This window comes from Bufo gargarizans, chromosome 9 (assembly GCF_014858855.1).
Source record: "Bufo gargarizans isolate SCDJY-AF-19 chromosome 9, ASM1485885v1, whole genome shotgun sequence".
Taxonomy (NCBI): domain Eukaryota; kingdom Metazoa; phylum Chordata; class Amphibia; order Anura; family Bufonidae; genus Bufo; species Bufo gargarizans.
The window spans coordinates 125,584,027-125,656,115 of NC_058088.1; positions in this window are offsets into that span (position 1 = coordinate 125,584,027).

Here is a 72,089-nt window from a genome sequence, read left to right on the forward strand (position 1 = left end):
GGTGATGGGGACGCTCCATGAGCATGGAAGTCGGCAGAAGCGGCAACGGGCACTGACTGGACAGCTAAGTTTAATTCGCTATGCGATTATATTACTGCTTTTTTTTTAAATAAATAGAATAATTATAATACCTGATAATTATTATAATTATACTATTTATAAAAAAAAGCAGTAATATAATCGCATAGCGAATTATACTTAGCTGTCTCTATAGTCAACTTTCCTATATCATTGCTAGAATTAGCGAAATTGATGAATAGGTAGCTAAAATGAAGATGCAGAATACTTCGTTATCTTCGTTTTGTGATATATGACGAATACATTCGTTATCTTCGTTTTGTGGAATATGACGAATACATTCGTTATATTCGTTTTGTGGAATATAACGAATATATTCGTCAATTCGCTAATTCTACCAAGCCATTGAAGCCATATTCCATGCTTATGGAGCGTCCCCATCACCATGGGAACGACTCCATATACTAGAATGTACTGTCGGATTTGAGAATCACGTTGAAATCGCAATTCGATTTTTTCAAGTTATAATAATCGAATTTCGATTTTAACTTAGCACTGCTATATGCCATATTAGTTAGCCTAATATGGCATATAGCAGTGCTAAGTTAAAATCGAAATTCGATTATTATAACTTGAAAAAATCGAATTGCAATTTCAATAGGAGAGTAGCCTTTAAGTTAAAATCGAAATTCGATTATTTAAATCGCATATTAATCGCGATAACAAGAATAATGACGAATATTCGATTTCGACGAATATAAAACGAATATTCTATCGAATATTCGCGAATTTCGTCGAAATCGAATATGGCACCTGCCGCTCATCACTAAGATAGATATATATAAATCTATCTATATATAGAACAAGGGGCCACAGTTATATATAAATATATATATACACTAAGGGGGCACATATTTCCCACAGGGGCCACCATAAGCCCCTGGGGATCACCATGGGCAGACGTGCGCAGATGCTGGGCACATCTGCGCACATCATCCCATGATGCGGTTGTTAATGTATGCATATATACCATACATGCCCTCACGTGTTTGCAGGCATGCATGGATATATATGTATACGTCTCAACCCTTCCTCAACAATCCCCCTGTTGTCGGACCATATAATACGACAATATATTGGGGGAACGGGTTGAGATATATTTGCCCCCCCCCCTGAACCCCATCCTAGGTGGAAGTTCAGGAAGAACTATACTTCACACTGATCTTTAGGTACGTAGACATCCCTCATCCAGCTTCCTCCGACCGGCCCTTTACCGTAACCTACTCCTCCGTTCACAGGATACACTGTCTTCGGGAACTTTCTTGACATCTTTTGGATAGTCTTCCAGTGTCGGCCACTCCCCACGTTTGGAGTGACCACACACCCACAGTCTCTCGGTAGTTGCCGATCGCCAGGTGTCGCCCCCCCCCCCCCCCAAATCTGGAGCGGGTTCACCCTCGCAGTTTTTAACTGGCCTTTCTTTAACAGTCTTTTAGTGTCGGCCACCCCCACTTTGGAGTGACCACACCCCCACAGTCTCTCGGTAGTTCTGCCGATCTTCAGGTATGGCCCGCCTCCAAGGAATCTGGAGCGGGTTCACCCTCACAACCTCAGTCCCAACTTTCTTTAATCACAACTTTCATCCAACATCTGTTTCCATCTTGACTGGTGCGGTTCTCCCGTGGACAGATTAATAGGTCTTTACAAGGCAGGTCAGACTCTTAAGCGGTGATGTCATAGTACCTAAATTCTACTGCAGAGAACTGCTCCGCCACACTACACATCCAGCCCTTCCCTTAAGAACTTCACCATTCCAGGGTTCAAGGTGGCAAATGGCAACAAAGGATGCCTGTCTCTATCGTGTCCTAATCTTATTCCCATTCACACAAAATCAGGTCACATCCCTCCCAACACAACCAAATTCCATTAAATGTGTGTACCCATAGAGACTCATGCAACCTGGCATATCTCTACACCTCCAAAAACACTGGTAGGTCGCAGACCCCCGTATCAATGGTAATCGACTATAGGATGCAAATGTGTACAGTCAAATATAGGCTGTCACACATTTGCACCTAGAGTGTCTATGGGTACACAATCGACCGACAAACAATATAAATACAATGTGCTATGGGGTTTCAGGGTAGTACAAGTTATATGTCCCGAACCCTCATGGGAAACAAAGTGTGTCCATACAATATTTGGCTACAGGAACAATGTTTGTGTTATGTCCTGAGCCTCCTCCTTCGGTTAGTTCAGCAAAGTTCTGTCTGGTTCTGGTGTATTTGGTCAATAAGTCCCTTGACCCTCCGATACACAGTCTAATGTAGATGACGATGACCAGAACCAGAAGAAGTTTCACTGGGTGAAACAAGTGATAATAAGCTCTTCCACCCGAACGTCTCTAAGTCTTCCTCCAGAGTCTGAGATAACGCTCCCGCTGGATTGTGGCACAGTCTTCCATCTCTAAAACACCTCTAGACAGAGGCCGCTTGGTTGCCAAAATCCAGTGGGATCCTCTGGAGGCTCACAAGAGTGTCAGGGGGAATAGCTGGTCTCTTCTGTGGCATCTGCTGGGTTTTTCTTCTGCTCCATATAAAACACACCTATGGCAGAAGAAAATACCAGGCGCTGCCGGGGGATTTCTCCCCCCACAGTGTAATTAAATGTCATAAATTCCCAGCACCAATACCTTTGACCCATGGGTAGAGAAAGGTATTGGGCTGCCCTTTATCTCACAGGACCCCTCGTTATCCCAACACTGGTGTCTGAACACCCTACCCACAGAGGATCGCGTCCTCTGCTACACATCCCTCTGCACCAACAGATAAGGATGGCCACCCTACTAGGTTAGGATAACTGAAGTGCGGTGGACAAAGCACCATCTTGTTATTGATGGCACCGCATCCCCGTCCACTCATGTGTACCCAGGCTGATTTCCCCCTGTGATCCTGTCATGTGGAGGCCCGCAGAACCAATGGCAAGGTCATGCCCTGGCTCCCCACAACACAAGAACACAGTCCACACTCTGCTGCCAAACACTCTGCGCCCAATCCCTATCAGAGCCGTGCTACCTGCTCGCACTAGAATTAAGTGCGCAGCACAACATTACACCAATGTTGTCTGTCCGCCCCAGTCCCCAGTGCAACACAGCCCTACCGAAAACCTTGAGCACAACAGTGCTATCTGTATCGATCTGAGACCCTGGTTGCCCATAATAATATCACATCATCCTTTGTGTGCTGCATGGAGAAGGTCCTTATGCCTTCTCCCGACCAGTAGGATTTCCTGTGTGAAATTATCTGCTCGCGAACCTATACGTTCTCGATCCACAGTATAACACTGTTCCACTCCAAGGGGACACAGAATGAAACAAAAACAGCAGACAGGACTTACAACACTACATAAATCAGCATGGTGGAACACATTCATAGACAAGGACTACCACCATCAACATCAAGAAGAACGTACAAACAGATAACAAAAACACACAACATGGACATACACAGGGAACAAACTGTGTAACAAATAGTACAGAGGTGTCAAATGTTGCCTAGCCTAGCTTGGCCACTCTGACCCCTCAGCAACTGGTGATGCTGCCGAGGGGTAACCCCTTTATGGCCAAGCTGACTAGACCCCACTGCACAATTTGTTACCTGAATCCCATCACTGGACACATTGCAATTACTTGCACAAGGGCAATTCCTTGCAATGTGTCCTTTGTTCCCACACCTGAAGCACCTGATTGGGCTTTCTGTCATGTGTGTTTTGCAGTGCTTTGCTATATGACCCAAGCCCCCACACACAAAACATTTGATGTTTGCCCGACTTGGCTTAGGTGCGTCCACACTGCAACCACGCTTCCTGAATTGTTCCATCTTCAGGGAGGCACTTTTCACAATCTTACTTTTCCCCAAAGTCAGGGAAAAATCTCTGTTAGTCTGGACAGGCTTGGTCTGGTGATTAGGCCTTTCACAGACTACTCTCCCCCCTTATTGCCCTGCATAGGGCAAAGTTTTGGGAGATTCCGACCCTGACTTTACGGGAAAAGAAAGGGCCGGCACCAACTTGGTGATGACCTGTTTCATGCGATCGCATATAATTTTTTAGAGGGTCAGCTCACCAGCAGGCCCTCACCTACAATCTTTTACAGGGTCAGTTCACCTTCAGGCCCTCGCATATAATCTTTTACGGGGTCAGCTTACCAGCAGGCCCTCACCTCAAATATTTTACAGGATCAGCTCACCAGCAGGCCCACACCTCAAATATTTTACAGTGTCAGCTCACCAGCATGCCTGCACATAAAATCTTTTTACAGGGTCAGCTTACTAGCAGGCCCGCACCTCAAATCTTTTATAGGATCAGTTCACCAGCAGGCCCACACCTAAAATATTTTACTGTGTCAGCTCATCTGAAGGCCCTCACATTAAAATTTTTAGAAGGTCAGCTCACATGCATGCCCTCACATATAATGTTTTACAGGGTCAGCTCACCTGAAGGCCCTCACATATAATGTTTTAGAGGGTCAGCTCACCAGAAGGCCCACACCTAAAATCTTTTACAGGGTCAGCTCACCAGCAGGCCCTTGCATATATTTTTTTACAGGGTCAGCTCACCAGCAGGCCTTCACCTACAATCTTTTAAAGGGTTAGCTCGCCAGCAGGCCCATACCTAAAATCTTTTACAGGGTCAGCTCACCTGCAGGCCCACACCTAAAATATTTTGCAGGGTCAGCTCACCTTCAACTACAAACCGGATTCCAAAAAAGTTGGGACACTATACAAATCATGAATAAACACTGAATGCAATGATGTGGAGGTGCCAACTTCTAATATTTTATTCAGAATAGAACATAAATCACGGAACAAAAGTTTAAACTGAGAAAATGTACCATTTTAGGTAAAAATATGTTGAATCAGAATTTCATGGTGTCAACAAATCCCCAAAAAGTTGGGACAAGGCCATTTTCACCACTGTGTGGCATCTCCCCTTCTTCTTACAACACTCAACAGACGTCTGGGGACCGAGGAGACCAGTTTCTCAAGTTTAGAAATAGGAATGCTCTCCCATTCTTGTCTAATACAGGCCTCTAACTGTTCAATCGTCTTGGGCCTTCTTTGTTGCACCTTCCTCTTTATGATGCGCCAAATGTTCTCTATAGGTGAAAGATCTGGACTGCAGACTGGCCATTTCAGTACCCGGATCCTTCTCCTACGCAGCCATGATGTTGTGATTGATGCAGAATGTGGTCTGGCATTATCTTGTTGAAAAATGCAGGGTCTTCCCTGAAAGAGATAACGTCTGGATGGGAGCATATGTTGTTCTAGAACCTGAATATATTTTTCTGCATTGATAGTGCCTCTCCAGACATGCAAGCTGCCCATGCCACACGCACTCATGCAACCCCATACCATCAGAGATGCAGGCTTCTGAACTGAGCGTTGATAACAACTTGGGTTGTCCTTATCCTCTTTGGTCCGGATGACATGGTGTCCCAGATTTCCAAAAAGAACTTCGAATCGTGACTCGTCTGACCACAGAACAGTCTTCCATTTTGCCACACTCCATTTTAAATGATCCCTGGCCCAGTGAAAACGCCTGAGCTTGTGGATCTTGCTTAGAAATGGCTTCTTCTTTGCACTGTAGAGTTTCAGCTGGCAACGGCGGATGGCACAGTGGATTGTGTTCACTGACAATGGTTTCTGGAAGTATTCCTGAGCCCATTCTGTGATTTCCTTTACAGTAGCATTCCTGTTTGTGGTGCAGTGTCGTTTAAGGGCCCAGAGATCACGGGCATCCAGTATGGTTTTACGGCCTTGACCCTTATGCACAGAGATTGTTCCAGATTCTCTGAATCTTCGGGTGATGTTATGCACAGTTGATGATGATAGATGCAGAGTCTTTGCAATTTTTCGCTGGGTAACACCTTTCTGATATTGCTCCACTATCTTTCTGCGCAACATTGTGGGAATTGGGGATCCTCTACCCATCTTGGCTTCTGAGAGACACTGCCACTCTGAGAAGCTCTTTTTATACCCAATCATGTTGCCAATTGACCTAATTAGTGTTAATTGGTCTTCTAGCTCTTTGTTATGCTCAACTTTACTTTTTCCAGCCTCTTATTGCTACTTGTCCCAACTTTTTTGGGATTTGTTGAACCGTGAAAATTTGAATCAACGTATTTTTCCTTTAAAATGATACATTTACTCGTATTAAACGTTTGATCTGTCATCTGCGTTCTATTACAAATAAAATATTGACATTTGCCATCTCCACATCTTTGCATTCAGTTTTTATTCACAATTTGTTTAGTGTCCCAACTTTTTTGGAATCCAGTTTGTAATTATACCTAATAGATAATTTGCACGCATGCTGCCTTGCTTGGATGTGGTAGCCATAGCCTTATTTTTAGGCTCCCTCTCTGGAATTAAACCACAATTTCCCTGTTACCCATGGTCTACATGGTTTTGGCTGAAAATAACATTGAAAGTTGATTGGGCAGACATCCAAATGGATAATCACCGTCATGGGGATGTGCAATTGTCCCAAGGTTCTCTAGAGTCACCAAGTGGCAGCAGGCCCATAATGTTTTAGTTGGTCAGATCAGCAGACCCTTGCTCCAAATGTTTTTGATGGTCACCAGCAGGCCATCAATAATAATTTTTCAAGGCTTTGTATGATGCCCTCTTTTATGTGTAACAAAGGGTGAATTGGAGTACCGGTTCCTTGTAATTTTTGGAAGCCCTTAGTGCACAGGCTTTATGAGTGTAGGAGTCCCACTACATGAACAATTGTACCATAATGTGAACGAGGCCCTCCTTTATGTTATATACAGGTTGTATCGGAGTGCCTCTTCCTTGTAAATTTTGTCAGCGCTTGCACTTTATATACAAGTAAATATACAGGAAAGAATATTTCCTATCAATATTTCCTCTAAAATAGATTTTTTTTCTTCGGTTTTGTGCGTATTATTGTCAGTCTATAAAAGTGGAGTACTATTCGGGCAACATCGTTCCCAGCAGCTACCTGCGAATACAAGATGCATACAGACATCCTGCACATGCTGATCCAGAACCATTTTGGTGGTGTTTCCATCAATTTCTGACATTTTCCTATGAACCAGACACCCTCTCCTCTTCAATGCAGGGGGTACTTTAATGCTTGGGTTCTCCCTTTGACTTCCATTATACTCGGGTGCTCGGCCGAGCATCCAAATATCCCGATGTGTTCGGCCCGAGCACCCGAGCACTATGGTGCTCGATCAACACTGGCATTTATCTGTTGAAAAGCCTTTTGCGTAAATATATGAAATAACTTAGGCCTAAATGACATTCAGAGGTGCAGTACAAATTTTGCAGCCCACTTTGCAGTGTATTACTGACAAAATTCAAATATATTTGCAGTTCATAGTTGTACTTATCTGTTAAAAAGCCTTTTGTGTAAAAATATAAAAAAACTTGAGCATAATTGACGTTCAGCGGTGCAGTGAGATATTTTACAGACCATTTTGCCCTGAATTAGTGGTGAAATACAAATATATTTGCCGTTCATAGTGTGAGACTGTGACAGGTCTCATGCGGTTAGAGGCAAGGAAGGGTGGATAGTGCGGTCCACGCCCCTATTCCACCATAGGTGAGACCAGCTGGAGGTACTCAGCTCAGCAGAAAGCACCTCCCAGAGTGTCAGCAAGGGAGGGAGTGTGTTACCTGTGGACAGAGGCCTGGAGGCTCTGTCTGTGTGGTCTCAGCTGTGCAAGGCTGAGGGACCACAAGGCTGGGAGATAGCCTGGAGCTGGTCGATGAAGCGATGCCTGGGAGGGTCGCATGGCTATAGTCAGACGGACTACTAAGCCCCAATCCCCCACAATAAACACTGAACTGGAGACAGTGGGCGTACTTGGCTCTGTACAGCCAGGAGGCCGTGTGACATTGGCTGACAAAGTTGGATGGGTTCACAGGGTGTGAACTGTGACTTAGGTGAGTCAGGAACTTCATGCTTAGTTAGAGCCCAGCCGGGCAGGTGTTTATTTTGTATTATTTGTGTTTGGTTTGCTGAGGCATAATAAATGCACTGTTTGGACCTGAAACCTGGTGTCCTGATGATAATTCTTGTGAGAATGACCCCCCAAGTAGAGCGATCCCTTAGATTTAGTGGAGGATGTGGGCAAGTTGTCTGTGAAAGAAGGGGAACAGTCGGTTGCTAGGGGCAACAACAAGACAAAGAGACGGTGCTACTGTGTTGCCGTGTGATGCTTAACCACTTCAGCCCCGCTAGCTGAAACCCCCTTCATGACCAGAGCACTTTTTACACTTCGGCACTACACTCCTTTCACCGTTTATCGCTCGGTCATGCAACTTACCACCCAAATGAATTTTACCTCCTTTTCTTCTCACTAATAGAGCTTTCATTTGGTGGTATTTTATTGCTGCTGACATTTTTACTTTTTTTGTTATTAATCAAAATGTAACGATTTTTTTGCAAAAAAATGACATTTTTCACTTTCAGCTGTAAAATTTTGCAAAAAAAACAACATCCATATATAAATTTTTCGCCAAATTTATTGTTTGGGCAAAAAAAAAAAATGGTTTGGGTAAAAGTTATAGCGTTTACAAACTATGGTACAAAAATGTGAATTTCCGCTTTTTGAAACAGCTCTGATTTTCTGAGCACCTGTCATGATTCCTGAGGTTCTACAATGCCCAAACAGTAGAAAAACCCCACAAATGACCCCATTTTGTAAAGTAGACACCCTAAGGTATACGCTGATGGGCATAGTGAGTTCATAGAACTTTTTATTTTTTGTCACAAGTTAGCGGAAAATGATGATGATTTTTTATTTTTTTTTCTTACAAAGTCTCATATTCCACTAACTTGCGACAAAAAATAAAAAATTCTAGGAACTCGCCATGCCCCTCACGGAATACCTTGGGGTGTCTTCTTTCCAAAATGGGGTCACTTGTGGCGTAGTTATACTGCCCTGGCAATTTAGGGGCCCATATGTGTGAGAAGTACTTTGCAATCAAAATGTGTAAAAAATGGCCTGCGAAATCCGAAAGGTGCACTTTGGAATATGTGCCCCTTTGCTCACCTTGACATAAAAAAAGTGTCACACATCTGGTATCGCCGTACTCAGGAGAAGTTGGGGAATGTGTTTTGGGGTGTCATTTTACATATACCCATGCTGGGTGAGAGAAATATCTTGGCAAAAGACAACTTTTCCCATTTTTTTATACAAAGTTGGCATTTGACCAAGATATTTTTCTCACCCAGCATGGGTATATGTAAAATGACACCCCAAAACACATTCCCCAACTTCTCCTGAGTACGGCGATACCAGATGTGTGACACTTTTTTGCAGCCAAGGTGGGCAAAGGGGTACATATTCCAAAGTGCACCTTTCGGATTTCGCAGGCCATTTTTTACACATTTTGATTGCAAAGTTCTTCTCACACATTTGGGCCCCTAAATTGCCAGGGCAGTATAACTACGCCACAAGTGACCCCATTTTGGAAAGAAGACACCCCAAGGTATTCCGTGAGGGGCATGGCGAGTTCCTAGAATTTTTTATTTTTTGTCGCAAGTTAGTGGAATATGAGACTTTGTAAGGAAAAAAGGAAAAAAATCATCATTTTCCGCTAACTTGTGACAAAAAATAAAAAATTCTAGGAACTCGCCGTGCCCCTCACGGAATATCTTGGGGTGTCTTCTTTCCAAAATGGGGTCACTTGTGGCGTAGTTATACTGCCCTGGCAATTTAGGGGCCCAAATGTGTGAGAAGTACCTTGCAATCAAAATGTGTAAAAAATGGCCTGCGAAATACGAAAGGTGCACTTTGGAATGTGTGCCCCTTTGCCCACCTTGGCTGCAAAAAAGTGTCATACATCTGGTATCGCCGTACTCAGGAGAAGTTGGGCAATGTGTTTTGGGGTGTCATTTTACATATACCCATGCTGGGTAAGAGAAATATCTTGGCAAATGACAACTTTTCCCATTTTTTTTATACAAAGTTGGCATTTGACCAAGATATTTCTCACACCCAGCATGGGTATATGTAAAATGACACGCCAAAACACATTCCCCATCTTCTCCTGAGTACAGCGATACCAGATGTGTGACACTTTTTTGCAGCCTAGATGCGCAAAGGGGCCCAAATTCCTTTTAGGAGGGCATTTTTAGACATTTGGATCCCAGACTTCTTCTCACGCTTTAGGGCCCCTAAAAAGCCAGGGCAGTATAAATACCCCACATGTGACCCCACTTTGGAAAGAAGACACCCCAAGGTATTCAATGAGGGGCCTGGCGAGTTCATAGAATTTTTATTTTTTTGCATAAGTTAGCGGAAATTGATATTTTTTTTTGTTTTTTTCACACAAAGTCTCACTTTCCGCTAACTTAGGACAAAAATTTCAATCTTTCATGGACTCAATATGCCCCTCACGGAATACCTTGGGGTGTCTTCTTTCCGAAATGGGGTCACATGTGGGGTATTTATACTGCCCTGGCTTTTTAGGGCCCTAAAGTGTGAGAAGAAGTCTGGAATATAAATGTCTAAAAATGTTTAGGCATTTGGATTCCGTGAGGGGTATGGCGAGTTCATGTGAGATTTTATTTTTTGACACAAGTTAGTGGAATATGAGACTTAGGGCTCTTTCACATCTGCGTTATTGTCTTCCGGCATAGAGTTCCGTCGACGGGGCTCTATGCCGGAAGAATATTGATCAGGATTATCCTAATGCATTCTGAATGGACAGTCCGTCCTTCAGGATGCATCAGGATGTCTTCAGTTCCGGAACGGAACGTTTTTTGGCCGCAGCAAATAGCGCAGCATGCTGCGCTTTTTGCTCCGGCCAAAAATCCTGACGACTTGCCGCAAGGCCGGATCCGGAATGAATGCCCATTGAAAGGCATTGATCCGGATCCGGCCTTAAGCTAAACGTCGTTTCGGCGCATTGCCGGATGCGACGTTTAGCTTTTTCTCAATGGTTACCATGGCTGCCGGGACGCTAAAGCCCTGGCATCCATGGTAAAGTGTAGCGGGGAGCGGGGAGCAGCATACTTACCATCCGTGCGATACAAGGATACAAGGATCGGATCCGCAAAAACACATGCGGACGTCTGAATGGAGCCTTACAGGGGGGTGATCAATGACAGGGGGTGATCAGGGAGTGTATATGGGTGATCACCCTTTGTCATTGATCACCCCCTGTAAGGCTCCATTCAGACATCCGCATGATTTTTACGGATCCATGGATACATGGATCAGATCCGCAAAACACATGCGGACGTCTGAATGGAGCCTTACAGGGGGGTGATCAATGACAGGGGGAGATCAGGGAGTGTATATGGGTGATCACCCCCTGTCATTGATCACCCCCCTGGTAAGGCTCCATTCAGACGTCCGCATGATTTTTACGGATCCATGGATACATGGATCGGATCCGCAAAACACATGCGGACGTCTGAATGGAGCCTTACAGGGGGGTGATCAATGACAGGGGGTGATCAGGGAGTGTATATGGGTGATCACCCCCTGTCATTGATCACCCCCTGTAAGGCTCCATTCAGACGTCCGCATGATTTTTACGGATCCATGGATACATGGATCGGATCCGCAAAACACATGCGGATGTCTGAATGGAGCCTTACAGGGGGGTGATCAATGACAGGGGGTGATCAGGGAGTGTATATGGGATGATCACCCCCCTGTAAGGCTCCATTCAGACGTCCGCATGTGTTTTGCGGATCCGATCCATGGATCCGTAAAAATCATACGGACATCTGAATGGAGCCTTGCAGGGGGGTGATCAATGACAGGGGGGTGATCAATGACAGGGGGTGATCAGAGAATCTATATGGGTGATCACCCGCCTGTCATTGATCACCCCCCTGTAAGGCTCCATTCAGACGTCCGTATGTGTTTTGCGGATCCGATCCATGTATCTGTGGATCCGTAAAAATCATACGGACATCTGAACGGAGCCTGAAAGGGGGGTGATCAATGACAGGGGGGGTGATCAGGGAGTTTATATGGAGTGATCAGGGGTTTATAAGGGGTTAATAAGTGACAGGGGGGGTGGGGGGTGGAGTGTAGTGTTTGGTGCGACTTCACTGACCTACCTGTGTCCTCTGGTGGTCGATCCTAACAAAAGGGACCACCAGAGGACCAGGTAGTAGGTATATTAGACGCTGTTATCAAAACAGCGTCTAATATACCTTTTAGGGGTTAAAAAAAAATCCCATCTCCAGCCTGCCAGCGAGCGATCGCCGCTGGCAGGCTGGAGATCCACTCGCTTACCTTCTGTTCCTGTGAGCGCGCGCGCCAAATCAACCACCTCCCGGACGCATCGGCGCGTTAGGCGGTCGGGAGGTGGTTAAACAGCCGGAAGCCTCTTTTGTCCAGTGGAACTGTGGCTTGTGCTGTTCTGGACTCTTTTTACGATTTTGCTGTGTGGTGATTTAAAGGGCCAGTTGGCCAAATATAAAAAAAAAAGCAAAAACAAAAAACTGACCTGTGAAAATGGCTGCAGCTTGGTATAATCCGTGAGAGAAGGACTCCCAGTTAGTGATTGGGGGAATCCCGCTGGGGGTCACTCTAGATGTCCGCCAGCAGGTGTCTCGGGTCAGGCCTGAAGTGCAGGACTTTCTGGAGAGAGGGCCAGAGACTGATGCCACCGTGTCTCTGACTTTTGTGACAGAGTATGCCTCTGTGCATTGGGATCTGTTAAAATGTGAGACCCTGGAAGTGGAATTTGTGCTGGGCAAGGACTTTCCATTGTTTGGGCAGTTGTGGAGCAGAGCTCCTGATAAAAAGCAAAGATATGCCGTTGCCAAGGGCAACCTTCGGGAAGACAGAGGTGGAGAGCGGTGCAGTTCTCATGAGTACATATCTTTTCTGCGACTGTGTACAAGATTCTAAAGGGTGCGGCTGGAATGACCGTCCAGGAAGAGTCTCAACTGCAGGCCAAGTTGTTTCCGGTAGCAACTGCTGGAGTAAGGAGTCTGCAGGTGATCATGGTACCAGGAATCAAGGGCAGGTCTCCAGAGGCTGGATTTTGGAGGATGGTCTCGGTAGAGATGTTCGTGGGATGTCCTTGTTTTCCGAGACTGCTGAACCCGTGACAACTAGGGGTAAGACTGTTCCTGTTTATCAACTATGTGGCAGACCCAGTGACAGTGAGCTAGCAGCAGTTGATACCTGCTGGGCCGATAGGTAATAAGTCAACCAGAAAAAAAACTGTGTCTGAGCAGGCGGATAAGTCTGTTGTGATTGCTCACTCGCAGAAATTTTTACCTCAGTTGCCCATGACCAAAGCTAGTTTGGGATGACAAGGATCCAGGATCCCATGCTAGCCCGGATAAGAGGCTGCACAATATTGAAACCTGAGAATGGTAAAATAATAAAGGGGCTGGACAGTCGTGCGGATAGGGACTATCCGCTGATTTTCACTGAGCGTGAGACTCCAATGAGAACAGAGAATTATAAACTTAATGTTACAGATACGCTCATGCATGAGGGTGTGTTGGGGTGTAATTATCCCTTATGATGGGAGTTGTGGAGTAATGGAGACACTTCTGCAAAGAGTGCAAAAACTCAGGCAGAACTTGTACCTGTTCCTTTAAGTGAGCGTTTAAGTGATGCAGTTGAAGTGAAAAATGAAAATGTGAGGTCATGTGAAATATATGATGATGACATGCCTTTTCCCTTTCAGGATGTGATCAGGAGAGAAGTGCCCCCTCCTGAAAAAAATATATGTGATACAAAAATGCTGGTTAGTGTTGTGAGCCCAGAGGGTGTAACACACGTACCAGAGGTGGATATGCAGTACCCACAGGGTTTTAGAGTTGCTGGGGAAGTGTCCAATGTGGGGATTAACACATCGGTGCCCCTAGAGGTCAGAACTGATAATGATCACACAAGTAATATAAGTGACGCATGTGCCGAGGCCGATAGCAACTCAAAGAGAGAGGATGCCATGTTGAGGTCTTGCCAAATTGGTGTAATTACGGGTAGCGACTAGATGAGTTATACCTGACGTGACGAGAGCTGAGTGGGGAGACGGCAGCCTAGTGTCTGAGACCCATACCCAGGCAGGGGTAGATGACCTGACAGGTCAGTACAGCTACAAACTTGAAGATTTTTTTCCCTCGCTTCACACAGTCCCTAGATACACTAGAGAAGGGACTAGCGGTTCTCGCAGAGCAACTGCAGAAATCTCCAGAGGAGTCACAGGAAGAGACTTAGAAAGAGATGAATGAACTGAAGGATCTAGAGTCACAAATAGAAGCGGAAATTCTCCAACTACAAGAGGAACCTGCAGCTTCTGAGCAATCCAGACGTTATGCAGAGCAGGAAAGGGATGAGCTGGCTGATGAGGTCTTAAACGGCGCCTCATAAAAATCTGCTGTTTTGGAGGAGAAAAGATATTTGGAAGCCAGGATGGCTCAACTTGATCAAGAGTTATGTGATCGGATGGTGGACCTGGACCACCAGAGACAAACTGTATCTAGATTAGAGAAGAAACAAAATAAGTTTGACCAGCTCCCAGTTGAAGATGAATACATATTGGCTCGATTTGCCGAAGAACGTGACCGAGCGGAGGCTGATGCTCGGGAGAGAGTCCAATGCCCTCTCCTTGGCTAGAGCCCTTGAAGTGCTTGAGGAGCGAAATGAATTAGAGAGGCTGAACAAGCAACTCAGAGCAGAGATGGAAGCTCTCATGAGCTCAAAAGATATAATCTATGAGTTGGAGAAGCCTAAGCGTGCTCCTGCACAGCAGGTGGAAGAAAATGAGAAACCAGAAGAGGAAGAAGTCAGAGCCTGGTAAGAGTGGGTCTGGAGATGGTGGTGCTGGGGTGCTGGCTGTGGCAGAGAAGATGGAAGATGCTTCTGCTGAATCTGTTGATGGGGCTGATGTGGAGGCCACAGACCCATGGTAGAGTGTAGCCCAGGCCTGGAAGATGTCCCCTCTGCCTACAAGGCCTTCCAAATAGCGAGCAGCCTGCTGGGGAAGAAGTACGAGGAGGTGAACGATCAGCTTTTGGATCCGGGCTATTACGATGGGCTGTCTCTCCTGACTCCTCCCCAAAAGGAGAACAGTGTCTTGGGTGAGCCTCTGGAGAAAGTGTCAGAAGACAAGGAGTCTGCTAAAGACCCTGGTGCCTCCTGCCTCGATGAGAAAGAGGGGGAGAAGTTAAGAGGGCAAGTGTATGGTGCCATGTCCGAGAATTCTGAGAAGGCTCTCAAAGAGACTGGAGACTCAGAGAAGACAAAGGCTGAAGAAGTTAAGGCTGATGTGTTGGTTGAGATGAAGTCCCCAGGTGCTGCAGAGACCAAAGTTAAGACAAAGGGAGCGGCAACCAAAGTGGAAAAAGCCACAAAAAAAGCAGAGGTGTCTGAAATTGCCACCATAGCTGGGGTAACTACTACTGAAAAGAAGGAAGAAGTGACCCAGATGCACGTAAAAGAAGCGAGCAGGGGCAAGCATGCTCTGCTGAAGGAGTCCTGCAAAGCAAAGGAGAAAGTGTCTGGACATGACCATGACTGGGAACAGTTCAGTCAAGAGCTGCAGCAGTCCAAGTAAGGACATGAGGCGCATGTGCGGGAGCCAGAGGATCAAAAAAGAGGGCCTCGTTGAAATAAGAACTGGTAATTGTGTGTGTCAGTGTCCGGACCGGTTCTTATTGGGAGCAGCCTAAAGAGCAGGGAGGGTGGCTGTTCCCCACGTCCAGGCCAGGTGGATGCCCTCTCACCAGCCTCCTGTGGTTATGCAGGTGTTCACTCTCACGGGCTTGAACAAAGGGCGGGGGTATGTGAGATAGTGACAGGTCTCATGCAGGTTAGAGGCAAGGAAGGGGTGGATAGTGCGGTCCACGCCCCTATTCCATCACAGGTGAGACCAGCTGGAGGTACTCAGCCTGGCAGAAAGCACCTCCCAGAGTGTCAGCAAGGGGGGAGTGTGTTACCTGTGGACAGAGGCCTGGAGGCGCTGTCTGTGTGGTCTCAGCTGGGCAAGGCTGAGAGACCACAAGGCTGGGAGATAGCCTGGAGCTGGGTGACGAAGCGACGCCTGGGAGGGTCGCATGGCTATAGTCAGGCGTACTACTAAGTCCCAATCCCCCACAAAAAAAAAAAACGGAATTGGAGACAGTGGGCGTACTAGACTCTGTACAGCCAGGAGGCCGTGCGACATTGGCTGACAAAGTTAGAGCCCAGCCGGGCAGGTGTTTATTTTGTATTTATGTTTGGTTTGCTGAGGCACAATAAATGCACTGTTTGGACCTGAAACCTGGTGTCTTGAAGACTATTCTTGTGAGAATGACCCCCCCCCCCCCCAAGTACAGCGATCAGCGATCCCTTACAATAGTTGTACTTATGTAAAAATAGAAAAAAAAATTGGGCCTAATTGACATTCAGCGGTACAGTGACATATTTTACAGCACACTTTGCCGTGTATTAGTGGCAAAATACAAATATATTTGCCAATTATAATTATACTTATCTGCAGAAAATCCTTTTGTGTAAAATTAGAAAAAAACTTTGGGCCGAATTGGTGTTCAACGGCGCAGTGAGATATTTGACAGCCCACTTTGCAATGTATTACTGGCAAAAAACAAATATATATGCCTTTTATTGTTGAACTTATCTGCTGAAAAGCCTTTTGTGTAAAAATATAAAAAACGTAGGGCCTAATTTCCATTCAGCGGTCGAGTGGGATATTTTACAGCTCAGTTTGCCGTGTATTAGTGGCAAAATGCAAATATATTCGACGTTCATAGTTGTACTTATCCGTTGAAAAGCCTTTTGTGTAAAAATATTTAAAAAAATTGGGCCTAATTGGCGTTAAGCGGTGCAGTGACATAGTTTACAGCCCTCTTTGCTGTGTCTTATTGTCACTCCCTGCCCTGTGGGTGTTCTGATGAGATCTGTCAGAATTGCTGCACGTGCTTTTTAAAGTTGTACTTATCGGTTGAAAAGCCTTTTGTGTAAAAATATAATATAATAATTAGGGCCTAATTGCCGTTCAGTGGTCGAGCGGGATACTTTACAGCACAGTTTGCCGTGCATTAGTGGTGAAATACAAATATTTTCGCCGTTCATAGTTTTAATTATCTTTTAAAAAGCATTTTGTGTCAAAATGTAAAACAATTAGGGCTTAATTGCCGTTCAGTGGTGCGGTGACATATTTTACAGCCCAGTTTGCTGTGTATTACTGGCGAAATACAAATATATTTCCCTTTCATGGTTGTACTTATCTGTTGGAATTCCTTTTGTGTTAAAATAGAAAAAAACTTGGGCCTAATTGGCGTTTAGCGGTGCAGTGAGATATTTTACAGCACACTTTGCTATGTATTAGTGGTGAAATACAAATTTATTCGCCGTTCATAGTTGTTATAATCTGTTGAAAGCCTTTTTGTGTAAAAATATAAAAATACTTGGGCTTAATTGCTGTTCAGCTGTGCAGTGACATATTTTACAGCCCACTTTGTCATGTATTACTGGCGAAATACTAATATATTTGCCGTTCATAGTTGTACTTGTCTGTAGAAATGCGTTTTGTGTAAAAATAGAAAAAAACTTGGGCTTAATTGACGTTCGACGGTGCAGTGAGATATTTTACAGCCCACTTTAAAGTGTATTAGTGGAGAAATACAAATATATTAACCGTTCATAGTTGTACTTGTGTAGAAAAGCCTTTTGTTTAAAATTAGAAAAAAAATTGCCGTTCATCTGTGCAGTAAGATATTGTACAGCCCATTTTGCCGTGAAATACAAATATATTCACCATTCATAGTTATTATCTGTTAAAAGACTTTTGTGTAAAAATATTAATAAATTAGGGCCTAATTGCCATTCAGCGTTTGAGTGGGATATTTTACAGCCCAGTTTGCCTTGTATTAGTGGTGAAATACAAATATATTTGAGGTTCATAGTTGTATTTACAGTATCATTTGAAAAGCCTTTTTGTGTAAAAAGATAAAACAATTAGGACCTAATTGCTGTTCAGTGGTCGAGTGAGATATTTTAAATCCCAGTTTGCCGTGTATTGGTCGCTAAATACAAATATATTTGCTGTTCATAGTTGTACTTATCTGTTGAATAGCCTTTTGTGTAAAAATTTTAAAAAATTAGGGCCTAATTGCCGTTCAGTGGTGCAGTGAAATATTTTACAGCCCACTTTGCCATGTATTACTAGTGAAATACAAATATATTTGTACTTATGTATTGAAAAGCCTTTTGTGTAAAAATATAATAAAATTAGGACCTAATTGTCATTCAGCGGTCGAGTGGGATATTTTATAGCCCAGTTTGCCGTGTATTGGTGGCGAAATACAAATATATTTGTTGTTCCTAGTTGTACTTATCTTTTGAAAAGCCTTTTGTGTAAAAAAAAATTGAAAAAAACTTGGGCTTAATTGACATTTAGTGTTGAAGTGAGATATTTTTCAGCGCACTTTTAAGTATATTACTGGCGAAATACAAATATAAGCCCTGACCCCTGTCAACCGTGCTCCATGTGGGACACCATCTCCATAGTCCCAAGCACTCTACCATTTAGCAAATCTTTGAAAAAGGTCTATCGGACCGAAAAGTCTCCACCAGTCATCGCAATTTAGAGTACTTTACAAATATTACAAACGCAGATTTGGTTGATTTTTATTATTTTATTTATTTTATATTTTTCATTTTGATAATTTTACATATATATCTGGTTTTGTATAAAGAAGCACTACATTAAGCCTTCCATTACAAATCAATTTTGAGAGTGCATGGTTTCATTTATATTGACTGTAGTGGGTTTACACCCTTATACCACGGTACCTCCCTCTAAGTGGAGTGCATATTACATTTTTTTATTTGACCCTCTCCACTCTGTTGGGTGGCTCTAATTGTATAAGTGTTTAATAGAACAGGTTCTGTAGACATCTATGTGGAATCAGCTGACGACGGTGTAAAAGGAGTACACTTCTTCTTGGCGCTAACATCGAGTTATATGGTCAGTTTTGGCCCCATGACTGCTGTAATAAGGTACTTGGAATCATTGTGGTTGGAAGGTATGTGTCACCAAGGTTCCTGGCCTCGGTGAAGTAAGATCCGGTATTTTATGTGTCAGCAGCAGCTATTGCTAATTGACACCTAAAGATTTAGCATGGCTGTTGTAGCTGATCCAGAATGGCTCTTACTAGGAGTAGTCAAAGTGCTGGGTGGGTAACTACTCCCCATGTTCCAGGCCAGGTTTTGCCAGGCATAAAAACCAGCCAGCACTGCCAGGTGTGTGGATTTACCTCCCTCTGACAGTGGAGCTCAGGAGTCTGTGTGCTGTGACCTGAGGGCTGTGCTGGGATTTGAGGTTTTAGCCGGGCTGGAGGACTCGGGCCCCTCTAAAGGCGAACAGGCCATCTATGGACTTGATGAGGCTGAAAGGCTAACAGGGTGTGACTAAACACCGAGGAGAAAAGGCGACTTTTATTGTTTATGGACTTTCCTTCTGTGTAAATAAACACCAAGCCACCTGCGTTTGTCATACACCTTATCTGCATTTTTTTTATACACCAATGTGTGAATAAACACTGCTGTTTGATTCAAGAACCATGTACTTTGCCTCTATACTGCATCCGCCAGTCCTACCTACCAGAGTGAATCCCCACAACTTGTGGAGGACGCGGCCAAGAGCAGTAAAGCTGTCTGATATTTTTGGTTTCTGCACTTTTCAGGCACGGTTGTATGTTGTATATTAAACCAGCTGTATTACAACCAGTGCCCCACGACAAAATGGAGTTTGTTGTGAAGGCCCTCATGGAGGTTAAACTGCAGCAGCAAGAGACAAACCTGCAGCAATGCGAGGCTAATAAGCAGCAGCAGAAGACTAACCAGTTGCTGCCACAACATGTTATGGCTTTGGAGACAGCAGGAGCAACCCCGAGCGTCCACAATGCCTGGAAAGCAGTCTGTGCCGCGATTTTTTAAGATGACCCCCGCAGACAACATCGAAACCTACCTGGTGATGTACGAGAAAGTAGCCATCAGGAAAAAGCTAACTTGAGACCTGTGGGCTGAGGTCGTCACTCCTTTCCTGGCATCAGAGTCCCAGCGGGTGTATTTTGACTTGAGATTTTGGCAAGACTGGAGGTGAATGTGTTGGTCCGGGCCTAGCAGGTGCATCAGTGGGGGTTTAAGCCGGCTGAGCCTGTGAGGATCCAGTATTATGACTTACTCCACCTCTTGCAAAAATGGCTACAGCATGATGTGCTGAGTCCCACGGCTATGCTGGATAGACTTTTGGCTCTGCCACCCCCTCTCCAGCACTGGATTGGCCAGGTGTCTCCTGGCAACACCCTAGAAATGGTGGACCTGGTGGAGTACTAAGAGGCTACTAAGACTGTTACAGGGGTTCTTTTGGGAGGGGGGCAGTCAAACCCTGTAAATCACCATCCCAGACCCAGCAACTTGTACCAACCAAACCCACCCAGGCTGTACCCTGTACAGACCTGACTCTGATAGTCTTCTGGCATTGTCAGGAACCTGGCTACACCAGGGCTGAGTGTCCTCATCAGGTTGAGCCCATGGACGCTAATTGTGGTTACCGACAATCTCTATATGCTAGGAAAATGTGTGCAACAGGTACCCCGGATGCTCTAGACCACTTGTGCCAGGTGGAAGTTGGAGACACTCAGGAGACACTCAAGCAGAGGCTGGACTCGGGGAGCTTGGTGACCCTGGTAAGGGCTACTCTGGTGCCGTCCACTGAGTATACCGTCCAGAAAGTTGGAGTGATGTGCATTCATGGAGACTTGAAAGACTACCCCACCGCGCTGGTGTCTCTAACCACAATGGTCGGCAGGTGGACCTATGAAGTGGCAGTCGCCACAAATCTCCCCTAGGAACTCATAATAGGGAGAGATTTTCCAGGTTTCCCTGCCCTATGGCTGGTTGTAAGAGTTACAGATACCCCAGAGACAGGAATAAGCCCAGGATATTGGCCTTGTTCAGGGGGATGGCCAGAACCCTGGGAACCTGAGGCCGAAGGGCCAGCAGTAGGGGTGACCGCCACTTCGGTGGAAGAGGTTGAGACAAGCACATGTAGGGGTAAACATCCTGAGTATCACCATGACCAAAGACGTCCATAATATTAAAATCAAAAAAAAAAATCCAATGTGGCAAATGGTGTAATGGAAAAAAAATGGGTCAAAATGGCCAATTTGCCATTTTTTCATTGCTTATATTGCCGAAAAAAAAATATGTGATCCAAAAGTCATGCACACTCCAAAATGGTATCAATGAAAAGTATGAATTGTCCCACAATAAATGAGCCCCTAAACAGCTCAGTAGACATAAGTATAAATAAGTTATGGGGGTCAGAATATGGTAATGTAAAAAAATAATAATCTCAAAGCTAAAATTTATTTTTACACTATTTACACATATAAAAAACTATATGTATGAGGTATTGTTGTAATCGTACTGACCCAGACATTAAAGGGCATGGGTCAGTTTTGCCATAAACAAAACACCGTGGGAACAAAACCCGTAAAACGCTGGTGGGATTGCGTTTTATTTTTTTTATTTTTTTTTCAATTCCACCCTATTTTGAATTTTTTCCCGCTTCCCACTACATTTTATGCCATAATTAATGATGGTATTAGAAAGTACAACTTGGCCCACCAAAAATAAGCCCTCATATAGCTATGTGACTGGAAATATAAAAAAGGTATGGCTCGTGGAAAATGGGGAAGAAAAATGAAAACGCAAAAATGAAAAAACCTCCGGTATCCTAATGGTTGAAAAGACAATGGGATGCTTCTCCCCGTTGACTTCCTGAGAGAGTACAGCACCAAGGCCTACTTCGGATGCATCTCTCTGTACCACAAACTCCCTATTGAAGTCGAGTGTCTCCAAAACCGGTGGCCTGCACAGGGCCAACTTCAAAGTAGAAAAAGCCTCTTCCGCCCGCTCATCCCAGTGAACCATCACTGATTTTCGTCCCTTCAAGAGCGCGGCTATAGTGGCAAAGTGGAGAACAAATCTCATGTAATAGCCTATTATTCCTAGGAACAACTTTTCTTGTTTAGTGGTGACAGGTCAGGGCCCATTTTTTTATCGCCTCTATTTTGTTTACTTGGGGTTTGATCACTCCGCGCCCAATGATATACCCCAGGTATTTTGTCTCCTCCAACCCTATTGCGCATCTTTTTTGGGGTTAGCGGTTATGGAAGTGCATCCAGGGAGTTCTGAGAACACATCTGTGTTCCTGCTGACAAACTCCCTGGCCTCCTGAGTCTGTTTAGAGGAGAGGCTGTCAGCAATCTTCACTGTGGCAACCGCTTCACTTACATCAGACTTAGGGTAAATTCACATGTTACACCTGCTCCGGCTTCCACCACCCTGGCTGGTGTACCTTGCAGTTTACTTCTCCAACCTTTTTGAGTACCTCGTAGGGTCCCTGCCACCTAGCCAGTAACTTACTGTCCACTGTCAGTACCAGAACCAAAACCCGATCTCCCGGGTTAACAATCCGGACCCTAGCCTGCTGATCATACACCTGACATTGAGCTTGCTGAGCTGCCTCCATGTGTTCCTTTACCAGCGGCAACACCGTTTCCATACGTTCCTGCATCTAGGTGACGTATTCAACAACGCTTTTATATGGTGTGGGTTGCTTCTCCCACGCCTCTTTGGCTATATCCTACAGACCACATGGATGTCTGCTATATAGTAGTTTGAAGGGCAAGAACCCAGGCACTTCTAGCACTGCGAACATAAGATGGGGCAGAAGGAGGTCCCAGTCCTTTCCATCCTTAGCTACTACTCGTTTTAAAATAGTTTTTAACATTTAATTAAACTTTTCTATTAGGCCGTCAGCTTGTGGGTGATAGACGAATGTTTGTATCTGTTTGATATTCAGCAAATTACAGGGCTCCCGCATGACCTTGGACATAAAAGTCCCCTAGTCAGTCAGAACCTCTTTGGGTATCCCCACTCGGGAAAACATCTCCGTTAACTCTTTTGCTATGAGTTTGGCCGATGTATGTCGCAGTGGCACCGCCTCCGGGTACCGAGTGGCGTAGTTCAAAATGACCAAGATGTGTTGGTACCCCCTAGCAGACTTCGGTACTTGGCTTACGAGATCCATAGCGATTTTCTCAAATGGTACCTCGATAATCGGGAGCGGTACTAAGGGACTGCGGTACAGGTGCTGGGGGCTAGTGGTTTGGCAGTTCGGGCAAGACTTACAAATGTCATCCACCTCTATAAAGACACTGGGCCAGTATAACCATTATCTGGTACTGTGTCTTCTGTAGTCCCCAGATGACACCGAGAACATGCTGGTGGGCTAACTCTAACACAAGTTTTTGATAGGCCCGGGCACCACCAACTGTTCAACAGGTTCACCCGCAGCTGGTTTACCCAAAATGGGGAAACAGTGAATCGGCCCCAGGTTGTTTGGGTACACTAAGTATTACCACATTCTCCCAGGCCCATGATAGGGCTTGGTCTCGGCTTTGAGCTGTACAGAAATTCTCCCCATTGACGTTGAGGTCTGCCAACCCAGGACCCGGTGGCAACTCCTCCACATCTCCCATGGTGGCAACTCCTTCACGGGTCCCTGCCACCTAGTCAGTAACTTAAATGTAGTGGGAAGCGGGAAAAAATTCCAAATGGGGTGAAATTGGAAAAAAATTGCAATCCCACCAGTGTTTTAATTTTATTTTATTTTTTTACATTACCATATTCTGACCCCCATAACTTTTTTTATACTTATGTCTACTGAGCTGTTTAGGGGCTCATTTATTGTGGAACAATTGATACTTTTCATTGATACCATTTTGGAGTGTGCATGACTTTTGGATCACATATTATTTAATTTTTTTTGGGTAAGAGAAGCTATGAAAAAATGGCAAATTGGCCATTTTGACCCTTTTTTTCCATTACGCCATTCGCCACATTGGATTATTTTTTGGGGATTTTAATATTATAGGCGTTTTTGGTCACAGTGATACTCAGGATGTTTATATTTATTGTTATTTAGGTATTTTTATTTTGATTAGACGGAAAGCGGAGTGATTTAAACTTTTATTTTTATTTTGCTCTTTTCTCATGTTGGCCTGCCATCGGGTGGCCAAAATAAGAATTGCAGCATTAATGCTCTCAATTTCTTCATAGAGAATCAGAGCATTCGGCGCATGTACTGAAGTCCCGATTGGTCGCACTTAGGTGCCGTGATCTCACTTCATCACGGCATCTAAAGCATTTAATTGCCGCGATCAGCATTATTGCCGGTTGCGTTAATTAACCTCATGTCTCTGCTATTTGAAACAGCAGAGACTTGCCAGCCATGACGCCGGCTGCATGCATGAGCGGGCATCATGCTTGCACAGCACTACCAGCGCCGTACATGTACAGCGCTGGTAGCAAAAGGGTTTAGCCGCAAGCTTACCCCAGCTGAAACCAGGTATAGCATAGTGGAGAGAGAGTGCCTGGCTATCAAATGGGCACTCGAGTCTCTCCGCTACTATTTGTTGGGGAGAAAGTTACACCTGGTGACTGACCACTCCCCTCAAGTGGCTGAGCCAGGCAAGAGAGAAATTCCAAAGTCACCAGGTGGTTCCTGTCCTTACATAACTTTAAGCTCTCCGTGGAACACAGGGCAGGCTGGTTGCAGGGAAACATAGATCCCCTGTCCCGGGTATACTGTATGGCAGGTGTTCACCCCCTCAGGGTAGAACAAAGAGGGTGGGAGTATGTGTAAGAGGGTACCTGGAATCATTGCGATGGAAGGTATGTGTCCCTGAGGTTTATGGCCTCGGTGAAGTAAGAGCCAGTATTTTATGTGTCAGCAGCAGCTATTGCTAATTGACACCTAAAGATTTAGAATGGTTGCTATAGCTAATCCAGGATGGCTCGTACTGGGAGTGGTCAAAGTGCTGGGTGGGTGACTACTCCCCATGTTCCAGGCCAGGTTTTGCCAGGCATAAAAACCAGCCAGCACTGCCAGGTGTGTGAATTTACCTGCCTCTGACAATGGAGCTCAGGAGTCTGTGTGCTGTGACCTGAGGGCTGTGCTGGTATTTGAGGTTTGAGCCGGGCTGGAGGACACAGTCCCCTCTAAAGGTGAACAGGCAGCCTATGTACTTGATGATGCTGAATTAACACCCAGGAGAACTTTTATTGTTTATGGATTTTCCTTGTGTGTGAACAAACACCAAGCCACCCGCGTTTTGTGATACACCTTATCTGCATTTTGTTATACACCAACGTGTGAATAAACACCACTCTTTGATTCAAGAACTGTCTACTTTGCCTCTATACTGCATCCACTAGTCCTAACTACCAGAGCAAATCCCCACACTACCCAAATAAGTGAAGTGTGCAGTGATTCTAAGTGTCACGCCTGTCATCTGCATGTCATACTGACTCACAGTATTATTTCCCTACCAAAGCAGACTCCTTATGCGTGTTACTGCAATGCACAATGTTTTACACCACTATGAAGGCTCTCTGCAGCCAGGAAATAGATTTTTTTTTTTTTACTTAGTTCACCACAAATTTATTCGGATCGAACCCAACCTGGCGAATTGAATTTTTGAAAAATTCGCTCATCTCTAGTCATCAGTATCTTATCGGTGGAGGTCTGACACTTGGGACCCCAGTTGTTCAGGTGTTTTGAGAAAGCATCGGTGCTCGTGCCAGCCCATGTGGACAAACAGATGCAGGTAGTACATAGATGACTGCAATTTTTGTGGCCTCATAGAAATAAATTGGACCGAATATATGGTTGTAAGCATGAGGCCTTAAATAGGTATGCCGTTTAGTTTTCTATGTGAGCATTGGAGATAGCCAAGCACGGAGCTCCACTATCTCTAGCGCACCCATAGAAATGAATGGATCGGCGGCGGCCAGTAACTCCGTTCATTTCAGGGGGAGCTCCATTGGGTACAGGGCCCTATTCTCCTGATCAGTTGGGGTCCCAATGCTAGGATCCTCATCAATCTAATAGTTATCCCTTATCCTGTGGATAGAGGATAGGTTTTTTGTAACCGGAATACCACTTTAGTAACAACATATCTGATAACAAAATTAATTTTCTGCCATTCTACCTTATGCTCTTTCCTTATATGGGTTGTCTGAGTAATGTTAAAAAAAAATAAAAAAAATTGTAAATCTGATGATCAGAAATTGTCATGGTCTTACCTTCTTGCTGCTCTCCTTCGTTTGACATGTGCTGGCGGCCATCTTGGTTTCTGGGTTTCTTGTAGCCTCCCACCCTGCGGCTTCTCCTTCCCACTGGGAGGAGCTGGATGCCCAGCTCATATATATAGGAGGTCTGTGGCTTCAGTTCCCTGCTTGGTCCTCCTGTGCTCACATGCTTCTAAGACTGCTGCTGCTTCTGGTTCCTGATCCTGGCTTCGTCTGACTACCCTGCTGGTTCCTGATCCTGGCTTCGTCTGACTACCCTTCTGGTTCCTGATCCTGGCTTCGTCTGACTACCCTGCTGGTTCCTGATCCTGGCTTCGTCTGACTACCCTTCTGGTTCCTGACTTCTGGCTTCGCAAGACCCTGCTTCGGTTTAGCCATCCGCTTGGACTTTTGCCTTACAGCTTGATTTGCAATAAAGCCTTCTTATTTCCACTTATCTCTAGTTGTACGTCTGGTTCATGGTTCCATGACAGAAATGTATACATAACCTAAGCAAATTGTAGGCAAAAAAAAATATGCTAACAAAATTTACAAATTTCCTTACTTCTGTACTGGCCCTTTGTTGACATGCAGTTGCAGAGCTGTGGGGGAGGGTGTGAAAAAAATCTAATATTTGTGGGTCTCAGCAAAGAATGCCTTTTTGCTCCCACTGCTCTGCAAAAGGAGTGAATAAAATTGATGCCCTACCTGCAGTCTGACTGCTGAAATACTCATGTTGTAAACGTGGGGCTACAAGTCCCAGCTGTACAGTACAATGACATTGCTGACACACACAGGCTCTCTCCCCCCCCCCCCCCCCTATCTGTTCAAAGCTCTGTAGACACTTTCTCACTACCAGCAGAAGAGTACAGAGGAGAAGACTCCTCCTGTCTTTGTTGGATCTGTGTTTGCAGGGTGAGGATGGAGGAAGGATCCTGTGCACAGAATTTACCTCCTCAGTACATGAGGCAGAGCCTCCAAACCTCAGTCTGTGCTGCTGATGTTAGAAGGAGTTAAACTTTGCTGAAGGATCTAGTAGGATGGAAGACACAGAGCAGACAGCTTAGCCAGCAGATCTGCAGTGCAAGGGGCTTGTTACTCCAACCAGGACAGCCTACACAGTGATGTTCTGTGCACAGATCAGACCCTCAGGCTGCTCTCTCAGGCTTGTGCACAGAATGTCGTCAGAGCAGGGAAAGAAGCCGGCATCACAGGTCATGTGACGCTCAGCTAACTAAAACAGGGCCACTGTAGACTAAGTAAGTGAATTGAATCCCTTACATTTGCTTAGTTAGAAACATACAAAGAACAAAAAAATAACTTTGACACCCCCTTTAACAATATCGCTCATTGGTTATTACTGGTGCTATGCAGTAACCAATAAGCATTTTTCCTTACTAACAATGAAAGTACTTATCAGTTATTGCAGGCCCCTTTCTCACACACGCAACCTGTCGCTATGACAGGTAACTGTAATAATTAGAGCACTTTAGAGAGAAAGACAGCGCTCAGTAAAGTGTTGTTTGCCTACTTGCAGCACTTGCAGAGTCCCCTTGTAGTTATAACCCCCCACATAAAGCCTCCAGTAGGTATAATGCCCTGTTTAGTGACCCCCTATAGTTATAATGCCCATCCTATATAGTGCCCCTAGTGTGTGTAATGCCCATTTAGTGCCTCTAGCACTTACAAAGCCCACGCTGTACTTATACATCTCACCACCACCCCATTCCAACACCACACACACAATCTTTCCCCAAGGTCAGTGAAATACCCGCCTGACTTCACACTGTCTGAGGCCTGAGTTGCCAGCTTCTGGATTCAGTCAGCCATTTTGAAGTCTTGGCATAGGAAACATCTCAGCGCCTGAGATCCGGCACAGGCAGTTGCTTGGTGACCGCCAGTGCCATTTTATGAGTAAGTGGCGGAATTAATTCATTTGTATGATGGCAGTTGTATAACCAGTGGCCATAACTTTCGAGGCCCTGGACAAAACTTCCGGGGCTCAAGCCCTAGATGTTTTGACCTAGTGATGCCCCTGATTGGTCCAATCTACAACTTAGAACTAAATTTTCCGTTCGAGCGCAAATTTTTGCAAATTCTTCAATAGGCAGGCAAATTTTAAAACCCACAGGGACTCTTTCTAGCCACAGTAGTGATGGAAAAGTTGTTTCAAGGGGACTAACACCTGGACTGTGGCATGCCTGAGCGGGATCCATGGCAAAACTCCCATGGAAAATTACATAGTTGACGCAGAGTTGGGTTTTAATCCATAAAGGGCATAAATCACCTAACAATCCCATTTTTTTTGAAAAAACTTGGTTTAAAACATCCAGTGTGTGTGTATACGATCAGGTATGATGTTGTATCAATCAGGTAGTGTAAGGGTTACGCCCGCTTCACAGACATTGACAGACCAAACTCCCCTTTTAAAGCACCGCAAACTCCCCATTTGCACAAGGTTGGATACCAAGCTAGCCATGTCCCGTTGATGTCATTGAAGGTTTCTTCCTCCACCCAGCCACGTACAACACCAAGGGTCCCAGAAAGGTGAATTGAATTGATTTTTCGAACAGGGAGATGGTTAAAAAAGATGCTGGCTCCCTCCCCTTTGTTTGAGTCCACGGTCACTGTGTCTGCTCCGTGCAATTTACTGTCACACTCGATCACTCGATATGAGTGGTATTTTCAGTAGTTCTATTCTCATCAGTTTAATCCCTGTTACGTCCCATATCGGGGATTGCCTTTTGTGAAAAAAAATTAGGCCGTGTACCTTCGACTGCCTTCACAGTGACAGACCAAACTCTGATACACCAAACTGAATTGATTTTAGGAACCGGGAGATGGAAAAAGCAGCTTGGTCGGTCCTCTTACTCCCAAGTTGTGCTGTGACACCCTATATGAGTGGTGTCTTAACTAGTACTATTCCTATAAGTTTAATCCCTGTTATGTCCCCTATACGGGGACGTGTGTCGAATTGATTAACCATTGTCGAATTAACGAACCATTACGACATCCTGGAATAATTTAGTTCTGAGCTTTGTATTGGAATTGATGGGAATTTTTTAAATTGTCTGCATTATTTATAATACACTATTAAGAGACTTTATTATGATTTTTATTTTATTTTATGTATTAAAAACCCATACAACTTGAAAAAAAAATGTTTTTTTTTCTATGAAAAATTATCAAGCTGATCGCTTTTAGTCTGAGCATAATGAAGCAATGGCCTTATCATCTGGGGTGTGGCAACATTGCCAACACACTCATAGAGGTGATGATCGCTTTATTGTGATACGCAAGCCCCTTCACCACAACAAGGTACCGATCACAAAGGGGAATTGACACATGTAGGTGCCTTTTTTTTTGTTTTGTTTTTGCAGCCACATTGCAGCACCAGAGGCCAGAAAAATTTGGCATGTACACATGCCTGAAAAATTTGGTATTGTTGCAGACGCTGTTTTCCAGGCAGAAAGGTGACTAAAATATTGCGGCTTGAACCCTAGTTGGTGGCGGAGAATTCACGAAAGTCATCCGGTATGCAGACATTAAATACAGCAGCGTGGGGACCATGAATGGTGTGCACACAGTTGTCTGTGACTGAGCCTGCAGCCTCTCACACACGGGCAGCCAGGCAACTGCAATATATTTATATATATATATATATATATATATATATAACAAAGCAGACTGATGTACCAGCCCTAAAAAGGTCTTTTTGGGGTGCTGTCAGGACGCTGTCCTTAAAGCAGATGAGTCTGTGGACACAGAAGTTCAGAACACTGCCCTAGCTAACTCTTTCCCTACTAGATCAGCAGCACTGTCCCTCCTCCCTCCTCTCACTAAGAAAGCAGCTTCCGAATGAATCTAAAATGGATGCTGTCCAGGAGGTGGGAGGGTCTGGGAGGGAGGGTCTGCTGCTGATTGGCTGGAATGTGTCTGCTGACTGTGAGGTACAGGGTCTAAGTTTGCTCAATGATGATGTATAGGGGGCAGAACAAACATCGCATATGTTCGCCCGCCGCGGCGAACGCGAACAAGCTATGTTCGCCGTGAACTGTTCGCCGGCGAATAGTTCGGGACATCACTACTTAGAACCACTTTTACTGTTTTTGCCAGGGCCATTTTAAGTTCCCATTTGACCCCTGCAGCAAGTTATGTCATACAGCCATTAGAAGGGTTCCCCAACAACAACATAAAGTTAATCACAGGGAGTCCAGCTCCTGTGAACTACTCCAATCAGCTGTTATTTTTGGCATTGTAGGCAAAGTGCTTAACCTTTAGAATACCAGAGTTTTTTTTTTTCGTTTTTGTGTTAAAAATGTTCTTACTGTCTTCCTGGAGCCATAACTTTTTTTATATGTACATATACATATGAGGGTTTGTTTTTTGTGGGACAAGTTGTAATTTCTAACGTCACCATTTAATATGGCATACAATGCAGTGGGAAGCGGGAAGAGGGTTTAGTCCCTACGGTGTTCCCAAAATTTAACTGTGCTTTTCATTCTCTGGGTCAGTACAATTACAACAATACCACATATGTATAGGTTTTATATGTTTAAATACTGAAAACATGAATTAAAACTTTGACACCTACTGTTATGTCTTTTGAGCTGTGTAGGGTCTCATTTTTAGGCCTCATGCACACGACCGTGCTTTTTTTTTTTTAAGGTCCGCAAAAACGGGGTCCGTAGGTCCGTGATCCGTGACCGTTTTTTCGTCCGTGGGTCTTCCTTGATTTTTGGAGGATCCACGGACATGAAAAATGAAGAAAAAATCAAAGTCAAGTTTGCCATTGAAATGATAGGAAAAAACAGACAAGGATCACGGACACGGATGACAATCTTGTATGCATCCGTGTTTTTTCACTGACCCATTGACTTGAATGGGTCCGTGAACCGTTGGCCGTGAAAAAAATAGGACAGGTCATTTTTTTTTCACGGCCAGGAAACATGGATCACGGATGTGGCTGCCAAACGGTGCATTTTCCGATTTTGTTTTTTTTCCACGGACCCATTGAAAGTCAACGGGTCCGCGAAAAACAACGGAAAACGGCACAACGGCCACAGATGCACACAACAGTCGTGTGCATGAGGCCTTAGTAGGACGATCTGTAGTTTTATAGATTACATTTTGGAGTGTGTGTGACTTTAAAATCACATTTTATAAAAAAAAATTGGGTAAGAGAAGCAATGAAAAAAATTGGCAAATCGGCCATTTTGACACTTTTTTTCCCTATTGGAAAAATATTTCTATATTTTAAATAGAATGGGCATTTTGGCAGTAATTCCAATAAATGTGTATTTTTGCTATTTATGGATTTATTTTTTATTCTAAGGTGATTTAAATTTTTATATATATTTTATTGTTTACTTTAAAAATATATATATATATATTTGTAGCCCCTCTAGGTGCTACAATGTTCAATACTTTGTTTTTTTTATTGAATTTTACTATATTCCCTTAAGGAATATAGATTTCTTATTGCAATTGCAGCTCTAATACGCTGGGTCTCTTCAGAAAGACCCAGCCTATTAGAATTCATTACCAGCAACCCCAATCGTTGCACAGGGATGTTGGTATTAACCCGGAAGAGGTTTTTCACCCTCTAGAAGCCGGGATCACACTTGACTCACAGCATCTAAAGAATGTAATATCTGAAATCTTTAGTATTGCTGGTCACGGACATTAACTGCGGGCCCCTGCTGCTTGAAACAGCAGAGACCCGCTGGCTATAGTGCCCGCTGCACACATGAGCAGGCACTATGTTTAAAGACCGCCCCAGCACTGTACATGTACAGTATTGGTAGTGAACAGATTCATTTATTTACAGTGTCACAAAATGAATCATCTGTGCATGTAATGATGATCCTCTCAGAGTTGAACAATAATTGTAGAATAAGTCATTCAAAACTGGGAACTTTTACGCACTTCAGAGGGTTCTATATTATTTTTTTTTTCTTTTTGAAAACCAAGACTGCAAAAAAAATGCATCCTGTTATTAAATGGCAACATTTTAAAGGTGTAATATACAGTCAGGTCCATAAATATTGGGACATCAACACAATTTTAAAATTTTTGGCTCTATACACCACCACAATGGATTTGAAATGAAACAAACAAGATATTTTAACTGCAGACTGTCAGCTTTAATTTGAGGGTATTTGCATCCAAATCAGGTGAACGGTGTAGGAATTGCAACGGTTTGCATATGTGCCTCCCACTTGTTAAGGGACCAAAAGTAATGGGACAGAATAATAATCATAAATCAAACTTTCACTTTTTAATACTTGGTTGCAAATCCTTTGCAGTCAATTACATCCTAGACATCACCAGACGCTGGTTTTCATCCCTGGTGATGCTCTGCCAGGCCTCTACTGCAACTGTCTTCAGTTCCTGCTTGTTCTTGGGGCATTTTCCCTTCAGTTTTTTCTTCAGCAAGTGAAATGCATGCTCAATCGGATTCAGATCAAGTGATTGACTTGGCCATTGCATAACATTCCACTTCTTCCCCTTAAAAAACTCTTTGGTTGCTTTTGTAGTATGCTTTGGGTCATTGTCCATCTGCGCCGTCCAATGAGTTCTGAAGCATTTGGCTGAATATGAGCAGATGATATTGCCCGAAACACTTCAGAATTCATCCTGCTTCTTTTGTCAGCAGTCCCATCATCAATAAAACAAGAGAACCAGTTCCATTGGAAGCCATACATGCCCACGCCATGACACTACCACCACCATGTTTCACTGAAGAGGTGGTATGCTTAGGATCATGAGCAGTTTGTTTCCTTCTCCATACTCTTCTCTTCCCATCACTCTGGTACAAGTTGATCTTGGTCTCATCTGTCCATAGGATGTTGTTCCAGAACTGTGAAGGCTTTTTTAGATGTCTTTTGGCAAACTCTAATCTGGCCTTCCTGTTTTTGAGGCTCACCAATGGTTTATATCTTGTGGTGAACCCTCTGTATTCACTCTGGTGAAGTCTTCTCTTGATTGTTGACTTTGACACACATACACCTACCTCCTGGAGAGTGTTCTTGATCTCACAAACTGTTGTAAAGGGTGTTTTCTTCACCAGGGAAAGAATTCTTCGCTCATCCACCAGTTGTTTTCCGTGGTCTTCCGTTTTTTTGGTGTTGCTGAGCTCACCAGTGAGTTCCTTCTTTTTAAGAATGTTCCAAACAGTTGTTTTGGCCACGCCTAATGTTTTTGTTATCTCTCTTTATGGGGTTGTTTCATTTTTTTTCAGCCTAATGATGGCTTGCTTCACTGATAGTAACAGCTCTTTGGATCTCATCTTGAGAGTTGACAGCAACTGATCCAAAATGCAAATAGCACACTTGAAATGAACTCTGGACCGTTTATCTGCTCATTGTAATTGGTATAATGGTATAATATAATAGGTAATAACACACACCTGGCCATGGCACAGCTGAGAAGCCAATTGTCCCATTACTTTTGGTCCCTTAACAAGTGGAAGGCACATATGCAAACTGTTGTAATTCCTACACCGTTCACCTGATTTGGATGTAAATACCCTCAAATTAATAGTCTGCAGTTAAAGCATATCTTGTTAGTTACATTTCAAATTCATTGTGGTGGTGTATAGAGCCAAAAATGTTAGAATTGTGTTGATGTCCCAATATTTATGGACCTGACTATAATGGTTTGGATTTGGCTCTAGAAGTTAATCCAATTATGACGTGTGCTGTAAGCATATGTAGTAGGTCTAGACATAAGCTTGTTGCAACATGTGGAGTGCAACTATTTATTACAAACTGATATTAATAAATAGTGTTGAGCACAAATATATTCGATTAGCAAATTTTAATCTCAAATATCAGCACTTCGCTAATTCACAAATATTTTTAATATAGTGCTTTATATTCACTAATTCGAATATTCTTATATATATTTTTTTAAGTTGTTCCCACTTCCCAAAAGCAGTTCTTCTTACATGTCCAGGGGACTCCGTGCTCCTTGCCCGCCCCAGTCAATGCCCGTTGGCGCGTCTGCTTCCCATGCGCATGGAGCGTCCCCATCACCATGGGAATGCCTCCATCCTAGAATGTACTGTCGGATGTGAGAATCATGGTCATCTAGACCACGCTCAAAGTTGGATACGCAATGCGAGTAAAATTATGCATTGAGCATCCAACTTAAAGGGAACCTGTCATGTGGATATTTGATTATAATCTAACTAATTATATACAATTATTAACTATTAAAAAGTACCGTAGATGTATTAACTTACTGGTGTGACAGATGGTTACCTCAAAATATACACACAAACATGCCACATGCCGCATGCTAATGAGCTGATTTGAGTCCAGCGTGATGTCAGTGAGTCCTGCGTTTTTGTTTTTTTTATTCAGAGCTATAGCCACTCCCCTGCCCACTTGCTGCTGATTCATATGGGAAAAAAAAAAAACATGAATATTCAGGACTCATCATTATGAGCTGGAGCTTTTCAATACAAGATGTTGGCAGATTGACTGGGTCAATTAAAGAAAGTGAGCCAGCATTTTGCTAAGAGAATCAGTCACTTATTTATGTTGCCCTTAGTTAGGACACCATAAAACTGGTGACCGGTTCCCTTTAATTTTGTGTATAGGCAATGTTCCTAATGGTCGGCTTGCTAGAATTAACAAATATAGAGAATATAGTGCTATATTTGTATTCGTTAATTCTAGCAAGCCAACCATTAGGAACGTTGCCTAAACACAGAACTAAGTTGGATTTGCAATGCGAGAATATTACTTTGCCTATTTTTTGCAATAAATTGAATGATGACTCAGTATTCAATTTATTGCAAAAAATAGGCAAAGTAATTTTCTTGCATTGCTAATCCAACTTAGAACTGTCCATAGGCAACTTTACTATTAGCTTGCTAGAATTAACGAATATAGAGAACATAGCACTATATTCTTTATCTTCGTTTATTCTAGATAGCCAACCAATAGGAAAGTTGCCTTATACAGTTGAACTCGCAATACACAAATAATTAAATTGCATATTATTCGTGATAAATCGAATAATGACAAATATTTGATTTTGACGAATATTCAGTCGAATATTCGCAAAATATCTCAAAATCGAATATGGCACCTCCCGCTCATCACTATTAATAAATATCAATTCCAAAGTAAGTATGACATGCTACAAACAATAATTTCTACATCTGCATGAAATAAAAAGAGAAAATATTTTGTTCTCAATGTGAGAAGCGAGGAGAGAAGACACCCTTAAGTAGTGGATACCAGGCATCAGCTTTCGGAATAAGAATCTTATAAACACTCATTCTGGCGCTTATCCCAGGTTCCACTTAGAAAAAGCTAAGAATTTTATATTAAACAATTACAATGAATGAAATGGCTCTGAATGTTTTCTTTAAGTAGAGGGCTTTGTTTTCCTTCTCTAGACATGTTTTTGATTATACCGGTTTCCGCACTCAGGAATCCTGTTTTCAAAAACGTTTATTTTTATGAGCGATTTTATTTTTTAATTGTTTCTTTTCTGGAAGATTTGAGGAGATTTGTCATATGCTGTACATTAGAAAAAGGCCAATCTGATTGTTTCCTGGTTGATTCAGCATGAGCCCCAACACTCACGTTTTCACCTTCACCCTTATTCTTAATGCTATTTAATAACAGACGTCACTAGGAATGGATGGTGAACTTGCCATTAAGTTCTCTTAATGGTATGGAAAGAAATTGTTGGTGTTGGTACATATCATCATTACTAGGGTTAAGTGAATCGAAGATAAACTTGATTCGCCGCAAAGTTATATTTCTCGTGCTTCGTGGTAGAGAATAGATTTAACCTGAAATAGTGTAAAATAAATAAATAAATCATACTTAACTGATCCATTTGCTTGCAGCGGCTAGATTTTCAAGCAAGATGATGGCGGCCGACCCATCATGAGCAAATGGATCTGTTACTGCAAGTTAGATTATAGGTAATATTTTACTTGAGAACTATACCTCAAGAATAGGGGTTCATTCACTCAATTGGGACAGTGCAGTCCAGTAGTTCCATTATATATGTCAACACAGAGGGACATTTTGGCAGAGATTGTGCTTACTATGTTTTTTTTTATTTTTTTACTTTTTTATCTTTTTGTGTATATTTTTATTGGTTGTGTTATGTGTTGATCGGGGTTATATCCACTTTATCACCCTTAGATCTTTATATATTGTGAATAAACTGGTCTGTGCTATTTTTGCATCTGTAGTAGTTCATGTATTGCTAGATATTGAGTGCCTTTTATCTATTTCTTTATTTTAAATTTTACACTGTGTTATTTATATCAGATGCTGTGATCATGTATGAATGCGACATCTGAGGGGTACAATGACGGGGAGCGGCACAATCATTGTTCCTGGTCATTGCACCCACTGCTTACAAAGAAATGTGCTTCGTCATGAAGTAATTTATTACAAAGCAAATGTTTTTGTAAATTCGTTGAAGCAGCCAAATCGAATTTTCCAATAATTCGCTCATCTGTAATCAATATAATAGTAAAATACCATATTTTTCACCATATAAGACACACATGCCCATAAGATGCACTTAAGATTTAGAGGAAAAAATAAGAAACAAATTATTTTTCATCAGACCTCAGATCAAACCCTCAATGTTAAGGCTCATGCACACGGCCGTTGTGCGGCCGTTCCGTGCATTGGGGACTCCGATTTGCAATCCCCAATAATCTTGAATGGGTCCGTGATCCGTCCACACTGCTAAAAAATTGAACATGTTCTATTTTTTTGAGGTGCGGAGGCACGGACAGAAACACCACAGAAGCACTCTGTTCCGCACGACAGATCCAGATTGAAGATCCATTCAAGTGAATGGGTTCACATCCATGATGCGGGGAGCACACAGCTAGTGCCCACATGTTGCAGACCGGCTGTTTGCGGCCGCAATACAACCACAGCCAGGCAACGGCCGTGTGCATGAGGCCTTAATCAGACCTCAGATCAGACCTATAACCAGACCCCCAGTGTTTCTCAGACCTCATATCAGATACCCAATCAGACCTCCAGCGTTGAGGAGACCCCAGTTACACCCCTAGCGATTCTCAGACCTCAGATCAGAACCCCAGGTGTCATAGACCTTAGATCGGGCAACATATAAATCAACTCACCTCTCTTGTACTGGACGATGCTGCAATCCAGGAGATCCTCTTCCTGCCACTTTGTGCTGTGACCTTCACACTGTGCGCAGGTAACTGCACAGCAGGCAGCGCCAGCAGACAAAGATCAGGGAGTGATGAGTAGAGAGCGAGCTAGAGATGAGCAAGGTTTTAAAAATGAGATGCAGCTGATTCGCTGAACTTCGAGATTTGATTTACTACAAATTATCATCAAATTCATCAAGAATCACTATAAATGTCACAGTGGCTGAGGGAATGCTTAGAGCAGGCTGCTGCAGCAAGTCATATGCTGCTGGTTCTGGCTGCATCATACAGCAGACACCCGGCTGCAATGACAGGGAATGGCTATCCTGAACCCTGTAATTTAACCCCTCGGATGTTGTAATCAACACCAAACATGGTATCTTTGAGGTAAGGCAGAGGGATTGTGGGTCTCTGATCGGGTACAATGGCAGCCTGGATGCATTTGAGGCTTCCCATGGCTGCCATAGTAAGCTCCCTGCTGCTCTATGCATGAGGCACAGCTTAACAAGGAGCGTGTAAAAATCCTATTCACCCTAATAGATCTATATTAATGACCCCCCTTTCCAAATTTTACATTTAAAAATAAACAAAAAATATATCATATTAGATATTGCCGGTCCGAAAATGTCTGAACTATTAAAATATTAATAAACATTTCCTCTGTGCTGATCATCGTAATGAAAAAAAAATATGAAATACACACGATTCCCCATTTGGTTGTCACCTTTCCCAACCCCCCCAAAAAAAAGTATAACAGTGATCAAAAAGTCATGCGTACCACAAAAATTTTGGTATCATCGTATTGAGCTGCACAATAACAATGTTATCTCATTTTTAGCGCACAGCGAACTTCTTGATGTAAAAACTCCCAAAACCTTGGCAGAATAAATATAAAGTATTATAGCCCTATAAGACTCACATTTTCCCGCCCAAAAGTGGGGGGAAATGGCAGCGCGTCTTATGGGGCGAATGCTGCCATTTACACTGATACACCACCGCCATGATGCTGCACAGCGTAGTCGGCGGTGTATCAGCGGGGAGGGAGTAGGGGCTAGGGGCCGACATCTGGTGCTGTAACGGCAGCAGGGCCCGGTGCAGTAACTGTATTCTATTACACCAGGCCCCGCTGTATGCACTTAATAAACACGTAGCACTTAATAAACTCCCGTAGAAGGCAGGAGGCTGGGCGGTGGCAGCATAACTCATTACGTCATGCGCATGAGCTGCCTGCTTCATTCATAAATTGGGAGGAGAAGGCGCATGATGTAGTGAGTTACTCTGCCGCCGTCCAGCCAACTCCCTGCTACGGGAGCTTAATAAGTACTATATACTGGATTTCAGAGGATGTCTATACTTTAACATTACCTACACATTAGATATGATTACTACAGTGAGCGGGCCCTGTGTAATAGAATACAGTGACTGCACCGGGCCCCGCTGCCATTACAGCACCAGATGCTGGCCCCCAGCCCCTGTTTTGCGAGTCATTCACTACACAGGGACACAAAAGCATAAGATGCTATATATGTGTCATCCACAGATCCCCGCGATAGCAGTGTCATGTCATCCAAAGATGCCCAAATAATAGTGCTATCCACAGATGCCCCCATAACAGTGCCATCCACAGATCCCCCATAATAGTGTCCTCTTCAAAAACCTAGATGCGTCTTATGGGCCGGGGCATCTTATAGGGCAAAAATTACGGTGTATATATATATATATTTTTTTTTATTTAGCTGCACATTTTTTTCAATAGCAGACATTGAAAATTGATTGGTGCTCTTAAATAGTACAACTTAACCCCCCAAAAATAAGCCCTCACATAACTTTATGAATGGAAAATTCAAAAATGCCTATTGGCGGAAAAAAACAAGACTACAAAACCAAAAATGGACCCCGTATTTTTTGCTCTGAAAACAATACAAACAATGAAGTACTTTAAAAAAAAGACTGAGAATACAAATAAAGCTACTTTCACACTAGCGTTTGGGCGGATCCGTTCTGAACGGATCCGCTCATAATAATGCAGACGGAGGCTCCGTTCAGAACGGATCCGTCTGCATTAAAATGGAAAAAAAAAAGCTAAGTGTGAAAATAGCCTCGGACGGATCTGTCCAGACTTTCAATGTAAAGTCAATGGGGGACGGATCCGCTTGAAGATTGAGCCACATTGTGGCATCTTCAAACGGATCCGTCCCCATTGACTTACATTGTAAGTCTGGACGGATCCGCACGGATCCGCACGCCTCCGCATGGCCAGGCGGACACCCGAACGCTGCAAGCAGCGTTCAGCTGTCCGCCTGTCCGTGCGGAGGCGAGCGGAGCGGAGGCTGAACGCCGCCAGACTGATGCAGTCTGAGCGGATCCGCTCCATTCAGACTGCATCAGGGCTGGACGGCTGCGTTCGGGTCCGCTCGTGAGCTCCTTCAAACGGAGCTCACGAGCGGACACCCGAACGCTAGTGTAAAAGCAGCCTAATTACACATTGAAATTGTACATGGCTCTGTTCTGTCAAATGGAAAACTACTGAAAGAACAGAAATTATTTTTTAACACTGTAGACATGAATCCCTTAAAAAAAAATATTTCAAATGTAAAATCGAAAACTACACAAATATACAGTACAGACAAATTTTGGACACACCTTCTCATTCAAAGAGTTTTCTTTATTTTCATGACTATGAAAATTGTAGATTCACACTGAAGGCATCAAAACTATGAATTAAAACATGTGGAATTATATACAGAACAAAAAATTGTGAAACAACTGAAAATATGTCATATTCTAGGTTCTTCAAAGTAGCCACCTTTTGCTTTGATTACTGCTTTGCACACTCTTGGCATTCTCTTGATGAGTTTAAAGACGTAGTCACTGAAATGGTTTTCACTTCACAGGTGTGCCCTGTCAGGTTTAATAAGTGGGATTTCTTGCCTTATAAATGGGTTGGGACCATCAGTTGCGTTGTGGAGAAGTCAGGTGGATACACAGCTGATAGTCCTACTGAATAGACTGTTAGAATTTGTATTATGGCAAGAAAAAAGCAGCTAAAAGTAAAGAAAAAAAACGAGTGGCCATCAATCAAGCAGCTAAAGTAAAGAAAAACGAGTGGCCATCATTACTTTAAGAAATGAAGGTCAGTCAGTCCAAAAATAACATCAAGCACTACAAAGAAACTGGCTCACATGCGGACCGCCCCAGGAAAGGAAGACCAAGAGTCACCTCTGCTGTGTAGGATAAGTTCATCCAAGTCACCAGCCTCAGAAATCGCAGGTTAACAGTAGCTCAGATTAGAGACCAGGTCAATGTTACACAGAGTTCTAGCAGCAGACACATCTCTAGAACAACTGTTAAGAGGAGACTGTGTGAATCAGGCCTTCATGGTAGAATATCTGCTAGGAAACCACTGCTAAGAACAGGCAACAAGCAGAAGAGACTTGTTTGGGCTAAAGAACACAAGGAATGGACATTAGACAAGTGGAAATCTGTGCTTTGGTCTGATTAGTCCAAATTTGAGATCTTTGGTTCCAACCACCGTGTCTTTGTGCGACGCAGAAAAGGTGAACGGATGGGCTCTACATGCCTGGTTCCCACCGTGAAGCATGGAGGAGGAGGTGTGATGGTGTGGGGGTGCTTTGCTGGTGACAATGTTGGGGATTTATTCAAAATTGAAGGCATACTGAACCAGCATGGCTACCACAGCATCTTGCAGCGGCATGCTATTCCATCCGGTTTGCATTTAGTTGGACCATCATTTATTTTTCAACAGGACAATGACCCCAAACACACTTTCAGGCTGTGTAAGGGCTATTTGACCATGAAGGAGAGTGATGGGGTGCTGCGCCAGATGACCTGGCCTCCACAGTCACCGGACCTGAACCCAATCAAGATGGTTTGGGGTGAGCTGGACCGCAGAGTGAAGGCAAAAGGGCCAACAAGTGCTAAGCATCTCTGGGAACTCCTTCAAGACTGTGGGAAGACCATTTCAGGTGAGTGTGTGCAAAGCAGTAGACAAAGCAAAAGGTGGCTAATTTGAAGAACCTAGAATATGACATATTTTCAGTTGTTTCACACTTTTTTGTTATGTATATAATTCCACGTGTTAATTCATAGTTTTGATACCTTCAGTGTGAATCTACAATTTTCATAGTCATGAAAATAAAGAAAACTCTTTGAATGAGAAGGTGTGTCCAAACTTTTGGTCTGTACTGTATATGAACCGGATGGTATTTTGCTTTAAAAATATATTACTGTTAAAGGGAATCTGTCACCTGGTTTAGGAATATTAAAGTGTTACTACTCCAAACTTCAAAAAAGCTAAATTTAGCCAACTAAGAGAGGCCATAGGCCGAACTAACTGGGACAAAGTCCTTAAAAAATAAAAATACAGCCACGAAATGGGATATTTTTAAAAGCATCCTAAAATCTCATTGTGAGAGGTACATACTGTATGGGAATAAAAGGTTAAGGAGCAAAAAGAAACCAATGTGGATAAATAGAACTGTAAAGAAAGCAATAAATGACAAGAAGAAAGCATGTAAATCACTAAAACAGGAGGGTAGCACGGAAGCACTGAAAAATTATAAGGAAAAAAATAGAACATGTAAAAAACTAATAAAAGCTGCCAAACTAGAGACGAAGCCAAAGAGAGTAAAACTAACCCAAAAATGTTCTTCAATTATATAAATTTTAAAAAGTATAAATCCGAGTAACCCTTTAAAGAGTACCGAGGGGGGAGTTGCAGAGAGCGACAAGGAGAAAGCAAAGTTGTTAAATATGTTTTTCTCCAATGTATTCACTGAGGAAAATAAACTGTCAGATGAAATGCTGAATGTAAAAATAAATTCCCCATTAAAAATGTCCTGTCTGACCCAGGAAGAAGTACAACAGCGACTTAAAAAGATTAAAATAGGCAAAGCGCCAGGACCGGATGGCATACACCCCCATATCCTAAGGGAATTAAGTAATGCCAAAGCCAGACCCTTATTTCTGATATTTGCAGACTCTATACTGACAGGGAATGTACCACAGGATTGGCGCATAGCAAATGTGGTGCCAATATTCAAAAAGGGTGCAAAAACAGAGCCTGGAAACTACATCTGTTGTGGGTAAACAGTTTGAAGGTTTTCTAAGAGATGCTATCTTAGAGCATCTCAACGGAAATAAGCAATTAACACCATATCAGCATGGCTTCATGAGGGATCAGTCATGTCAGACTAATTTAATCAGTTTCTATGAGGAGGTAAGTTCTAGACTTAACAGCGGCGAATCAATGGATGTCGTGTATCTGGACTTCTCCAAAGCATTTGACACTGTACCACATAAAAGGTTAGTATATAAAATGAGAATGCTCGGACTGAGAGAAAATGTCTGTATGTCGGTAAGTAGCTGGCTGAGTGATAGAAAACAGAAGGTGGCTATTATTGGTGCACACTCAGATTGGGTCACTGTCACTAGTGGGGTACATCAGGGGTCAGTATTGGGCCCTATTCTCTTCAATATATTTATTAATGATCTTGTAGAAGGCTTGCATAGTAAAGTATCAATTTTAGCAGATGACACTAAACTGTGCAAAGTAATTAACACTGAAGAGGACAGTATACTACTACAGAGGGATCTGGATAAATTAGAGGCTTGGGCAGATAAGTGGCAGATTAGGTTTAACACTGACAAATGTAAGTTTATGCACATGGGAAGGAATAATGCAAGTCACCCGTACTTATTAAATGGTAAAACACTCGGTAACACTGACATGGAAAAGGATCTAGGAATTTAAATAAACAGCAAATTAAGCTGCAAAAAACAGTGTCAGGCAGCTGCTGTTAAGGCCAATAAGATAATGGGTTGCATCAAAAGGGGCATAGATGCCTGTGATAAGAACATAGTCCTACCACTTTGCAAATCGCTAGTCAGACCACACATGGAGTACTGTGTACAGTTCTGGGCTCTTGTAAACAAGGCAGACATAGCAAAGCTGGAGAGGGTCCAGAGGAGGCCAAATAAAGTAATAACTGGAATGGGCAACTACAGTACCCTGAAAGATTATTAAAATTAGGGCTATTCACTTTAGAAAAAATACGACTGAGAGGAGATCTTATTACTATGTATAAATATATCAGGAGTCAGTACAAAATAGAAATATCTTGGCAAAAGACAACTTTTCCCATTTTTTTATACAAAGTTGGCATTTGACCAAGATATTTTTCTCACCCAGCATGGGTATATGTAAAATGACACCCCAAAACACATTCCCCAACTTCTCCTGAGTATGGCGATACCACATGTGTGACACTTTATTGCAGCCAAGGTGGGCAAAGGGGCACATATTCCAAAGTGCACCTTTCGGATTTTGCAGGCCATTTTTTACACATTTTGATTGCAAGGTACTTCTCACACATTTGGGCCCCTAAATTGCCAGGGCAGTATAACTACGCCACAAGTGACCCCATTTTGGAAAGAAGACACCCCAAGGTATTCTGTGAGGGGCATGGCGAGTTCCTAGAATTTTTTATTTTTTGTCGCAAGTTAGTGGAATATGAGACTTTGTAAGGAAAAAAGAGAAAAAAAAAAAAAATCATAATTTTCCGCTAACTTGTGACAAAAAAAAAAAAATTCTAGGAACTCGCAGTGCCCCTCACGGAATACCTTGGGGTGTCTTCTTTCCAAAATGAGGTCACTTGTGGCGTAGTTATACTGCCCTGGCAATTTAGGGGCCCAAATGTGTGAGAAGTACCTTGCAATCAAAATGTGTAAAAAATGGCCTGCAAAATCCGAAAGGTGCACTTTGGAATATGTGCCCCTTTGCCCACCTTGGCTGCAATAAAGTGTCACACATGTGGTATCGCCGTACTCAGGAGAAGTTGGGGAATGTGTTTTGGGGTGTCATTTTACATATACCCATGCTGGGTGAGAAAAATATCTTGGTCAAATGCCAACTTTGTATAAAAAAATGGGAAAAGTTGTCTTTTGCCAAGATATTTTTCTCACCCAGCATGGGTATATGTAAAATGACACCCCAAAACACATTCCCCAACTTCTCCTGAGTATGGCGATACCACATGTGTGACACTTTATTGCAGCCAAGGTGGGCAAAGGGGCACATATTCCAAAGTGCACCTTTCGGATTTTGCAGGCCATTTTTTACACATTTTGATTGCAAGGTACTTCTCACACATTTGGGCCCCTAAATTGCCAGGGCAGTATAACTACGCCACAAGTGACCCCATTTTGGAAAGAAGACACCCCAAGGTATTCCGTGAGGGGCACGGCGAGTTCCTAGAATTTGATTTTTTTTGTCACAAGTTAGCGGAAAATGATGATTTTCTTTTTTTTCTCTTTTTTCCTTACAAAGTCTCATATTCCACTAACTTGCGACAAAAAAAAAAAAATTCTAGGAACTCGCCATGCCCCTCACGGAATACCTTGGGGTGTCTTCTTTCCAAAATGGGGTCACTTGTGGCGTAGTTATACTGCCCTGGCAATTTAGGGGCCCATATGTGTGAGAAGTACTTTGCAATCAAAATGTGTAAAAAAATGGCCTGCAAAATCCGAAAGGTGCACTTTGGAATATGTGCCCCTTTGCCCACCTTGGCAGCAAAAAAGTGTCACACATCTGGTATCGCCGTACTCAGGAGAAGTTGGGGAATGTGTTTTGGGGTGCCATTTTACATATACCCATGCTGGGTGAGAGAAATATCTTGGCAAAAGACAACTTTTCCCATTTTTTTATACAAAGTTGGCATTTGACCAAGATATTTATCTCACACAGCATGGGTATATGTAAAATGACACCCCAAAACACATTCCCCAACTTCTCCTGAGTACGGCGATACCACATGTGTGACACTTTATTGCAGCCAAGGTGGGCAAAGGGGCACATATTCCAAAGTGCACCTTTCGGATTTTGCAGGCCATTTTTTACACATTTTGATTGCAAGGTACTTCTCACACATATGGGCCCCTAAATTGCCAGGGCAGTATAACTACGCCACAAGTGACCTCATTTTGGAAAGAAGACACCCCAAGGTATTCCGTGAGGGGCACTGCGAGTTCCTAGAATTTATTTTTTTTTGTCACAAGTTAGCGGAAAATTATGATTTTTTTTTTTTTCTCTTTTTTCCTTACAAAGTCTCATATTCCACTAACTTGCGACAAAAAATAAAAAATTCTAGGAACTCGCCATGCCCCTCACAGAATACCTTGGGGTGTCTTCTTTCCAAAATGGGGTCACTTGTGGCGTAGTTATACTGCCCTGGCAATTTAGGGGCCCAAATGTGTGAGAAGTACTTTGCAATCAAAATGTGTAAAAAGTGGCCGGTGAAATCCAAAAGGTGCACTTTGGAATATGGGTCCCTTTGCCCACCTTGGCATCAAAAAAGTGTGACACATCTGGTATCGCCGTACTCAGGAGAAGTTGGGGAATGTGTTTTGGGGTGTCATTTTACATATACCCATGCTGGGTGAGAAAAATATCTTGGCAAAAGACAACTTTTCCCATTTTTTTATACAAAGTTGGCATTTGACCAAGATATTTTTCTCACCCAGCATAGGTATATGTAAAATGACACCCCAAAACACATTCCCCAACTTCTCCTGAGTACGGCGATACCAGATGTGTCACACTTTTTTGCTGCCAAGGTGGGCAAAGGGGCACATATTCCAAAGTGCACCTTTCGGGTTTCGCAGGCCATTTTTTACACATTTTGATTGCAAGGTACTTCTCACACATATGGGCCCCTAAATTGCCAGGGCAGTATAACTACGCCACAAGTGAGCCCATTTTGGAAAGAAGACACCCCAAGGTATTCCGTGAGGGGCACGGCGAGTTCCTAGAATTTGATTTTTTTGGTCACAAGTTAGCGGAAAATGATGATTTTCTTTTTTTTCTCTTTTTTCCTTACAAAGTCTCATATTCCACTAACTTGCGACAAAAAATAAAAAATTCTAGGAACTCGCCATGCCCCTCACGGAATACCTTGGGGTGTCTTCTTTCCAAAATGGGGTCACTTGTGGCGTAGTTATACTGCCCTGGCAATTTAGGGGCCCAAATGTGTGAGAAGTACTTTGCAATCAAAATGTGTAAAAAAAATGGCCTGCAAAATCCGAAAGGTGCACTTTGGAATATGTGCCCCTTTGCCCACCTTGGCAGCAAAAAAGTGTCACACATCTGGTATCGCCGTACTCAGGAGAAGTTGGGGAATGTGTTTTGGGGTGCCATTTTACATATACCCATGCTGGGTGAGAGAAATATCTTGGCAAAAGACAACTTTTCCCATTGTTTTATACAAAGTTGGCATTTGACCAAGATATTTATCTCACCCAGCATGGGTATATGTAAAATGACACCCCAAAACACATTCCCCAACTTCTCCTGAGTACGGCGATACCAGATGTGTCACACTTTTTTGCAGCCTAGATGCGCAAAGGTGCCCAAATTCCTTTTAGGAGGGCATTTATAGACATTTGGATCCCAGACTTCTTCTCACGCTTTAGGGTTCCTAAAAAGCCAGGGCAGTATAAATACCCCACATGTGACCCCACTTTGGAAAGAAGACACCCCAAGGTATCCAATGAGGGGCCTGGCAAGTTCATAGAAATTTTTTTTTCTCCGCAAAAGTTAGCGGAAATTGATTTTTTTTTTTGTTTTTTTTCACAAAGTCTCACTTTCCGCTAACTTAGGACAAAAATTTCAATCTTTCATAGACTCAATATGCCCCTCAGCAAATACCTTGGGGTGTCTTCTTTCCAAAATGGGGTCAGTTGTGGGGTGTTTGTACTGCCCTGGCATTTGAGGGTCTCCGCAATCATTACATGTATGGCCAGCATTAGGAGTTTCTGCTATTCTCCTTATATTGAGCATACAGGTAATGAGATTTTTTTTTCCGTTCAGCCTCTGGGCTGAAAGAAAAAAATGAACGGCACAGATTTCTTCATTCGCATCGATCAATGTGGATGAAAAAATCTCTGCCAAAAAAAAAAAATGGAGGGGAAAGGCGTCTGCCAGGACATAGGAGCTCCGCCCTACATCCATACCCACTTAGCTCGTATGCCCTGGCAAACCAGATTTCTCCATTCGCATCAATCGATGTGGATGAATAAATCATTGCCGGGATTTTTTTTTTGATTTTTTTTATATATATATATATATACAAAGTGTTTGCCAAAGCATAGGAACGCCGCCTCCTCCTCAGCTCGTATGCCTTGGCAAACGTATCTGTCACTGCAGAGGAGAAAATCCCGTCTTGCAGCGCCGCATACACCGACTTGCGTGTAATCTGACAGCAGTGTAATGCTTCTGTCAGAATGCACATCGGTGCTGCAGCTAGTAGATCGGTTGGTCCACCTGGAAGGTAAAAAGACAAAAAAAAAAAAAATGAAAAAACCAGGCCGCAACACAATAATTTTTATTAACTTTGCAACAGAACATGTAACTTTAACTTTTTGAACTGAACATTAACGTGTTTGCTTACTGGTGTGTTTTTTTTTTTTGTTTTTTTTTACCTTTATAGAACAAACCTCTCCTTCCCCATGGGTCAATGTGCAAAGCGCAAATCGCCCAAAGATGTGGCGAAGTGCGTTATGCACTTTGTCCCATGTGAAAGGAGACGTTTGCAGCAGCAGTGAGTGAATGGGCCCTAATAGCCCTGTGTGCCTATCCTGGTGAGATGATCCCTATGCTAATAGTGTACCTGTGAGTGGTACTTCCGGAAACACTCTCCAAAGCATAGGGCAGGGTGGTCGGGACAGTCAGGACAGAAATAGCGGGTGTCACGCCTTATTCCACTCCTGCTACAGACACGACATCTTTTTCGGGGTGACGGTTGGGTTGAGGTACCAGGAACGACATTGGGGAAATGTCGCTCGTGTAGACGGCTAACTACACTGGTGGATGGGGCCACGGAACCTCCTGGGTACAGGAGGTTCTCGATGATCTCTTCCTGAAATTTGAGGAAGGATCCAGTTCTCCCAGCCTTACTGTAGAGAACAAAACTATTGTACAGAGCCAATTGAATTACAGACGTGGACAAAATTGTTGGTACCCTTTGGTCAATGAAAGAAAAAGTCACAATGGTCACAGAAATAACTTTAATCTGACAAAAGTAATAATAAATTAAAATTCTATAAATGTTAACCAATGAAAGTCAGACATTGTTTTTCAACCATGCTTCAACAGAATTATGTAAAAAAATAAACTCATGAAACAGGCATGGACAAAAATGATGGTACCCCTAACTTAATATTTTGTTGCGCAACCTTTTGAGGCAATCACTGCAATCAAACGCTTCCTGTAACTGTCAATGAGACATCTGCACCTCTCAGCAGGTATTTTGGCCCACTCCTCATGAGCAAACTGCTCCAGTTGTGTCCGGTTTGAAGGGTGCCTTTTCCAGACTGCATGTTTCAGCTCCTTCCAAAGATGCTCAATAGGATTGAGGTCAGGGCTCATAGAAGGCCACTTTAGAATAGTCCAATTTTTTCCTCTTAGCCATTCTTGGGTGTTTTTAGCGGTGTGTTTTGGGTCATTGTCCTGTTGCAAGACCCATGACCTGCGACTGAGACCAAGCTTTCTGACACTGGCTAGTACATTTCTCTCTAGAATTCCTTGATAGTCTTGAGATTTCATTGTACCCTGCACAGATTCAAGACACCCTGTGCCAGACGCAGCAAAGCAGCCCCAGAACATAACAGAGCCTCCTCCATGTTTCACAGTAGGGACAGTGTTCTTTTCTTGATATGCTTCATTTTTTCGTCTGTGAACATACAGCTGATGTGCCTTGGCAAAAACTTCGATTTTTGTCTCATCTGTCCACAGGACATTCTCCCAGAAGCTTTGTGGCTTGTCAACATGTAGTTTGGCATATTCCAGTCTTGCTTTTTTATGATTCGTTTTCAACAATGGTGTCCTCCTTGGTCGTCTCCCATGTAGTCCACTTTGGCTCAAACAACGACGGATGGTGCGATCTGACACTGATGTTCCTTGAGCATGAAGTTCACCTTGAATCTCTTTAGAAGTCTTTCTAGGCTCTTTTGTTACCATTCGGATTATCCGTCTCTTAGATTTGTCATCAATTTTCCTCCTGCGGCCACGTCCAGGGAGGTTGGCTACAGTCCCATGGATCTTAAACTTATGAATAATATGTGCAACTGTACTCACAGGAACATCTAGTTGCTTGGAGATGGTCTTATAGCCTTTACCTTTAACATGCTTGTCTATAATTTTCTTTCTGATCTCTTGAGACAGCTCTTTCCTTTGCTTCCTCTGGTCCATGTCGAGTGTGGTACACACCATATCACCAAACAACACAGTGATTACCTGGAGCCATATATATAGGCCCAATGGCTGATTACAAGGTTGTAGACACCTGTGATGCTAATTAGTGGACACACCTTGAATTAACATGTCCCTTTGGTCACATTATGTTCTGTGTTTTCTAGGGGTACCATCATTTTTGTCCATGCCTGTTTCATGAGTTTATTTTTTTACATAATTCTGTTGAAGCATGGTTGAAAAACAATGTCTGACTTTCATTGGTTAACATTTATAGAATTTTAATTTATTATTACTTTTGTCAGATTAAAGTTATTTCTGTGACCATTGTGACTTTTTCTTTCATTGACCAAAGGGTACCAACAATTTTGTCCACGTCTGTAAATATACAGACACCTTCTTATACCCGCGTCTGGTGCGTCGGGAAACTAAATACGGAGACAACATCTGGTCATTGAAGTCCACCCCTCCCATGTGGAGGTTATAGTCGTGGACTGAGAGGGGCTTTTCAATGACACGGGTTGCTCGCTCAATTTGTATTGTCGTGTCTGCGTGAATGGAGGAGAGCATGTAAACGTCACGCTTGTCTCTCCATTTCACCGCGAGCAGTTCTTCGTTACACAGTGCGGCCCTCTGCCCCCTTGCAAGACGGGTGCTAACGAGCCGTTGGGGGAAGCCCGCGCGACTAGTTCGCGCGGTACCACAGGCGCCAATCCGTTCTAGAAACAAATGCCTAAAGAGGGCCACACTTGTGTAAAAATTGTCCACATAAAGATGGTACCCCTTGCCGAATAAGGGTGACACCAAGTCCCAAACTGTCTTCCCACTGCTCCCCAGGTAGTCAGGGCAACCGACCGGCTCCAGGGTCTGATCTTTTCCCTCATAGACACGAAATTTGTGGGTATAGCCTGTGGCCCTTTCACAGAGCTTATACAATTTGACCCCATACCGGGCGCGCTTGCTTGGGATGTATTTTTTGAAGCCAAGGCGCCCGGTAAAATGTATTAGGGACTCGTCTATGCAGATGTTTTGCTCTGGGGTATAAATATCTGCAAATTTCAGGTTGAAATGGTCTATGAGGGGCCGAATTTTGTGGAGCCGGTCAAAAGCAGGGTGGCCCCTGGGACGGGAGGCGGTGTTGTCACTAAAGTGCAGGAAACGCAGGATGACCTCAAATCGTGTCCTGGACATAGCAGCAGAGAACATGGGCATGTGATGAATCGGGTTCGTGGACCAATATGACCGCAATTCATGCTTTTTTGTCAGGCCCATGTTGAGGAGGAGGCCCAGAAAAGTTTTAATTTCGGAAACTTGGACTGGTTTCCACCGGAAAGGCTGGGCATAATAGCTTCCCGGATTAGCGGTTATAAATTGTGTGGCATACCGATTTGTTTCTGCCACAACTAAGTCTAAAAGCTCCGCAGTCAAGAACAGCTCAAAAAATCCCAGGGCCGAACCGATCTGAGCTGTCTCAACCCGAACTCCAGACTGGGCGGTGAAAGGGAAAGCTACAGGTGCGGCTGAAGTTGGGGACTGCCAATCAGGGTTTGCCAGCACCTCTGGGATTCTAGGGGCTCTACGGGCACGTCTTTGCGGTGGCTGCGACGGGGTCACTACTGCACGTGCCACCGTACCAGCTTCAACTGCCCTTCTGGTGCTCGCTACTTCACCAGGTTGTACGGCAGTGCTGGTACTAGGTCCAGGAAGGGCTGGGCTGCTGGTGTATGCCTCACCACGTAATCCGACAGCACCAGCCCCACTCTGCTGCTCTTGAAGCGGATCCTGCGCAACCTGCGGTCTAGCGACACGGGGCCGGGTACGCCTGGTTCTATCAGGGACCTCAGCCTCCTCGTCCGAACTTTGGGTCAGAGAGCCACTGCTTTCTACAGGTTCGTATTCTGACCCGCTGGATTCATCAGATGAGGGTTCCCACTCCTCATCCGACTGGGTCAGAAGCCTGTAGGCCTCTTCAGAAGAATACCCCCTGTTAGACATGTGGGCAACTAAATTTAGGGGTATTCCCTGAGACTACCCAAGAAAAAAAAAGCAAGCCTGTCCAAGGGGAGCCTAGCGAAGTACCGGAGGCCGCTGCGGTTGATAAAAAATATCAAAACAGATTTTTTTTATCGCCGCAGTGCGTGTAAATTGAATGTGCAGCGATCAAAAAAAAATTTTTTTTTTGTCACTGCGGTGGGGCGGGTGTGGGCGAACGCACGTGTGGGCGAGCGATCAGGCCTTATCGGGCAAACACTGCGTTTTGGGTGGAGGGAGAACTAAAGTGACACTAGTACTATTATAGATCTGACCGTGATCAGTTTTGATCACTTCCAGATACTATAAAAGTACAAATGCTGATTAGCGATACGCTAATCAGCGAATAACGGACTGCGGTGCGGTGGGCTGGGCGCTAACCGATCCCTAAACTACCTAACCAAGGGGCCTAAACTGTACTGAAACCTAACGGTCAATACCAGTGAAAAAAAAAATGTGACAGTTTGCACTGATCACTTTTTTCTTTTCACTTGTGATTGACAGGGGCGATCAAAGGGGTGATCAAAGGGTTAATTGGGGTGCAGGGGGGTGATCTGGGGCTAAAGTGTGATGTTTGGTGTACTCACTGTGAAGCCTGCTCCTCTGCTGGATCCAACCGACGAAAAGAACCAGCAGAGGAGCAGGCAGCCATATAACAGATCATATTTACAAATATGATCTGCTATCTGGCACTTTGATTGGATTTTTTAAAAATCAGCAACCTGCCAGCCAATGATCACGGCTGGCAGGTTGCTGACGAAATACTCCTGTGCGAAATGCCGGCGCGAACTGCGCATGCGCGAGTGCATATTCGCGTCATCTCGCGTCTCGCGAGATGACGCGTATATGCGTGACTCTGCGCAGCGCTGCCACCTCCGGACCGCACATCTGCGTTAGGTGGTCCGGAGGTGGTTAATATGCTCAAACCAGGTGACAGATTCCCTTTAATAAAAGATGGGCCAAACATGGTGGATGGATCAAACATGGCTGCAAGATTATTGCCATAAGGGACATCAGCCAATTTGTAGCTGCCATATAATATGTTGGCCAAACAGGGACTGTTGCTGGTATGGGGTTAGGCTGGTTAGGTGCAGGGCACACTATGCAAATTATTGCTGTTGTGGCCTGCAATCTTCTGAAATTGCCCCTTTTGTATGAGAATTACACCAGTAATTGACCACTATTGCAACCTGAAACTACGTATGAAGAGTACCATGTGGGCAGGTGACCTGCAGTTGATGTGACAAAAGAAGAAAGCACTCCCAAGCCCGCCCACCCCTTAGTTGTAAACTCACTTTTCCAACCTCAACAGTTCTCCTGTCCTCCTGATGAAAGGCTCTTCTTCTGCTATCTGCTTTTCCTCCTTTTTACCATCATCAAATACGGATGACATGTCATCAGGAATATCCAGCTCCTCTTCTCTCTGCATCTTGCTAATTATTCTTGGACATTGAGAGCAAAAAGGATGATTTGGAAAAAGTTAATTCAGCAAAAGATGAGGATAGTCATTGTTGGCATGTGGCCCCCTTAAGGGGTGCCTAAAAAAAATGATTTCCATATTATACTACATACTACTTCCATAGTCAACTACATGGAAAGGGAGAGACTGTAGTAACAGCAACTTGGCCAGGTGCACATTTAGCTTCTGCGCCGTTGGTTGAGTGCACACACGCTGTTTTCTTTTTGCAATTGCCTCAGCGATCGATTGATGTTGAAACAAGTAAAGATGAAGAGGAGCATCAGGAACAACAGCTTGCTTCTGCTGACGTTGTTGACCCCTGACTGGAGAGTAGAGATGAGCGAATTTTAAAAAATATGCTTTTCCGGTTTGCCTATTTTTTTATTTTATTTTTATTTGGTTAGATCCAAATAAATTAGCTGCAAATTACGTTAAAAAACTGCTATTTCATGGCTGCAGAGAGCCTTTATAGTGTTGTAAAACACTGTGCCTTGCAGAAACACGCATAGGGAGTCTGCTTTTGTAGTGGAATAAAACTGTCTGGATGACATGCAGATGACAGGCGTCGCTCTTACAATCACTGCACACTTCACTTATTTGGGCAGTCACGGGGCCAAAACTGACCACATAAGGCCTCATGCACATGACAGTTTTTTTTCACGGTCCGCAAAAACGGGGTCCGTGGGTCCGTGATCCGTGACAGTTTTTTCGTCCGTGGGTCTTCCTTGATTTTTTTTCCCGACAGTATATTCTAACACAGAGGCGTTCCCATGGTGATGGGGACGCTTCAGGTTAGAATATACTGAAAAACTGTGTACATGACTGCCCCCTGCTGCCTGGCAGCACCCGATCTCTTACAGGGGGCCGTGATCAGCACAATTAACTCCTCAGGTGCCGCACCTGAAGGGGTTAATTGTACTATCATATCCCCCTGTAAGAGATCAGGGCTGCCAGGCAGCAGGGGGCAGACCCCCCCCCAGTTTGAATATCGTTGGTGGCACAGTGTGCGCCCACCATCGGGCCCCCCCCTTCCTCCCTCTATTGTTATAAATCGTTGGTGGCACAGTGTGCGCCCACCATCGCCCCCCCCCCCTCTCTCCCTCTATTGTAATAAATCGTTGGTGGCACAGTGTGCGCCCACCATCGCCCCCCCCCCTCTATAGCAGTAACAACATTGGTGGCAGTGTGCGGCCTCCCATCCCCCCCCCCATCATTAGTGGCAGCGGAGTTCCGATCGGAGTCCCAGTTTAATCGCTGGGGCTCCGATCGGTAACCATGGCAACCAGGAAGCTACTGCATCCCTGGTTGCCATGGTTACTTAGCAATAGTACAATTGTAGAAGATTCATACTTACCTGCTTGCTGCTGCGGTGTCTGTGACCGGCCGGGAGCTCCACCTACTGGTAAGTGAAAGGTCTGTGCGGCGCATTTCTAAAGAACTGTCACTTACCAGTAGGAGGAGCTCCCGGCCGGTCACAGACATCGCAGCAGCAAGCAGGTAAGTATGAATCTTCTACTGTTGTACTATTGCTAAGTAACCATGGCAACCAGGGCTGCAGTAGCTTCCTGGTTGCCATGGTTACCGATCGGAGCCCCAGCGATTAAACTGGGACTCCGATCGGAACTCCGCTGCCACCAATGATGGGGGGGGGGGAATGGGAGGCCGCACACTGCCACCAATGGTTGTTACTACTATAGAGAGAGGGGGGCCGATGGTGGGCGCACACTGTGCCACCAACGATTTTTAACTATAGAGGGAGGAAGGGGGGGCGATGGTGGGCGCACACTGTGCCACCAATGATTTATTACAATAGAGGGAGGGAGGGGGGGCGATGGTGGGCACACACTGTGCCACCAACGATATTCAAACTGGGGAGGGGGGGGGTCTGCCCCCTGCTGCCTGGCAGCCCTGATCTCTTACAGGGGAATATGATAGTACAATTAACCCCTTTAGGTGGTGCCAGGCAGGGTGGTGCCAGGCAGCAGGGGGCAGTCTTGTACAAAGTTTGCAGTGTATTCTAACTAGAAGCGTCCCCATCACCATGGGAACGCTTCTGTGTTAGAATATACTGTCGGAAATGAGTTTTCACGAAGTGAAAACTTAGATCAGAAAAAGCTTTTATGCAGACGGATCTTCGGATCCGTCTGTATGAAAGCAACCTACGGCCAATCTTGTGTGCATCCGTGTTCTTTCACGGACCCATTGACTATCTGTTACGACCTGACTCTCTCCACTAGGAACTGCCAGTCTGGATTCATCCACCACAATAGGAGGTTCGGTTGTGTCCGAGGGCCCCTCTCCATTACGGGCTGGCAATGGTTCTGTGACAGTGCCTTCATCACCTGTAACCTGGGAGGCTTCTTCAGTGTTGGGAGCAGTCCACCAGTCTTCACCATAATCTCCATCAGAGATAACAAGTTCTGAGTATGGGGCAGGAGGAGGTGTCCTCTGAACAGGTGCGGGATCTTTGGACCGGCATGGCCGTAACATATTCCTATGTAGAGTCCGTGAAGCAAATTCCTCATTCTCAACCTGCACTTCGTAGACCGGACCATTAGGGTAAACTCTCTTGATCACTTTATACGGCTGTACTTCCCAACGCTCACTCAACTTGCCTCTGGGACGTTTCTCTCGTACCAGTACCCGATCCCCAGGCTGCAATGGAACCTCCTGAATTGGAGGACGGTCTGTATGAGCTCTCTCCTGTAACCGCTGACCTGCCAACCGGCGAATGGTCTGGAGACGCCGACTGTGTTCTTTCACCCATGAGGTGGTTGATCGCTCTATTAGTAGGGATGAGCGAACTCGAACTGTATAGTTCGGGTTCGTACCGAATTTTGGGGTGTCCGTGACACGGACCCGAACCCGGACATTTTCGTAAAAGTCCGGGTTCGGGTTCGGTGTTCGTCGCTTTCTTCGCGCTTTTGTGACGCTTTCTTGGCGCTTTTTGAAAGGCTGCTAAGCAGCCAATCAACAAGCGTCATACTACTTGCCCCAAGAGGCCATCACAGCCATGCCTACTATTGGCATGGCTGTGATTGGCCAGAGCACCATGTGACCCAGCCTCTATTTAAGCTGGAGTCACATAGCGCCGCCCGTCACTCTGCTCTGATTAGCGTAGGGAGAGGTTGCGGCTGCGACAGTAGGGCGAGATTAGGCAGATTAACTCCTCCAAAGGACTTGATTAACTGATCGATCTGCAGCTGTGGATCATTGAGCTGCTGATCCTCAATTGCTCACTGTTTTTAGGCTGCCCAGACCGTTTGTCAGTCACATTTTTCTGGGGTGATCGGCGGCCATTTTGTGTCTTGTGGTGCGCCAGCACAAGCTGCGACCAAGTGCATTTAACCCTCAATGGTGTGGTTGTTTTTTGGCTAAAGCCTACTTTAGGGTGAAGCTGTCACACCAAGTGCATTTAACCCTCAGTAGTGTGGTTGGTCAAGCTATCACACCAAGTGCATTTAACCAGCAATAGTCTGTTCATTTTTTGGCCATATACTAAATCAGGGGCAAGCTGCGCCCGTCACCAAGTGCATTTAACCCTCAGTAGTGTGGTTGGTCAAGCTGTGACACCAAGTGCATTTAACCAGCAATAGTCTGTTCATTTTTTGGCCATATACTACATCAGGGGCAAGCTGCGCCCATCACCAAGTGCATTTAACCAGCAATAGTGTGGTTATTTTTTGGCCATATCCCAGTCTAATTCTGTCACTAAATCCATACCGGTCACCCAGCGCCTAAATACTAGGCCTCAAATTTATATCCCGCTAAATCTCTCGTTACCGCTGTCCTGTTGTGGCTGGGAAAGTTATTTAGTGTCCGTCAAAGCACATTTTTTGTTCTGGGTTGAAATACAATTCCCAATTTAGCAATTTAAAAATTTAGTGGTTTCTGCTGTATCAGAGCTATTTGAAATCTATCCCTAAAAGGGTATATAATATTCAAGGTGCACATAGGGTCATTCAGAATAACTTCACACACCCGCTACTGTGCATTTCCAAGTCTAATTCTGTCACTAAACCCATACCTGTCACCCAGCGCCTAAATACTAGGCCTCAAATTTATATCCAGCTAAATCTGTCCTTAGTGCTGTAGCTGGGCGAGTTATTTAGTGTCCGTTCAAGCACATTTCTTGTTCTGGGTTGAAATACAATTCCCAATTTAGCAATTTCATAATTTAGTGGTTTCTGCTATATCAGAGCTATTTGAAATCTATCCCTAAAAGGGTATATAATATTCAAGGTGCACATTGGGTCATTCAGAATAACTTCACACACACCCGCTACTGTGTATTTCCAAGTCTAATTCTGTCACTAAACCCATACCTGTCACCCAGCGCCTAAATACTAGGCCTCAAATTTATATCCAGCTAAATCTGTCCTTAGTGCTGTAGCTGGGCGAGTTATTTAGTGTCCGTTCAAGCACATTTCTTGTTCTGGGTTGAAATACAATTCCCAATTTAGCAATTTCATAATTTAGTGGTTTCTGCTATATCAGAGCTATTTGAAATCTATCCCTAAAAGGGTATATAATATTCAAGGTGCACATTGGGTCATTCAGAATAACTTCACACACACCCGCTACTGTGTATTTCCAAGTCTAATTCTGTCACTAAACCCATACCTGTCACCCAGCGCCTAAATACTAGGCCTCAAATTTATATCCTGCTAAATCTCTCGTTAGTGCTGTAGCTGGGCGAGTTATTTAGTGTCCGTTCAAGCACATTTCTTGTTCTGGGTTGAAATACAATTCCCAATTTAGCAATTTCATAATTTAGTGGTTTCTGCTATATCAGAGCTATTTGAAATCTATCCCTAAAAGGGTATATAATATTCAAGGTGCACATTGGGTCATTCAGAATAACTTCACACACACCCGCTACTGTGTATTTCCAAGTCTAATTCTGTCACTAAACCCATACCTGTCACCCAGCGCCTAAATACTAGGCCTCAAATTTATATCCTGCTAAATCTCTCGTTACGCTGTCTGTAGCTGGGCGAAGTTATTTAGTGTCCGTTCAAGCACATTTCTTGTTCTGGGTTGAAATACAATTCCCAATTTAGCAATTTCATAATTTAGTGGTTTCTGCTATATCAGAGCTATTTGAAATCTATCCCTAAAAGGGTATATAATATTCAAGGTGCACATTGGGTCATTCAGAATAACTTCACACACACCCGCTACTGTGTATTTCCAAGTCTAATTCTGTCACTAAACCCATACCTGTCACCCAGCGCCTAAATACTAGGCCTCAAATTTATATCCTGCTAAATCTCTCGTTAACGCTGTCCTGTGTGGCTGGGAAGTTATTTAGTGTCCGTCAAAGCACATTTCTTGTTCTGGGTTGAAATACAATTCCCAATTTAGCAATTTCATAATTTAGTGGTTTCTGCTATATCAGAGCTATTTGAAATCTATCCCTAAAAGGGTATATAATATTCAAGGTGCACATTGGGTCATTCAGAATAACTTCACACACACCCGCTACTGTGTATTTCTAAGTCTAATTCTGTCACTAAACCCATACCTGTCACCCAGCGCCTAAATACTAGGCCTCAAATTTATATCCTGCTAAATCTCTCGTTAGTGCTGTAGCTGGGCGAGTTATTTAGTGTCCGTTCAAGCACATTTCTTGTTCTGGGTTGAAATACAATTCCCAATTTAGCAATTTCATAATTTAGTGGTTTCTGCTATATCAGAGCTATTTGAAATCTATCCCTAAAAGGGTATATAATATTCAAGGTGCACATTGGGTCATTCAGAATAACTTCACACACACACGCTTCTGTGCATTTCCAAGTCTAATTCTGTCACTAAATCCATACCGGTCACCCAGCGCCTAAATACTAGGCCTCAAATTTATATCCCGCTGAATTTGAATACAATACATTGGGCCAAATAATATATTTGTTGTTGTGGTGAACCATAACAATGAGAAAAACATCTAGTAAGGGACGCGGACGTGGACATGGTCGTGGTGGTGTTAGTGGACCCTCTGGTGCTGGGAGAGGACGTGGCCGTTCTGCCACATCCACACGTCCTAGTGTACCAACTACCTCAGGTCCCAGTAGCCGCCAGAATTTACAGCGATATATGGTGGGGCCCAATGCCGTTCTAAGGATGGTAAGGCCTGAGCAGGTACAGGCATTAGTCAATTGGGTGGCCGACAGTGGATCCAGCACGTTCACATTATCTCCCACCCAGTCTTCTGCAGAAAGCGCACAGATGGCGCCTGAAAACCAACCCCATCAGTCTGTCACATCACCCCCATGCATACCAGGGAAACTGTCTCAGCCTCAAGTTATGCAGCAGTCTCTTATGCTGTTTGAAGACTCCGCTGGCAGGGTTTCCCAAGGGCATCCACCTAGCCCTTCCCCAGCGGTGAAAGACATAGAATGCACTGACGCACAACCACTTATGTTTCCTGATGATGAGGACATGGGAATACCACCTCAGCATGTCTCTGATGATGACGAAACACAGGTGCCAACTGCTGCGTCTTTCTGCAGTGTGCAGACTGAACAGGAGGTCAGGGATCAAGACTGGGTGGAAGACGATGCAGGGGACGATGAGGTCCTAGACCCCACATGGAATGAAGGTCGTGCCACTGACTTTCACAGTTCGGAGGAAGAGGCAGTGGTGAGACCGAGCCAACAGCGTAGCAAAAGAGGGAGCAGTGGGCAAAAGCAGAACACCCGCCGCCAAGAGACTCCGCCTGCTACTGACCGCCGCCATCTGGGACCGAGCACCCCAAAGGCAGCTTCAAGGAGTTCCCTGGCATGGCACTTCTTCAAACAATGTGCTGACGACAAGACCCGAGTGGTTTGCACGCTGTGCCATCAGAGCCTGAAGCGAGGCATTAACGTTCTGAACCTGAGCACAACCTGCATGACCAGGCACCTGCATGCAAAGCATGAACTGCAGTGGAGTAAACACCTTAAAACCAAGGAAGTCACTCAGGCTCCCCCTGCTACCTCTTCTGCTGCTGCCGCCTCGGCCTATTCTGCTGCTGCCGCCTCGGCCTCTTCCTCCGCCTCTGGAGGAACGTTGGCACCTGCCGCCCAGCAAACAGGGGATGTACCACCAACACCACCACCACCACCTCCGTCACCAAGCGTCTCAACCATGTCACACGCCAGCGTTCAGCTCTCCATCTCACAAACATTTGATAGAAAGCGTAAATTCCCACCTAGCCACCCTCGATCCCTGGCCCTGAATGCCAGCATTTCTAAACTACTGGCCTATGAAATGCTGTCATTTAGGCTGGTGGACACAGACAGCTTCAAACAGCTCATGTCGCTTGCTGTCCCACAGTATGTTGTTCCCAGCCGGCACTACTTCTCCAAGAGAGCCGTGCCTTCCCTGCACAACCAAGTATCCGATAAAATCAAGTGTGCACTGCGCAACGCCATCTGTAGCAAGGTCCACCTAACCACAGATACGTGGACCAGTAAGCACGGCCAGGGACGCTATATCTCCCTAACTGCACACTGGGTAAATGTAGTGGCAGCTGGGCCCCAGGCGGAGAGCTGTTTGGCGCACGTCCTGCCGCCGCCAAGGATCGCAGGGCAACATTCTTTGCCTCCTGTTGCCACCTCCTCCTTCTCGGCTTCCTCCTCCTCTTCTTCCACCTGCTCATCCAGTCAGCCACACACCTTCACCACCAACTTCAGCACAGCCCGGGGTAAACGTCAGCAGGCCATTCTGAAACTCATATGTTTGGGGGACAGGCCCCACACCGCACAGGAGTTGTGGCGGGGTATTGAACAACAGACCGACGAGTGGTTGCTGCCGGTGAGCCTCAAGCCCGGCCTGGTGGTGTGTGATAATGGGCGAAATCTCGTTGCAGCTCTGGGACTAGCCAATTTGACGCACATCCCTTGCTTGGCGCATGTGCTGAATTTGGTGGTGCAGAAGTTCATTCACAACTACCCCGACATGTCAGAGCTGCTGCATAAAGTGCGGGCCGTCTGTTCGCGCTTCCGGCGTTCACATCCTGCCTGCTGCTCGCCTGTCTGCGCTACAGCGTAACTTCGGCCTTCCCGCTCACCGCCTCATATGCGACGTGCCCACCAGGTGGAACTCCACCTTGCACATGCTGGACAGACTGTGCGAGCAGCAGCAGGCCATAGTGGAGTTTCAGCTGCAGCACGCACGGGTCAGTCGCACTACAGAACAGCACCACTTCACCACCAATGACTGGGCCTCCATGCGAGACCTGTGTGCCCTGTTGCGCTGTTTCGAGTACTCCACCAACATGGCCAGTGGCGATGACACCGTTATCAGCGTTACAATACCACTTCTATGTCTCCTTGAGAAAACACTTAGGGCGATGATGGAAGAGGAGGTGGCCCAGGAGGAGGAGGAGGAGGAGGAGGAAGAGGGGTCATTTTTAGCACTTTCAGGCCAGTCTCTTCGAAGTGACTCAGAGGGAGGTTTTTGGCAACAGCAGAGGCCAGGTACAAATGTGGCCAGCCAGGGCCCACTACTGGAGGACGAGGAGGACGAGGATGAGGAGGAGGTGGAGGAGGATGAGGATGAAGCATGGTCACAGCGGGGTGGCACCCAACGCAGCTCGGGTCCATCACTGGTGCGTGGCTGGGGGGAAAGGCAGGACGATGACGATACGCCTCCCACAGAGGACAGCTTGTCCTTACCCCTGGGCAGCCTGGCACACATGAGCGACTACATGCTGCAGTGCCTGCGCAACGACAGCAGAGTTGCCCACATTTTAACCTGTGCGGACTACTGGGTTGCCACCCTGCTGGATCCACGCTACAAAGACAATGTGCCCACCTTACTTCCTGCACTGGAGCGTGATAGGAAGATGCGCGAGTACAAGCGCACGTTGGTAGACGCGCTACTGAGAGCATTCCCAAATGTCACAGGGGAACAAGTGGAAGCCCAAGGCCAAGGCAGAGGAGGAGCAAGAGGTCGCCAAGGCAGCTGTGTCACGGCCAGCTCCTCTGAGGGCAGGGTTAGCATGGCAGAGATGTGGAAAACTTTTGTCAACACGCCACAGCTAACTGCACCACCACCTGATACGCAACGTGTTAGCAGGAGGCAACATTTCACTAACATGGTGGAACAGTACGTGTGCACACCCCTCCACGTACTGACTGATGGTTCGGCCCCATTCAACTTCTGGGTCTCTAAATTGTCCACGTGGCCAGAGCTAGCCTTTTATGCCTTGGAGGTGCTGGCCTGCCCGGCAGCCAGCGTTTTGTCTGAACGTGTATTCAGCACGGCAGGGGGCGTCATTACAGACAAACGCAGCCGCCTGTCTACAGCCAATGTGGACAAGCTGACGTTCATAAAAATGAACCAGGCATGGATCCCACAGGACCTGTCCGTCCCTTGTCCAGATTAGACATTAACTACCTCCCCATAACCATATATTATTGGACTCCAGGGCACTTCCTCATTCAATCCTATTTTTATTTTCATTTTACCATTATATTGCGAGGCTACCCAAAGTTGAATGAACCTCTCCTCTGCCTGTGTGCTAGGCCTAAATATATGCCAATGGACTGTTGCAGTGGTGGGTGACGTGAAGCCTCATTCTCTGCTATGACATGCAGACTGATTCTCTGCTGACATGAAGCCAGATTGTCTGTTACGGGACCTCTCTCCTCTGCCTGTGTGCTAGGCCTAAATATATGCCAATGGACTGTTGCAGTGGTGGCTGACGTGAAGCCTCATTCTCTGCTATGACATGCAGACTAATTCTCTGCTGACATGAAGCCAGATTGTCTGTTACGGGACCTCTCTCCTCTGCCTGGGTGCTGGGCCTAAATTTATGACAATGGACTGTTGCAGTGGTGGCTGACGTGAAGCCTGATTCTCTGCTATGACATGCAGACTGATTCTCTGCTGACATTAAGCCAGATCCTCTGTTACGGGACCTCTCTCCTCTGCCTGTGTGTGTGCTGGGCCTAAATATATGCCAATGGACTGTTGCAGTGGTGGCTGACGTGAAGCCTCATTCTCTGCTATGACATGCAGACTGATTCTCTGCTGACATGAAGCCAGATTCTCTGTTACGGGACCTCTCTCCTCTGCCTGTGTGTGTGCTGGGCCTAAATATATGCCAATGGACTGTTGCAGTGGTGGCTGACGTGAAGCCTCATTCTCTGCTATGACATGCAGACTAATTCTCTGCTGACATGAAGACAGATTCTCTGTTACGGGACCTCCCTCCTCTGCCTGGGTGCTGGGCCTAAATATATGCCAATGGACTGTTGCAGTGGTGGCTGACGTGAAGCCTCATTCTCTGCTATGACATGCAGACTAATTCTCTGCTGACATGAAGCCAGATTGTCTGTTACGGGACCTCTCTCCTCTGCCTGGGTGCTGGGCCTAAATTTATGACAATGGACTGTTGCAGTGGTGGCTGACGTGAAGCCTGATTCTCTGCTATGACATGCAGACTGATTCTCTGCTGACATGAAGCCAGATCCTCTGTTACGGGACCTCTCTCCTCTGCCTGTGTGTGTGCTGGGCCTAAATATATGCCAATGGACTGTTGCAGTGGTGGCTGACGTGAAGCCTCATTCTCTGCTATGACATGCAGACTGATTTTCTGCTGACATGAAGCCAGATTCTCTGTTACGGGACCTCTCTCCTCTGCCTGTGTGTGTGCTGGGCCTAAATATATGCCAATGGACTGTTGCAGTGGTGGCTGACGTGAAGCCTCATTCTCTGCTATGACATGCAGACTAATTCCCTGCTGACATGAAGCCAGATTCTCTGTTACGGGACCTCTCTCCTCTGCCTGTGTGCTAGGCCTAAATATATGCCAATGGACTGTTGCAGTGGTGGCTGACGTGAAGCCTCATTCTCTGCTATGACATGCAGACTGATTCTCTGCTGACATGAAGCCAGATCGTCTGTTACGGGACCTCTCTGCTCTGCCTGTGTGCTAGGCCTAAATATATGCCAATGGACTGTTGCAGTGGTGGGTGACGTGAAGCCTCATTCTCTGCTATGACATGCAGACTGATTCTCTGCTGTCATGAAGCCAGATTGTCTGTTACGGGACCTCTCTGCTCTGCCTGTGTGCTAGGCCTAAATATATGCCAATGGACTGTTGCAGTGGTGGCTGACGTGAAGCCTCATTCTCTGCTATGACATGCAGACTGATTCTCTGCTGACATGAAGCCAGATTCTCTGTTACGGGACCTCTCTCCTCTGCCTGTGTGTGTGCTGGGCCTCAATATATGCCAATGGACTGTTGCAGTGGTGGCTGACGTGAAGCCTCATTCTCTGCTATGACATGCAGACTGATTCTCTGCTGACATGAAGCCAGATTCTCTGTTACGGGACCTCTCTCCTCTGCCTGTGTGTGTGCTGGGCCTAAATATATGCCAATGGACTGTTGCAGTGGTGGCTGACGTGAAGCCTCATTCTCTGCTATGACATGCAGACTGATTCTCTGCTGACATGAAGCCAGATTGTCTGTTACGGGACCTCTCTCCTCTGCCTGGGTGCTGGGCCTAAATTTATGACAATGGACTGTTGCAGTGGTGGCTGACGTGAAGCCTGATTCTCTGCTATGACATGCAGACTGATTCTCTGCTGACATGAAGCCAGATCCTCTGTTACGGGACCTCTCTCCTCTGCCTGTGTGTGTGCTGGGCCTAAATATATGCCAATGGACTGTTGCAGTGGTGGCTGACGTGAAGCCTCATTCTCTGCTATGACATGCAGACTGATTCTCTGCTGACATGAAGCCAGATTCTCTGTTACGGGACCTCTCTCCTCTGCCTGTGTGTGTGCTGGGCCTAAATATATGCCAATGGACTGTTGCAGTGGTGGCTGACGTGAAGCCTCATTCTCTGCTATGACATGCAGACTAATTCTCTGCTGACATGAAGACAGATTCTCTGTTACGGGACCTCCCTCCTCTGCCTGGGTGCTGGGCCTAAATATATGCCAATGGACTGTTGCAGTGGTGGCTGACGTGAAGCCTCATTCTCTGCTATGACATGCAGACTAATTCTCTGCTGACATGAAGACAGATTCTCTGTTACGGGACCTCTCTCCTCTGCCTGGGTGCCGGGGCCTAAATATCTGAGAATGGACTGTTCCAGTGGTGGTTTCAAAGGAAAGGACCGGCACTTCGCTGATGTAGATCACAATGTAGATTTATTCAGTCACATATTCAAAATGGCATAGTGACGCGTTTCAGCACAGATGTGCTTTCATCAGACTGCATAAAACATCTTACACTCCAGCTATTTATACATAAATGAAACACAAAGGAACTGACATCATCAAAGAAGCTCCGCCTCCCTCATTAAATAAAATTCGCATATCAAATAATCGCAATGAAAAATTCGCATTGAAAAATTCGCAATTGAAAATTCGCAACTGAAAATTCGCAATTGAAAATTGAAAATTCGCAATTGAAAATTCGCAACTAAAAATTTGCAACTGAAAATTCGCAATTGAAAATTCGCAAAAAACATATCCACTCTATACTGGCGAAGATTTTCAGTCACATAGTCCATTCTTGCAGTGATTAATCACGCTGAAGAAAAAAAGAAATATATTTATCAGATTGCATAAGGCCGAATGCCTTATAGGAAGCAGGACACATTGTACTCACGATTGAGGCCCCTGGGCTCCATTGTCTGAAGACGATGGATCCAGTAAGCCTCCCTTTTCAATAACAATTTATTTCTGTCACCCCCTCGACGGGGTAATGATACACCTTCAATAATCTGATACCTCAACTGCGAGATGTTGTGTTTTTTATCATAAAAATGAAGGGGTATTGGGAGTAATAAATTCTGTTTACGGATAGTAGATTTGTGTTTACTTAGTCTGTCCTTCATTCTCATTGAGGTTTCCCCCACATATAGTAATCCACATGGACATTTAAGAATGTAAACCACAAATCTACTATCACAAGTGAACGTGCCCCTTATTGGAATATTTTCACCTGAGTGAGGGTGGGAGAAACATGAACCCTTTATAACGCTGGAACAATTGACACAGTTTAAACAAGGAAAAGTGCCCCGTCTAGGTGTAGATAAAGTACTCTGTCCTCTTTCTATTTTATTACTTCCCACATCCGCCCGGGCTATTTTATCCCTAATATTTTCTGCCCGTTTATAGCATATCATGGGTGGCCTCTGGAACTCTCCTATCCGTGGATAGGACTTAGATAATATGTGCCAATGTTGATTAACAATAGTCCTAAGGCGCTGGGACCAGGGATGGTATTTAATCACTAAGGGGATCCTTGTTTCTTTCTTAGTTCTATCTGGTGGTGTAATCTCAGCTTTATTACGCTGTATTTTCAATAGATCAGGGGGGTAGCCTCGCTCTCTAAATTTATTGGTCATATCTAGGGATGAGCGAACTCGAACTGTATAGTTCGGGTTCGTACCGAATTTTGGGGTGTCCGTGACACGGACCCGAACCCGGACATTTTCGTAAAAGTCCGGGTTCGGGTTCGGTGTTCGTCGCTTTCTTCGCGCTTTTGTGACGCTTTCTTGGCGCTTTTTGAAAGGCTGCAAAGCAGCCAATCAACAAGCGTCATACTACTTGCCCCAAGAGGCCATCACAGCCATGCCTACTATTGGCATGGCTGTGATTGGCCAGAGCACCATGTGACCCAGCCTCTATTTAAGCTGGAGTCACATAGCGCCGCCCGTCACTCTGCTCTGATTAGCGTAGGGAGAGGTTGCGGCTGCGACAGTAGGGCGAGATTAGGCAGATTAACTCCTCCAAAGGACTTGATTAACTGATCGATCTGCAGCTGTGGATCATTGAGCTGCTGATCCTCAATTGCTCACTGTTTTTAGGCTGCCCAGACCGTTTGTCAGTCACATTTTTCTGGGGTGATCGGCGGCCATTTTGTGTCTTGTGGTGCGCCAGCACAAGCTGCGACCAAGTGCATTTAACCCTCAATGGTGTGGTTGTTTTTTGGCTAAAGCCTACATCAGGGTGAAGCTGTCACACCAAGTGCATTTAACCAGCAATAGTCTGTTCATTTTTTGGCCATATACAAAATCAGGGGCAAGCTGCGCCTGTCACCAAGTGCATTTAACCCTCAATGGTGTGGTTGTTTTTTGGCTAAAGCCTACATCAGGGTGAAGCTGTCACACCAAGTGCATTTAACCAGCAATAGTCTGTTCATTTTTTGGCCATATACTAAATCAGGGGCAAGCTGCGCCTGTCACCAAGTGCATTTAACCCTCAATGGTGTGGTTGTTTTTTGGCTAAAGCCTACATCAGGGTGAAGCTGTCACACCAAGTGCATTTAACCAGCAATAGTCTGTTTATTTTTTGGCCATATCCCAGTCTAATTCTGTCACTAAATCCATACCGGTCACCCAGCGCCTAAATACTAGGCCTCAAATTTATATCCCGCTAAATCTGTCCTTAGTGCTGTAGCTGGGCGAGTTATTTAGTGTCCGTTCAAGCACATTTCTTGTTCTGGGTTGAAATACAATTCCCAATTTAGCAATTTCATAATTTAGTGGTTTCTGCTATATCAGAGCTATTTGAAATCTATCCCTAAAAGGGTATATAATATTCAAGGTGCACATTGGGTCATTCAGAATAACTTCACACACACCCGCTACTGTGTATTTCCAAGTCTAATTCTGGCACTAAACCCATACCTGTCACCCAGCGCCTAAATACTAGGCCTCAAATTTATATCCCGCTAAATCTGTCCTTAGTGCTGTAGCTGGGCGAGTTATTTAGTGTCCGTTCAAGCACATTTCTTGTTCTGGGTTGAAATACAATTCCCAATTTAGCAATTTCATAATTTAGTGGTTTCTGCTATATCAGAGCTATTTGAAATCTATCCCTAAAAGGGTATATAATATTCAAGGTGCACATAGGGTCATTCAGAATAACTTCACACACCCGCTACTGTGCATTTCCAAATCTAATTCTGTCACTAAACCCATACCTGTCACCCAGCGCCTAAATACTAGGCCTCAAATTTATATCCCGCTAAATCTGTCCTTAGTGCTGTAGCTGGGCGAGTTATTTAGTGTCCGTTCAAGCACATTTCTTGTTCTGGGTTGAAATACAATTCCCAATTTAGCAATTTCATAATTTAGTGGTTTCTGCTATATCAGAGCTATTTGAAATCTATCCCTAAAAGGGTATATAATATTCAAGGTGCACATTGGGTCATTCAGAATAACTTCACACACACCCGCTACTGTGTATTTCCAAGTCTAATTCTGGCACTAAACCCATACCTGTCACCCAGCGCCTAAATACTAGGCCTCAAATTTATATCCCGCTAAATCTGTCCCTAGTGCTGTAGCTGGGCGAGTTATTTAGTGTCCGTTCAAGCACATTTCTTGTTCTGGGTTGAAATACAATTCCCAATTTAGCAATTTCATAATTTAGTGGTTTCTGCTATATCAGAGCTATTTGAAATCTATCCCTAAAAGGGTATATACAGACGTGGACAAAATTGTTGGTACCCTTTGGTCAATGAAAGAAAAAGTCACAATGGTCACAGAAATAACTTTAATCTGACAAAAGTAATAATAAATTAAAATTCTATAAATGTTAACCAATGAAAGTCAGACATTGTTTTTCAACCATGCTTCAACAGAATTATGTAAAAAAATAAACTCATGAAACAGGCATGGACAAAAATGATGGTACCCCTAGAAAACACAGAACATAATGTGACCAAAGGGACATGTTAATTCAAGGTGTGTCCACTAATTAGCATCACAGGTGTCTACAACCTTGTAATCAGCCATTGGGCCTATATATATGGCTCCAGGTAATCACTGTGTTGTTTGGTGATATGGTGTGTACCACACTCGACATGGACCAGAGGAAGCAAAGGAAAGAGCTGTCTCAAGAGATCAGAAAGAAAATTATAGACAAGCATGTTAAAGGTAAAGGCTATAAGACCATCTCCAAGCAACTAGATGTTCCTGTGAGTACAGTTGCACATATTATTCATAAGTTTAAGATCCATGGGACTGTAGCCAACCTCCCTGGACGTGGCCGCAGGAGGAAAATTGATGACAAATCTAAGAGACGGATAATCCGAATGGTAACAAAAGAGCCTAGAAAGACTTCTAAAGAGATTCAAGGTGAACTTCATGCTCAAGGAACATCAGTGTCAGATCGCACCATCCGTCGTTGTTTGAGCCAAAGTGGACTACATGGGAGACGACCAAGGAGGACACCATTGTTGAAAACGAATCATAAAAAAGCAAGACTGGAATATGCCAAACTACATGTTGACAAGCCACAAAGCTTCTGGGAGAATGTCCTGTGGACAGATGAGACAAAAATCGAAGTTTTTGCCAAGGCACATCAGCTGTATGTTCACAGACGAAAAAATGAAGCATATCAAGAAAAGAACACTGTCCCTACTGTGAAACATGGAGGAGGCTCTGTTATGTTCTGGGGCTGCTTTGCTGCGTCTGGCACAGGGTGTCTTGAATCTGTGCAGGGTACAATGAAATCTCAAGACTATCAAGGAATTCTAGAGAGAAATGTACTAGCCAGTGTCAGAAAGCTTGGTCTCAGTCGCAGGTCATGGGTCTTGCAACAGGACAATGACCCAAAACACACCGCTAAAAACACCCAAGAATGGCTAAGAGGAAAAAATTGGACTATTCTAAAGTGGCCTTCTATGAGCCCTGACCTCAATCCTATTGAGCATCTTTGGAAGGAGCTGAAACATGCAGTCTGGAAAAGGCACCCTTCAAACCGGACACAACTGGAGCAGTTTGCTCATGAGGAGTGGGCCAAAATACCTGCTGAGAGGTGCAGATGTCTCATTGACAGTTACAGGAAGCGTTTGATTGCAGTGATTGCCTCAAAAGGTTGCGCAACAAAATATTAAGTTAGGGGTACCATCATTTTTGTCCATGCCTGTTTCATGAGTTTATTTTTTTACATAATTCTGTTGAAGCATGGTTGAAAAACAATGTCTGACTTTCATTGGTTAACATTTATAGAATTTTAATTTATTATTACTTTTGTCAGATTAAAGTTATTTCTGTGACCATTGTGACTTTTTCTTTCATTGACCAAAGGGTACCAACAATTTTGTCCACGTCTGTAATATTCAAGGTGCACATAGGGTCATTCAGAATAACTTCACACACACGCTACTGTGCATTTCCAAATCTAATTCTGTCACTAAACCCATACCTGTCACCCAGCGCCTAAATACTAGGCCTCAAATTTATATCCCGCTAAATCTCTCGTTACCGCTGTCCTGTTGTGGCTGGGAAAGTTATTTAGTGTCCGTCAAAGCACATTTTTTGTTCTGGGTTGAAATACAATTCCCAATTTAGCAATTTCATAATTTAGTCGTTTCTGCTATATCAGAGCTATTTGAAATCTATCCCTAAAAGGGTAGATCATATTGAAGGTGCACATAGGGTCATTCAGAATAACTTCACACACACGCTTCTGTGCATTTCCAAGTCTAATTCTGTCACTAAATCCATACCGGTCACCCAGCGCCTAAATACTAGGCCTCAAATTTATATCCCGCTGAATTTGAATACAATACATTGGGCCAAATAATATATTTGTTGTTGTGGTGAACCATAACAATGAGAAAAACATCTAGTAAGGGACGCGGACGTGGACATGGTCGTGGTGGTGTTAGTGGACCCTCTGGTGCTGGGAGAGGACGTGGCCGTTCTGCCACATCCACACGTCCTAGTGTACCAACTACCTCAGGTCCCAGTAGCCGCCAGAATTTACAGCGATATATGGTGGGGCCCAATGCCGTTCTAAGGATGGTAAGGCCTGAGCAGGTACAGGCATTAGTCAATTGGGTGGCCGACAGTGGATCCAGCACGTTCACATTATCTCCCACCCAGTCTTCTGCAGAAAGCGCACAGATGGCGCCTGAAAACCAACCCCATCAGTCTGTCACATCACCCCCATGCATACCAGGGAAACTGTCTCAGCCTCAAGTTATGCAGCAGTCTCTTATGCTGTTTGAAGACTCCGCTGGCAGGGTTTCCCAAGGGCATCCACCTAGCCCTTCCCCAGCGGTGAAAGACATAGAATGCACTGACGCACAACCACTTATGTTTCCTGATGATGAGGACATGGGAATACCACCTCAGCATGTCTCTGATGATGACGAAACACAGGTGCCAACTGCTGCGTCTTTCTGCAGTGTGCAGACTGAACAGGAGGTCAGGGATCAAGACTGGGTGGAAGACGATGCAGGGGACGATGAGGTCCTAGACCCCACATGGAATGAAGGTCGTGCCACTGACTTTCACAGTTCGGAGGAAGAGGCAGTGGTGAGACCGAGCCAACAGCGTAGCAAAAGAGGGAGCAGTGGGCAAAAGCAGAACACCCGCCGCCAAGAGACTCCGCCTGCTACTGACCGCCGCCATCTGGGACCGAGCACCCCAAAGGCAGCTTCAAGGAGTTCCCTGGCATGGCACTTCTTCAAACAATGTGCTGACGACAAGACCCGAGTGGTTTGCACGCTGTGCCATCAGAGCCTGAAGCGAGGCATTAACGTTCTGAACCTGAGCACAACCTGCATGACCAGGCACCTGCATGCAAAGCATGAACTGCAGTGGAGTAAACACCTTAAAACCAAGGAAGTCACTCAGGCTCCCCCTGCTACCTCTTCTGCTGCTGCCGCCTCGGCCTATTCTGCTGCTGCCGCCTCGGCCTCTTCCTCCGCCTCTGGAGGAACGTTGGCACCTGCCGCCCAGCAAACAGGGGATGTACCACCAACACCACCACCACCACCTCCGTCACCAAGCGTCTCAACCATGTCACACGCCAGCGTTCAGCTCTCCATCTCACAAACATTTGATAGAAAGCGTAAATTCCCACCTAGCCACCCTCGATCCCTGGCCCTGAATGCCAGCATTTCTAAACTACTGGCCTATGAAATGCTGTCATTTAGGCTGGTGGACACAGACAGCTTCAAACAGCTCATGTCGCTTGCTGTCCCACAGTATGTTGTTCC